Source organism: Brienomyrus brachyistius, chromosome 11 (assembly GCF_023856365.1).
Source record: "Brienomyrus brachyistius isolate T26 chromosome 11, BBRACH_0.4, whole genome shotgun sequence".
Lineage (NCBI taxonomy): Eukaryota > Metazoa > Chordata > Actinopteri > Osteoglossiformes > Mormyridae > Brienomyrus > Brienomyrus brachyistius.
The window spans coordinates 22,732,083-22,804,171 of record NC_064543.1 but is presented as its reverse complement, the minus strand read 5'-3'; the positions used below and the strand labels follow the sequence as shown (position 1 = coordinate 22,804,171).

Sequence of the window (72,089 nt, the reverse complement as noted above, 5' to 3'; positions counted from 1 at the left end):
TATTCATTACCTGTAAAGACGATTTAGCAAATGGCTCTAAAAACAGAAGCCTGACAACCACTGAAAGTGTGATTAACTGGTAAGACCCATATTTTAAGTTATCTACTGGAAATACATATTTTAAAAGCCTTACAAATGATTGTTAATATTATAAGGTGTTTTGTGCTAGTGATAGTACCTCTGCTAAGTATGCATGTGTTCTTTCAGGTTGTTATTTTAAGTTTTACTCTGCAACAAAATAAAACAACTATTGCAAATTACAATATTTTTAGAATACAAGCCATTTGTCAATGTTTTAAAACGCAATGATCCAAGTAACAATGAATATTCACCTTTCCCCTCCATGAACTTCCCCATGAGACACTACTAACCAAATGGTTGTATTTTAGCTGTGTGCATGTGCAGTGTCATAACTGAAGCTCCTGGGCTGTTTATAACTGGAAAGGAATACAGTACTTTTGGTTTCTATTAAAAATCTTTAGTAGAGCCTTCATTTTAATGCAAAACAAAATGTTGATGTGTCATCCTATGTCTTGTTTGGAAAAAATATCAATAAACTGGAAAAATGTGATATACCGCCCAACCCTATATCATCCATTCATCTTCTAACTGCTTATCCTAGTAAGGGTCTTAGAAAGCTGGAGTCCATCTCAGGCAGCACAGGGCACAAGTTTCACACTATATATACAATTTAGAGGCACAAATTGGCCTAACCGCATGTCGTTGCGCTGAAGGAGGAAACTGGAGTAACTGCAGAAAACATGAAATCATCTGTAAGGCTTTTAAAATATGTATTTCCAGTAGACAAGTTATCACAGGAACTTTACTATGACATCCTTTTCTACCTGAAAATTAGATTTTTTTAATTTTTTTTTACATTGCTGCATTTTTGAAATCTTATTTTTTTATATTTTCACTAGTAAACTGCAAACTGTGGTAATCAAATTCTATTCCCCCTGTTTTCTGAGGTGTGAATGACTAACATGCTAAGCAAGGGAAATTGTTCCATTTCATTTCCTTTGCTATATGTGGCAAATATAAATCCCACTGCAATAAACGTGACTGTCAAAGGAATCCCATTCTGAAGGAAAATATATACCATGGTATGTGCATGCAAATAAAAGCATGCATTTAAATGAAGATTTTAATGGATCTTGAAGCTTGGGAAAGCAATACGTGTGTCCTTTGCAGAAGAGACATCAAATGGTTGACATCAATCAGCCATCAGTGATGGGCTTGCTACAGTGTAGACAGAGGAAATGATGTCGTGGTACACCCTGCTGGCAAAACTGAGAATTAAATTAATGTCTGTTTGCGGTTAGGATGTGATACAGATTTTCTCAATAGCTAACACATAAAAACTGATACTCCAAACACACTTCTACAAAATCTTACTTCAGTTGCCATATTGGCAACTCTTTTTGCAGAACTTTAGACACAATTTCCTGAAACAAACATATTTGCAGATTTGCTAAACACAAGTTTTCAAAGTGTCGCTGCAAAGCACTCTTAACCTCATACAGTCTAACATCAAACACTGGCACTCAAACACTGAATCCCTGTACTTTCATTGCAACACAAGCAGCACATTCTCATTGTCTAAATACAAATAAGCTTAATTCTCAGAACATTGTTCTAATTGTTGCAGAGGCCACATTTCATTGTTGTGCAACGTGTGCAGTGGTGTGTCAACAATGACCACTGATCACTAAATTCTAAATAATCTTACAAATTGGCAAGATCAATTCAAAACACTGCTATAAAAACCTGCAATGAGTAATGTTGCTTATGGTTCAGCCCCATAATAACCTCTTTACATTATGAACACAATAAAAGACACAGGCATTTTTTATTCCTTGATATACTCTAATACAATACAACACAACTTCAAAATCAATATACTGTAACATATAAATGATATAAAATGAAAAAAGTCAATACAGTAAACGAAAAAAGTATTCTGCCACAGCATCCCATGTCTGGGTCAGGCCAAAGGATCTCAATGACATGGGCTATATTAGCACTAGCCAGGCATCCGGGGAAAAACCCCTTTGCATGTCTTATTCACCCCTGACAAGCCTCAACCTCATCCTCGTCCTCACAGATGAGCTCTTGAGGAACAGGTTGGCCTTCAACCTCAAAGATTCTCTATAGAAACAGAGTGGAGTACACGTTGCAAGAAGAAAAGACTGAAATACTTCATACATATGAAAACTACACATATTCCTGGTGTTGGTCTTTGACCCTGTCAGAATTTCTTTTAAATGGGAAACAGTAAGCCTGTTTCACCCTGAACCTGTTCTTTCGGAGGGTGAGGTCAATTGTTGAGATGCTGACAACATTTATTCCTCTAAATGTGCTAGTCTTCAATCATTCTCCGTTGAATCTCTTGGTGGCTGATTGCATTGTTAGCGTTGCATTGTTAGCAATAACCAAACTTGCACTCATGCTCCTCTAAAAGCAGCTTTTGCCTGCCCGATGGGATAAAGTAACTGTACAACATCCTTTTTACAAAATGGGAGCATACAGTATCTCCACATTTCTGTGACCGTATATGAGATAGTAATTCCATGCATTTCTGGCAGCATATACTGTAGTGCAATAGAACAAATAGCTGCAGTACATGTATGTGCCGTAACAGCACAGAGTATAACACTCTAAAGTTAGTGGAGAACAGTATGTAAAATATCTACCTGTTTTCCCCTCTGAAGGTTCCTATTACATACTCAACCGTGACACGGCTCGGGTTTAGCTGCAATCGTCGTCCAGTTTCCCTCATTGACATTCCATGGACAAGGACATGGTCGACAAGAGTGGCACAAATTCCATTTCATACATAACTTATCTCATTGGCCTTTCCCTTCCTCCTCTTCCTCTCCATTGTCCTCATCCTCTTCCTTCGAGTCATTCTGGATCCATTGTTCAAAAACGAATTTAATTGACCCAAAGTCCTTTAATCTATCATTTGAAGGATCTGATTGTTGTGTGAATAATTTTGACTCTGTTTCCACCTGGATAATTGTGTTCTACTTGGGTTCAGGCTGTTAATGCTCGTGCTTTCTAAATGAGCACATGGCACAGTCAATGATATTCGTGTAGATTTGTTTGTAGAATGAATCATGTGTGAAAACAGGGGTATAGTGTTTAAAGTATGGAGAAATTAGTTTTTCTTTTGGTAGATGGAAATATGGTTTGGGATGTAAACTTAATAAGTTTGGTAACAGTGTGTAAGCAATCCAGAAAGACTGTAAATCATGGGTAATTCGCATAACACTGCTCAGCAAAGATTTTTTTCATGGAACCCTTAAGGGGTGTCTTTTACATATTTTGTTTACTTTTCATAACTGGGCACCTGAGTATCCACTTTGAGGTCAAAACGTTTTATTGATTTTTTTTCAATTTACCTAATCTATAGACCTTACTGTAGCGCAGAGCCATGCATTATTTTATGCAATATAATGTATATAATATCAATAAGACTCATAAGGCTCTATGAACAAATGGAAAATAACTGTTTTCAGTCCATAAAAAAATATTTCATGCCTAAAATGTGATGACTTGTGCTTTTTAATAATTTTGGATCTCTTTAGGACAAACATATTCAAATGGCATATTTTGGTAGCATTCATAAATTTTGTAAGCCCCTCACAGTGTCATGACCTGCGCGTCCAGTCCTCATGTGTGCCACTCCCCCTGATCATCCACATGTGCCCGGCTGTTTCCTGTTATTTCGGCTTGTCTGGTGTATTTAGTCCATGTCTAAGTACATATTCCCCAGGTCTGTCATTAATGTTTGTTGCTGTTTTCCCCGATCCTCTTCGCTCTCCCTTAATAAATCCGTCTGTTTGGATTCCCGGCTCCTGGAGTTGCTTCCATTACACACAGGTTCTCTTTCTTCTCTCCCTCACATTCATTGAATGGATTCTCTCTGCATTTAAGGAAGTATGTTTGTTCAAAACCATAAAAACACTGTAAACTTTTATATATCACATAAAATGTGTCATTTATTGCATAAATGTGCTAACTTCCCCTACAAAGAAGTTTATTAAAAGAAAATAAAAAGGTCATATACAACATGCAGTTATATCTGTGATTGCCTTTGGCGCCAGGCTATGTATATTTACTGTGATTGTTTTTTGACTGCTGTGAAGCATTTTTTATTGCTGTCTCAACTTAAATGACCGAAGAAAACACAGTTATCACTTCATGGAGAACCAGTAAAAACAAAAGAGACTGTTTATAAAACAAGTAAGGGGTGCTTATTGCCCTATACCGGTGATAAATCTGACAACAAAATCTGACAACGATTGTTGTTGCTGCTTTGAAAGAGAAATGGAGAAATATACTGCAGAATAAGTTGCTGATCAAATAATAGGTGAGACACTGGAAAGCAGCATTATCGAGTTCGATAGTATTGAAATAGGTGAGACCTCTATTGGGGTCTCGGAGGACAAATTCCAGAAGAAAAGACATATGTACAGTATCAAGAAATGGCCAAATGTGCTGGTCTTCAAAAGCACTTGACCAAGAAGGTCCTGACAGGTTATATCGAAAACCACTATGGGGTCACTAAGGCTGTGTTTGTCCCAAGCCAGTGACACTCTCTATACAATCAAGCTATTCATTCGAAGATCGATGGAGAAGATTATCATTGATATGATGAACCTGGAGGGGAGGAGATTCTCCAAGAACTGAAAATTGACACCAACAGAATTCATTGTGTACTGTATATGGGTTTTTTGATTTTGACAGGGGTTTTTAAATCGATTGGAGAATATATTGAAAGCCCATGTAACCAGAAGGGAGGTATGGATACCTTGGACAAGGTGACTGCAGCGTACAGCTGCTAGCGCCATACCTCCTTGATGTATTGATTTACAACACCTACATCAACCGGTGAGAGCTAAACCTTCCCTGGAGGCAAGCAGAACTGGAGAAGGCATTTTTGAAGGAGCTGGGGAACGCCCTTGTGATGCCACACAGGAAGGAGAGCAAGAGAGTTCCTCATGTACCCTCTGCTGCATCCCTTCTCCACACTGTGCAATCCAGTTCCGCTGCTGCTTCGGAAACCCCCGAGCCATCACAGATAAGAGCGACAGGGCACCAAAGAGGCCAATCCCAATTCTGCAATTGGGCCAAGGAACTGAAAACGAGCATGGCACAGTATGTAGCCAGTGTGGACACTTTGTGTGTAGAGAAAACATTCAAATAAGCGCTGTGCCCTTCTTGTGTAGTGTGGTTTATAGCTTTGGTTTCATTCTTGTTCTAATGTGTTGCTAGCCCCCCTTGCCATACTTTGCAAGGTTAGTTTCTTCTGTTGTTTTCAAAGTTGTTTGTAGTTAGTATGCATCACATTTCATTGTTGTACTCTGTTGTCTGAATTGTCGTTTTGCTTTTTGTCATGCTTTCCCCGGTTAGTTGGTTCCTCTGTTTCGGTGTTTAGTTGTACAGTATATAGTTAGTATAGACATTTTTTCATATTTGACTTTACTGTAATCTGTTGTTTGACTTGTGTTCTTATTTTCTATTACTTTAAATTGTGCTACTGTTCCATTCAACAGTTGTGGCAAAAAGTATTGACAATGACACAAGTATTGGTTTTCACAAAGTTTGCTGGTACAGTGTTTGTTGATCTTTTTGTCAGATGTTTCTGTGCTATACTGAAGTATAATTACAAGCATTTCATACGTGTCAAAGGCTTTTATTGACAATTACATTAAGTTTATGCATAGTTAATATTTCCAGTGTTATCCCTTCTTTTTGAAGAACTTTGTAATTCACCCTGACATGCTGTCAATCAACTTCTGGGCCAAATCCTCACTGATGGCAGCCCAGTCTTGCATAATCAATGCTTGGAGTTTGTCAGAATTTGTGGGTTTTTGTTTGTCCACCCAACTCTTTAGGATTGACCACAAGTTCTCAATTGGATTAAGGTCTGGGGAGTTTCCTGGCCATGAACCCAAAATGTCAATGTGTTGTTCCCCGAGCCACTTAGTTATCACTTTTGCCTTCTGACACTGTAAGGGAAAGTAGTAAAGATGTCACAATGTTCTTGGTTGATCATTTGAATACAGACAATGTTAACAATTCATGATCATGTGGGAAGTCGGAGAGAATGGACGTTCCAGTCGGCACCACTAGGGTGATAAGGAAGTAATTGAATTACAATCGTCAAAGTCTCCATCCTGTCCTGCCTCATCCCTGCCCCAGGCTCCTCACAGTCCAGGGGGTCACTCTTTATATACATATTCATACTTCCAATACCTACACACAGTACCTTGTTGTGGAGGATATTTTGGGGTTTAAAGGCAGGTAAAGAACTGTCCTTAATTTGTATTTGAGCTGCCTTTCAATACCTGTCCAATATGTCTACACTGTATTACATTATACTATTTTTACTGTTCAATAAAGAACCATTTTTCTGAAATGAGACTCTGCAAGTGGATTCCTTACAACATGCTCCATCATGCTGGAAAAGGCATTGTTCGTCACCAAACTGTTCCTTGATGGTTGGGAGAAGTTGCTCTCGGAGGATATTTTGGTACCATTCTTTATTCATAGCTGTGTTCTTAGGTACAATTGTGAGGGAGCCACTCCCTTGGCTGAGAAGCAACTCCACACATGAATGGTCTCAGGATGCTTTACTGTTGGCATGACACAGGACTGATGGTAGTGCTCACCTTTTCTCTGGACAATCTTTTTTCCAGATGCCCCAAACAATCGAAAAGGGGATTGATCAGAGAAAATGACTTTACCCCAGTCCTCAGCAGTCCAATCCCTGCACCTTTTGAAGTGGCTTCTTTGCTGCCCTTCTTGACACCAGGCCATCCTCCAAAAGTCTTCGCCTCACTCTGCGTGCAGATGCACTCACATCTGCCTGCTGCCATTCCTGAGCAAGCTATGCACTAGTGGTGCCCCGATCTCGCAGCTGAATCACATTTAAGGAGATGGTCCTGGTTCTTGCTGAACTTCCTTGGACACCCTGAAGCCTTCTTCACAACAACTGAACCTCTGTCCTTGAAATTCTTGATGATCAAAAAATGTTTGATTTAGGTGCAATCTTACTAGCAGCAATATCCTTGCCTGTGAAGCACTTTTTGTGCAAAGCAATGATGACTGCATGTGTTTCCTTGCAGGTAACCATGGTTAACAGAAGAAGAACAATCATTTCACATACTACCCTCCTTCTAAAGCATCCAGTCTGCTATTCTAACTCAATCAGCATGACAGAGTGATCTCCAGCCTGGTCCTGGTTAACACTCTCAACTGTGTTAATGATGAAGTCACTGAAATGACGTCAGCAGGTCTTTTGTGGCAAGGCTGAAATGCAGTGGAAATGGGTTTTTTGGGATTAAGTTCATTTTCAGGGCAAAGAGGGACTTTGCAATCCATTGCAATTCACCAGATCACTCTTCATAACATTCTGGAGTATATGCAAGTTGCCATCATAAAAACTGAGCCAGCAGACTTTGTGCAAATTAATTTTTCCGTCATTATAAAAACTTTTGGCTATACATCAGGGGACTCCAAAGCTCGCGCCCGGAGATGTGCATTTTATGCAATTTATGGTCTATGTCGACATCATGTGGTCGAAAATGGTATTACAGGCTTCTGTTGGAATTGCTTTACAATATGAAAGTCGTGTATGAAGTTCATTTCTTCTATTAATAATAATAATTAAAAAAATATGAAAATGGGGTCAACTTACACCCCAGAGTCTGTGAGTAGTTGTAATATTTAAAGTGGACATGAAGACTGTACATATATACTGTATATCAGTCTTATGTGCATCATCATTGACTCATAACGGATCATTTATTTCAGACAGTTACTATTTCAGACAGTTCATGATTTGTAGCTGAGTAGTAACTGAGATAGTACTGTAAGTTACTAAGGAATGATATTGTAAAGTGTTATCAAAAATTTTAATTTGTATAAAAGATTTATCTCACTGCTTAATTTGATTTGAAAACAAAGAAGTGTTTTCTTGCAAGACACTGCCCATTCAGCAGTAAGCCAGACCAGTACAGAATCAAACTCTGGACAGCATGCAACTCAATGTACAGCTATTGCTAAAAATCCATGTTTATACAGGGAAGGCTCTGGGGGGAAGCAAGGGAGAAAAACCTGGCAAAACTAGTAGTGCTGGACTTGTAAGAGCACCTTGTAATGTACTGCCATCTACTGGCAGCAATAATTAATATGGTGAAAGCATGGTTTAAAATACATTACCGGGCTCAGGGGGCAGAATATCACATTAGACAACTTCTTCACCTTTTTCGTCCTCGGTCAGGAGCTCCAGAAAAAGCACCTCACTATAAGTACTTTAATCAAAATTAGCTCTACAGTTGGTTCCCTATTCAGTCATAAATCCACTGCACCACTATACACGCCTCTAGATCAGGACTCCTGTCAGATGTCCCAGATCATTGGTCCGATTGTCGAATTCCCAATGATCAATATTCATGGACTTCAGACTTTAAAATCACATGCCTTCGATTCCTCCAGGGGTGGGTCGGAACTGAAAGACCAAAAGATACCTGCATATAGACCAGCCACTGCGAAAGGGGGGAGGGAAGATAATGGCAAACTACAGAGAAACATCCATCTCTTGATCATCTCATCCTCTCCATACAAGCTTCCAGAGACTGCATCCACAACCACATAAACTCCTTTTCATTCACTTGCTAATCCAACCTATCTTGTTCATCTTTTTCATAATTTTGGGTGGGGCTTCTAGGATCAAAGGATGCTATGCAGAATAGTACTTGCCTTTAAGGATACCCATTTAAATTAAGTTATGCTTTCCCATATTCCATTTTGCCCATTGATTTTATTCTGTTTTGTTCTGTTATTTTGTCTTTGTTTCATGTTAAGTGTAATGCCTGTCGTGTGCTGGTTGTAGTATTAGGAATAAATGCATGTCTTTTATAGACTTTGAATCTCCGGCCGAATGATTGCCTCATAATTAAGTCACTTCACTGGTGCGAAATCGCTACTAAGCTTCTGAAGTCTCAAGCTTGTCGTACAGTATTGCGAGACTCTCTCTATGGCCATGAATAGAGTTTTGCTAGAGAGCTGCTACAGACCTGGTGAGAGTTATGTTTGCAGGATGAACGTTCTAACCCAAGTTAAATTGTAGGGATGTAACAATACACTCAACTCACAATTCGATATGATTCACGATTCTGAGTTCACGATACGATTTTCTCACGATTTTTTTAGCAGAATGAGCTGCAGACAAATTTATTAAAAAATATTCCTTTATCTTTCTAAACTGTGCAAAACATGTCCTTTTCTTAACAGTGCAACTTAAATTTAAATTTTGTTTTGAAAAAATCCCAAATTAAAATAAGTAAATAAATATAAATAAAAGCAAATAAATAAGCTACATAAAAACACTTTTTATTAGCCAAGAATGTTTCCATACAAGTAATTTGCCTTTGTGTAGTTTTTTAGCGTGGTTTGCCCTTTTAATAATCTTCACTCTGGCGGCAGTGAATTCAGCTCACTTTGGTGCCAGTGGACATGCTGAAGCCTGTTCATTGTAGTATTTGTGTGTGTTTTAAGTATTTTACAGTGTTTACATGCAGTTTTTGTCTTTTCTGTGCTTTTCTCGCTGTTTTCGTTTATGATTACCGGAAAGCTAAAATGCTGCCACATTGCCGATATAAGATCGGGCGATGTGTCCATCCATCCATTTTCTGAAACCGCTTAATCCCAGCTGGGATTGCAGGGGGGGGGGACTGGAGCCTATCATGGGAACAATGGGCGCAGATGGGAACCAACCCTGGGCAGTTGCCAACACACCGTAGGGCGCACACACTCACACAACTACAGGGCCAATTTAGACTCACCAATCAACCTAACCTGCACGCTTTTAGACCACAGGAGGAAACCAGAGCCCCCAGCAAAAACAGGTGGAGCATGCGAACTCCACACAGAATGGACCCGGGACCGAAGCCAAGCCCTTCTTGCTGTGATACAGCAGTACTAACCACCGCACCACCTAGCGGTGTGTCCTCAATCTCAAATTTGCTCGCCATCTCACGTTCGGTCAAAACCAAAAACTGACATACGACGTCGACATGAATACGCAGTGACATCTGACGTCGAACTGACATCATGAAACCAAATGTAATATTACACCAGTTTTTCTGTTAAGTAAAGTACCATGAAGTACCGTACTCCTAAAGTAGCTATTCATTTTCCACATCAGCTGGTTTAAATCGTCATACATTTACATCGATTTATAACCCATTCACGATTCATCGTTACATGCATATTAAATAGTTATACCATAATTAATGAATTCCACATTAAACCTGCAGTTGAACTGTTCACATATAATAACGAACAGAACAGACATTTGTTTTACATAGAAACTTTACCTTAGAAACTGAAATACAACATACAAATGCAACCTAAAATAAACAAACATACCTCGCTGGCTCCATTCCCAAGAGGGAATGAGTCCACATTAGAGAAAATATACATTTCCAGAATCGTCAACATACATAACTTGAAACTGCAAAATGAACGTCTCCTCTTTGCTCATTGTTCTTGCAGGAAAAAAAGGAAATACCCAAGGTTCTCGAACATGTTTTTGCCAAAATATTCTCCGGTTGTGGAAGGCTTACAACTGAGACCCTTACAGTCGTGTTCATCTCCTTCAGGCCATTGAAGAGGCCTGTTCAGACATCTCATTTGACGCCTATCAGGGGTAGATAAGACATACAAAGAGGTTTTTCCCTCATTGCCTGTTATGTAGGTGACATCTTTGGCCTGATCCATACGAGAGATGTGATGCTGTGGCAGACAGTTTTCAATATCTGTATTCACTTTTTTCATTTATACTTCACTGTATATTGGTTTTAAAGTCCTCTGCATGGAGGAATACATCCATCCATTTTCCAAACTGCTTATCTTACTGGGTTGCGGGGGGGTCCGGAGCCTATCCCAGAAGCAATGGGCACAAGGCAGGGAACAACCCAGGATGGGCGGCCAGCCCATCGCAGTGGTGGAGTACATTAAGAAATGTGCAAATATGAACATTTGTGGTGGCTTACTGTGGATAGCACTCCTCTTCTGCTATTTGGATGCTCTTTGAATGAAACTCTGTACTGGAAATCATCAAAGGATATGCACCAATGAACACCTAAACCTCTTTCCGTAAGTGGTTCTCGTAAAGTCATATTCAGGTCCTTGATACTTTCAGCACATTCTTCTACTGGTATTGATTTCAATACCTCGTTGCTGTTGGAAATGATCTTATGTGACCTCATCTTCCCTGTGCTGTAGAGTGCTCTCGCTTCCTTGATGAGCTTGATCGCTTCAGCGTAAAACATTACACTCACAAGTCCTTCATCAACATAAAAATTCCTTTGAATGAATTTAACACTGCTTTGGTCAAAATGATCCTTTCCTTCATCAGTTAGATGTTTAAGTCCAAATCTGGTGCAGCCAGGGGAAGAAGCTGCCCCAAAACGGTGGAGTTTCATCTGAAAACATGAATGGCAGAGACTCAAGATCACCATGTTACCACCATAAGAACCTCAGGTAGTCTTGACACGGAACTGGTGAAACATACATATCACATCACACATAACAGCAACTGGACCCTTGTGAAATCGGTAACACTTTATAATAACAGTACATGAATTAGCATGTACTAATACATGAATTAGTAATTTCTTGACTATGAACTAATGATGAGCTAAGACATGTATTAATCAAGAACTAATGAAGAACTAACGTAACTATATGACATGAGTCATATGAATTAAGGCATGAATAGCACCGCCTTAATTCATGTTAGTTCCTGCCTGTTAGTTAATGTATTAATTAACACTTTGCAGTAAACTAAATCAAACATGTTCTAAAAGAAAGATGGCACAATGCAAAATCGTTTAGAAATTTGTCACCTGCAGCTGTCACAAACATCAGTGAATGATTTCACCTAACTCATCTAACATACAGTGATGCATTGTCTCTTTGACTCCAGAATCTTAATTACATCATTCGGAGTCATCATTTCCTTGATTTGAGTCTTGCAAACATAGGGAACGTCCCTCTTAAGTTTTATTGTAGGTTTGGGATCAGGCATCACTTGTCTCACAATGACACAATGACTTACTCCAAATGCATCACCATAGTGTTCACATGGATCACGATAGCTCACTATGCTACCTACCTAAATGTCACCTCACTTTGTTTTACCTGCATCAGGGGCGTGCAGCACCGCTCTCACCTGAAGATCGCTATTTGCATTCTAAATAGCCGCATTTCCGCGTATTCAAATCGCATTCTCATGGTAATTTGATGAACAATAGAACGGTGAAACACGATCCAGATACATCCCCATCAACACTATAAAAGGAGGGGGGGGACGGGTGTGGCCAGGTGTGAATGGCTCATGCATACACATGAAAGTTGCTACATATTCAATGAAAGGAGCCAGAAATAGTGACATGAGTTAGGTTTTTCTTATTTATTTATCCAGCTGAATGTTGCAACTACACCATTTAGTTATCTTCGTGTAGCCAAGACTTTGGTGATCAGATATCTGGGATCAAAACAAACTGCTATCATTGCTTACTATATGTACTTTTATAATGTTACTGCAGGATTTGCAGTTGGAAATGTGTGACCATGTCCCAGTCAGTGAAAGTGTGTTTTCTACCCCTAGATCCCAGAGAGTTAATACTTCTGACAATGGACGATACACTGCATCGCCCAACGATGCCCTCAACCCCAGAGGGTTAAGATAGCAAGCTGTTCTGTCCATCCATCCATCCATCCATCCATCCATCCATCATCTTCCGCTGAATCCGGGGTCGGGTCGCAGGGGCAGCAGTCTCAGCAGGGAGACCCAGACTTCCCTCTCCCCGGCCACTTCATCCAGCTCCTCTGGGGGGACCCCGAGGCGTTCCCAGGCCAGCCGAGAGACATAGTCTCTCCAGCGTGTCCTGGGTCTTCCCCGGGGCCTCCTCCCAGTGGGACATGCCCGGAACACCTCACCAGGGAGGCATCCAGGAGGCATCCTAATCAGATGCCCGAGCCACCTCATCTGGCTCCTCTCGATGCGGAGGAGCAGCGGCTCTACTCTGAGTCCCTCCCGAATGACTGAGCTCCTCACCCTATCTCTAAGGGAGAGCCCAGCCACCCTGCGGAGGAAACTCATTTCGGCCGCTTGTACCCGCGATCTCGTTCTTTCGGTCACTACCCAAAGCTCATGACCATAGGTGAGGGTAGGAACGTAGATCGACTGGTAAATCGAGAGCTTCGCCTTTTGGCTCAGCTCTCTCTTCACTATGACAGACCGATGCAGCGCCCGCATCACTGCTGACGCCGCACCGATCCGCCTGTCGATCTCACGCTCCATTGTTCCCCCACTCGTGAACAAGACCCCGAGATACTTAAACTCCTCCACTTGGGGGAGGACCCCATCCCCAACCCGGAGAGAGCATTCTACCCTTTTCCGGCTGAGAACCATGGTCTCGGATTTGGAGGTGCTGATCCTCATCTCAGCCGCTTCACACTCGGCTGCGAACCGTCCCAGTGAGAGTCGAAGGTCACAGTCCGATGAGGCGAACAGAACCACATCATTTGCAAAAAGCAGAGACCTAATCCTGAGGTCACCAAACCGGACACCCTCAACGCCCTGGCTGCGCCTAGAAATTCTGTCCATAAAAACTATGAACAGAATCAGTGACAAAGGGCAGCCCTGACGGAGTCCAACCCTCACTGGAAACGAGTCTGACTTATTGCCGCCCATGCGGACCAGGCTCTGGCACCGGTCATACAGGGACCGAACCGCCCTTAAAAGGAAGCCCAGTACCCCATACTCCCGGAGCACCCCCCACAGGACTCCCCTAGGGACACGGTCGAATGCCATCTCCAAGTCCACAAAACACATGTAGACTGGTCGGGCAAACTCCCATGAGCCCTCCAAAACCCTGCTGAGAGTATAGAGCTGGTCCACTGTTCCACGGCCAGGGCGAAAACCACACTGCTCCTCCTGAATCCGAGGTTCAACAATCCGGCGGACCATCCTCTCCAGGACCCCTGAATAGACCTTACCAGAGAGGCTGAGGAGTGTGATCCCCCTATAGTTGGAGCACACCCTCTGGTCCCCCTTCTTAAAGAGGGGGACCACCACCCCGGTCTGCCAGTCCAGAGACACTGCCCCTGATGTCCACACGATGCTGCAGATGCGTGTCAACCAGGACAGCCCCGCAACATCCAGAGCCTTGAGGAACTCCGGGCGGATCTCATCCACCCCCGGGGCCCGGCCACCGAGGAGCTTTTTAACCACCTCAGCGACCTCCGCCCCAGAGATAGGCGAGTCCACCCCCAAGTCCCCACACCCTGCTTCCATTACGGAAGGCGTGTTGGTGGGATTGAGAAGGTCTTCGAAGTATTCCCTCCACCGACCCAGAACATCCCAAGTTGAGGTCAGCAGCGCACCATCCCCACCATAAACAGTGTTGATGTTGCACCGCTTCCCCGCCCTGATCCGCTGGATGGTGGACCAGAACCTCCTCGAAGCCTTCCGGAAGTCGTTTTCCATGGCCTCGCCAAACTCCTCCCACACCCGAGTTTTTGCCTCAGCAACCGCCAAAGCCGCATCCCGCTTGGCCTGCCGGTAGCCGTCAACTGATCCCGTCAGCAAGGCAAATCGTGTGTCCAAAATCTTCTTCATAGGAATCTTCTGAGCCGCACTTCGTCTGGTTCCTTACCCAGGACCTGTTTGCTTTGGGTGACCCTACCAGGGGTATGAAGCCCCAGACAACATAGCTTCTGAGATCACTGGAACATGCAAACCCCTCCACCACGATAAGGTGTCGGCTCCTGGAGAGGCTGTTCTGTGTTCCTGATAATGTTTACTACTCTAATGAATCCTGTGTTTTATCTATATTCCTGGATTCCTGTGCCTGTTTCCCTGTCATGCGTCGCTGTACCTTGCGATATGTGACAGAATAACCAGACTCAAAAAGAAGTGTTGTCTCACAGAGGAGGAATATAGATATGACTCCAGCAGCCCAAGATGAAGGAGGACCCAGCTGCCAGATCCCTTTTGTTCCATGGAGGACATGCAGAGGGACTTGTCCCAGCTAAGAAGCTGGGTTGCGGGGAAGATGATCCGGAAAGTAAACGTGGACCGTGGTTTTTCTTCTCCCTTGCCGTTAGAGCTTCTGGACTTCTCAACAGCCCCTGCAACACCAGCTCACTGGAAGAAAAAGCAAAGAGACCGCAGATGGGAGGACCTATGTGGAGCCTGCTTACTTCCCTTTGACAAATCTCGATCTGGCAACGTTCACTTTGTCAGCTTCCCCCGAGTCAGCGCCTGAAGCCTGCATTGTCATTCCCCGAGTCAGTGCCCAAAGCCTGCATTACCACTTCCGCACACGAAGCCTGCACAGCCACTTCCCCCGAGCCTGCGCCTGAAGCCTGCGCAGCCGCTTCCCCAGAGCCTGCACCCAAAGCCTGCACAGCCGTCCCCTGGTTTTCTGCCAGTTGACCGCAGCCAGCGCCTCTGCCAGTAGTTGCGCAGTCTCCTGCTGCGGTTCCTGCTCCCTCCTTGCCTCCTCCGGTGGTCCCTCCTAGCCTCCTCCGGCAATCCTTCATGCTCCTGCCTCACGGTCACTTGGGGTCCCTTCGACTCCCTGGCTACCCCCACCCTTCGCATCTTTACCCTCCAGTTTGGCCCCTTTTGGTTGTCCGCCCCCTGGTTCCATTTCCCCTGTAGGTGTGCCGCCTGTGTTTGCTCCGCGTTCACTCCCCTGGTCGGTGTGCCCCCTATTGGTTTGGTTCCTCCCATGGGTTTTTGCCCTGGTTTTTGCCCTCTGGAGGGTTTGTCCCTCCTGTTGGTGTCCCCCCAGTATCTTTTCCTTTGGTTACCCTCGGATCCTGTGTTTCCGTCTTTGGTGCCCCTATATGTGTCTGCGTTCCCTGTGGTTTGTCAGTTAATGTTGTGGTTGCTCTCCTTGTGCCTGTTCTGCATGTCAGAGGTGGTACTATTGCTCTGTTGATGTTTTTGCTCTTGACTTCCTCTGGGTAGTGTTGTCTGGTTGGTACCTGAGTCTTGTGCCGTGTCTTGTCCGGCCCCCCTGGTCCAGTTGAATGTGCCTGGTGTGCGTGCCTTTGGGGGGGGAGCAGCTCAGGCAGTCTGTTTCAAGAAATTTTAGAGGATCATGAAGAACCAACAGCAAAAAGAAGCATCACAAGTGGTTCTAGTCAGATACAAATATATTTGGCAGAACAAACTATTCCCCACTCCGACAGTGAATTCCAGTATTGGAAAATCAACTAATATCATTCTCTTGCTGCAACTGGCGTCATTGCTGCCAATTATTATGGCCTACTACTTGCCATCCACTTCGTTGCTGCTACTACATTGTTCCCGGTTGGCAACCCCGCAGGCCAGCGCTTTGTCCAGTTCCACCCTGCAGAAATGGCCATCTGTCTGCCACATCCAGATGTTAAATGGGCTTTCCTTTGGCCTGGTTCAGCTGCTTGGATATTCAGTAATGAAGATCCTGGGAGCCATATCACCTTCAGAGAATTGTACGTCATGGCTATAGTGACACAAAGTCAAACCAGCAGTACCCAAGGATTCCCCAAAGAAACACAGTATCAGAGAAGTCCAGTCTTCCTCTCAGGTCACTAGATATTGTCCATATCTCTCACCCATACAGCAAAACAGGGAGCATCAGGACGCTAAAGACTTGGACCTTTGTGCTATTAAGGGAATGCTGTGTCATCAAAGATATCGGGAGGTCCATGTACCCCATTCCAACAATCTCAAGACCCCTTCATAGGAAAAGTCACCAGAGACATGAATGTCGCTGCTATGGTAAGTGAACCTCTTGATGTGGTCACCATTTTCTCTGCAGAAGGACTGATGGCTGTGCCCAAGAGGTCATTAAAGGCCTGTATCTTGGTTTTTGTCCAGGACACTCACCAGCTCAGACTCTCAGACTCCTCATTCAGTCTCTGGAGAACTCCGATCAGAGCCTCTATTGCCTCTGTGAAGATCACAGCATCATCAGTAAAGTCAAGATCACCGAATCTTTCTTCAGCTAGAATTTTTTTTGCATTGGGAAGAATGCAGAGGTTCTGTCTTCACTCTGTACAGCACTCACAGTACTAGTATACAGGCTCTCCAACTTCGGGGATCCCACAAAGTCTAATGTGGTAGTTGGTAGTTCATAGCTGATCGGAGGATCAGCCTCAAGCACTATTGACCTAGATGTCCTAGCCAGAGGATCAGCTTTAAACAACTGCTCAAAGTAGCTGGCTGAACTGGATAAAGCCGACAGGACAAAATTATTTGCAAAAAGCAAAGACATGATCCTAAAGTCACTGAACCAGTCTCCTTCTGCCCCTTGGTCATGCCTAGAAATTCCATTTATTCCATAAATGTTATAAACAGAATCAGTGACAAATGACAGCCCTGGTGCAGTCCAACACTCACCATGAATGAGTCTGATTATTACTGATTATGCAAAACAAACTCTCGCTCCATTTATTCAGGAACCTGATGGCCCATAACAGCGGACCCTGCACCCTATACTCCTGGTGCACCCCCAGCACCCTCTGAGGGACATGATCATATGCCTTTTTCAAGTCCATAAAACACATATAGATTGACTGCACAAACTGCCATAAACCCTCCAGTATCCCAGAGATGATGTAGAGCTAGTCCAGCATTCAATATCCAGGACAGAATCTGCATTGTGCCTCCTGGATCCATGGCACGACTAATGGGCCAGTACCCCAGCATAGCCCTTCCCAGGAAGGCTAAGGAGTGTGATCCCCCTGAAAATGGACCACATCCTCCAGTCCCTTTTCTTAAAGACTGGGATCAGTCTGGTAATACAAAGGAACTGTCCCCAATTTCCACACTATGTTTTAGAGGTATATCAGCTAAGACAGCCTAACAACATCAAGAGCTTTGAAAAATCTCATCCACTCCTGGAGTTTTTTGACTACTTCAGTGATCTCTTCCCCCTTAAAGCTGGAAGACTCCTCTGATACTGTATCCCCCGATGTAAAGTTGAAGGACCTCCTCATTCACCAAAGTAAACTTCAAAATATTGGTGCCAAACTGGGGGGTCTACCCCGGGGCCTCTTCCCAGTGTGACATGCCTGGAACACCTCACCAGGGAAGCATCTAAGAGGCATCCTGACCAGATGCCTGAGCCACCTCATCTGGCTCCTCTCGATGCGGAGGAGCAGTCCCTTCTACTGTAAATGATCAAGCTTCTCACCCTATCTCTAAGGGAGAGCCCAGCCATCCTGTGTAGGTAACCCATTTCGGGCCCTTGTATTTACGACTTCGTTCTTACTGTCACTACCTATAGCTCATGACTATAGGTGAGGGTAGGAACGTAGATCAACTATTAAATCTTTGCCTTTTGGCTCCACTCCTTCTTGACCATGACAGACATACAGCGCCTGCATCACTACTGATGCCACACCAATCCGTCTGTTGATCTAACACTCCATCCTTCCCTCACTCGTGAGCAAGGCCCCGAGATAAACAACAACAACAAATTTATTTTTATATAGCGCATTATCAAAACATTACATTGTCTCAAAGCGCTTTACAGCATCCGCACCCAAAGCCCCCAGTGAGCAAGCCAAAGGCGACAGTGGCAAGGAAAAACTCCCAAGAAGGAAGAAACCTTGGGAGGGACCAGACTCAAAGGGGGAGCCCAGGGGGGCTGGCAGGGATAGTCAAATAAGAGTCAAGTCACATATTTCCCAAGTCTTATGATTGGGACAAACTGGAAAGCATGGAAGATGACAAGCCAATGCTGAGTCTTCTTCCAACCGCCAGGCAACTAGAGGTAAGGCAGTGGTGTTAGACATGAAAGATGATACAGGCAGATGGGCAAGCTGGATGCAGGGACGTCACTGGTGGTGGCGACATCACATGTAGTAGGGTATGCTGGACATCTTGATAGATTGAGGTCTCCAGGCATCACCCCCCAGGAGGAATAGGGGAAATAAAATGTACAATTAGTCAAAGTAGAGGAGGCTATCGGCAGTGCTAAAAGCTAGATGAGTGCAATATGAAGTCCAATGTACAAGCTCCGGCAGACATGGCTATGGCAGCATCTGTAGGAGGGAGAGACAAGTGGGAATGCAGGCATGGGGAGTCCCTGAAATGTCAGCACTCCAGCTCCACAAGGGATTGCGAAGCTAGAGTGACAGCACTGACAGTCCAGTTAATCCAAAGCCAATGGCACCGATCCCCACCCAGCTCTACACCTCACACTACAGGTCTGACTGGGAGTGAAGAGTTAGCTAGAGCTAGAACTAGTGTCCCTATACGCTAAACTAAACAGATGTGTTTTGAGTCTAGACTTGAATATTGAGAGTGAGCCTGAAACCCGCACATCCGGTGGAAGACCATTCCACAGCTGAGGAGCTCTGTAGGAGAAAGCTCTTCAGCCTGCCGTAGCTTTTTCTACCTTCGGTACTAACAGGTATCCCATGGCTTGAGAGCGAAGCAAGCGTGGAGGGTTGTATGTGGTCAGCAGATCACTAATGTATTCTGGTGCAAGGCCATTGAGTGCTTTATAAGTTAATAGCAGTATTTTATAGTCAATTCGGGACTTAACTGGCAGCCAATGAAGAGAGGATAAGAGGATAAACTCCTTCACTTGGGGAAGGACTCCCTCCCCGAATCAGAGAGAGCACTCCAACCTTTTCTGGTTGAGAATCATGGTCTCATATTTGGAGCTGCTGATTTTCATCCCAGCTGCTTCACACTCAGCTACGAACTGCTACAGTGAGAGCCAAAGGTCTCAGTTCGATGAAGTCAACAGAACCACATTATCTGCAAAAAGCAGAGACCTAATCCTGAGGTCATCAAACCGGACACTCTCAATGCCCTGGTTATGTCTAGAAATTCTGTCCATAAAAGTTATGAACAGAATTGGTGACAAAGGGCAGCCCTAGTGGAGTTCAGCCCTCACCAGAAATGAGTCCCTTCAGAAGGCATCCTAGACAGATTCCTGAACTACCTCAACTGGCTCCTTTTGATGCAGAGGGACAGCGGTTCTACTTTGAGCCCCTCTCGAATTTCTGAGCTCCTCATCCTATGTCTAAGGCTGAGCCCAACCACCCTGTGGAGCACACTCATTTTGGCTGTTTGTATCCGCAATCTCAATCTTTCAGTCATTACCCAGAGCTCATGACCATAGGTGAGGGTAGGAACGTAGATCAACCGGTAAATAGAGAGTAAATTCTCACACTCGACTGCAAACTGTCCCAGTGCATACTGCAGCTCACAACCCGATGACGCCAACAGGACCACATCATCCACAAAAAGCAAATATGTGATCCTTTGGCTTTCAAACCAGATCCCCTCCTCCCCTTGGTCACGCTTAGAAATTACGTCCATAAAAGTTGTAAATAGAATTTGTGACGGTCTCTCCAGAGTGGCTTCAGCTGTTCGGTCTGGGAGGCGTGGTCCCTGGCGCAGGTGTGACCGAAACCCCCCCTCCGACGGCCACCTCCAATGGGCCAAGAAAGGCGGCAAGGCCGCCCCTCCAGAGGAGGAGCGGGCTTGTCCGGTTGATCATGGTGAAAGACAGTGATCAAGACTGGGTCCGATATGTAGCGGGCTGGAATCCAGGAGCGCTCCTCCGGGCCCTATCCCTCTCAATCCATGAGATGGACGCCTATGATCCTTCCCAAGCAGAAGATGCCACAACCCTGATCCTAGCCCCAATTTGCTTCCTCACTCCCATCATCTGGTTCCTGGATGAGTCCATTCGTAACACCAACGACTGCCAAGGGTAATTCTGACAGTAGTGGACCAGTTTCCAGGCCAGTGATGCCACTCCTCCAGGGCCAGGAGTTCTCAGTTCCACACATTGTAATTCCTTTTGGCCGCAGAGACTTATGTGCTGGTCTTGAATTGGGCTGCCTGCATTTCAGCAGGGGAACTTGACCTATAAAAACACACCATGTAGTGCACAGATTCCCTGATATGCAGAACAACAGCGAAAAACAACACTGGAAAGGTTCATGTGCACCAAATTTACAGATGTAGCCGCTTGAATTTTCCCGTTTCCATGATGGGGCCTTGGCTGGTCCATGACAGGTCCCTGCTGGGTCTTGGGTGGGACCTTGACTATAATGAGATCCCCCATGATGATGTAATGAACAAGGGGGCCGGCATGATCCGCCCCTTACCTCTCTGTGTTTAAAGTACTTGCAATGATTTATCCATCCACCAGGGAGAGCAGTGATTATGAAATCAGAAATGACTTACCTGAAATCAGGTATTGTAACTTCACTGCAAAAAATTTAAATCTAAGAAAAAGTATAATTTGCTTATATTTAGACAAAATTCTAATTCATTAATAAACTGACTACACTGCAATAAATGGCCTGTGAAATTTAAGAAATTGTTTCTGTTGTGAGGCAAAGATGGCGTATAACTAGCAAAATGTGTTTTAGTCAGTTTATTGATGAAAGAATTTTGTATTTTACTTCACCTTTTGGAGATGAGGCGGACCCAAGATGTGTGCAATACAATAAATACAGGCCTAAACAAAGTAATAAAGTTGATTGTGGAGAATAAAGGTGGACAGAGTGGAAAATGAAAAATAAAAAAACACATGGTTCTGTACTGTGCTCGAATAAAATAGACACATTCCTTAGTGTGTTCTGTCTGGCTAACAATCTGAAAAGCTGCTGATGGCTGCACATTCACAGGGGGGGGGGGCAGTCACAATGATGTGTGAATGTGTCATTAACTTCTCTGCTTGGCCACAATGAAAAGCAATATGTTTGCAGGGGATCAAGGTGAGGTTGTTTTCTTAACCTAAGAACACCGAACCAACGGTCAAGCATGTTGGTGGTAGTATCATGCTGTTTTTCTGACAGTACTATACATCAGTACATTGCACAAAGAGGATGGAATAATGAAGCAGCACTAGATAGATAGATTGGGATTTTTTGTCATAGTACCAGATATGGAGTCTGAGGCCTCTCACCCACTTTCAAAGTAGTCTGACAGGCCTTGACATTTTACTGTTTTTCTGAATTGCTAAAACACATGTCCTAAAATCTCATCTCCTTTAATCAAACCACTAAGCACAAACTCTAAAATTCAAGCTAAACTCACAAAACCTTACACTTGTCTTGCAAAATCAAACAATCTTCTCAAAACTATATTATCTTTGCTCAAAAGCAAACACTGTTTTCAGATCATGCATCTCAAGTCAGTTGGTTAAAGGTACACTACTGAACAGTCATAGCACTCTACAGCAAAAAATGAAAACAGTACCAGTCAAAACTGTTGTTGACATGTAAATGAGAAACCGCAAGACTATAATAATAAAAAAAAATTATGGTCGTCTACCAAAAATATTTGTATACAGTTATGACTGATAATTACAGTTTTTCCCAATTGTTTATACACATTTTCTGAAAGCATGCCCCGTATTGTCATAACTCTACACACAAATCAAAAAACACACACACAATGGGCAGAACCCTTCAATTCTCTTGCAAAATGAAACTTTACGTTCATAACAATGTAATTTATTCTCAAAATGGTATTTTGTTTTCAAATGACACACAAACCATCATATGAAGACATTTATAAGAACCAGTTGATTACTGAAGTGCTTAATGTAAAACACTATGACCACTTCTTCATTCATCATAGTGACTTACTGTAAGCCTTTTTTTGAATTTATATTCCAAGAATTTACTGAATACAGTTACAGTAAAAAAAAAAAAAAACAACTCCGCTGCATCCTCCCTTCTGTTTCGGTCTGGCCACAGCACCTCATCCACATCACAAGCAATGTTTGCCCTGGCCAAGCAGCGGGGGAAATATCACCTAGCATGGGGAATCCAGCCATCAAGAGACTTCAACTCTCTTTGCCCAGCCTCCCTCATTGTTAGACCATGGTTGATCACATGGTCAACCAAAGTGGCTTTGATCTCATGAGAGATTACTTTCTTTGGCCTTCCTCGTGCTCCCCGTCCTCCTCCTCTTACTCTCACTCCTCTGGCTCTGCCTCTGTTTCCAACGTTGGCATCCATTGCTCCAAAACAGAAGAGCTCACCTGTTGGCCTTTTATAAAGCTCTGATTTCTAAATTACAATTATGTGATGAGTTAGTATGCAAAGTAGGGCAACTGACTTTACAATTTTGAATGACAGTGTGTTCCTTGTGAAAACAAGAGATTTTCTTCATGGAAATTGTGCCAAATGCAGAGAATTGTGTGTAGTGTTTTGAAAAAAGTGTGTTTTAAAAATGCAATTTGAGTGTGAAGCAGGAATTGTGCTTGTAGTTTAGCAGAATTGGTTCAGGGGGTTGGAGTCATTGTGTCTCAAGTACAAGTAATTGTGCGTAAACAACAAGAAAAACTGTAATATGTAACGTTTGCCATACATAGTACTCTAGAAAAGTTACTATAAAAAACTAATCCATAAAGTAACCAAACGAGAGGCATATTACAGTAAAATGTGCTACTGCCAAGCCAGAGTCACAGAAGAATATTCATTCTGCCTCATCACCATGTCTCAGTGCTGGGACTAGTGATGCTATCCCTTGTTGAGTGATGCAGAAAGAATCCTCTGTGTGACCCTTTTGTACCTTGACTTCAAAATGCAACTCCTATCCTTCTATGGCACGTATTCTATGTTCTAGTCACTCTTTGGCTTCTTCAAATGTTTAGAAATACGTGTGAACAGTTTTGAGTCAATGACTACTGTGTGTGGGCTGCGCTTAACCTCTGCGGCCTGTGTTTTCTATTTTGCATCAAAGTTCACCATAGCTCAAAATGTGTTTTGATGAATGAGAATGTGTTTTGAATTTTGCAAAAAGGATGACTGAGATCTGAAAATTGTGTCTAACTAGGTGAGCATGGTTTAAAGTTTCACCAAACAAGTGACTGATTCAATAAATGACTTTTGGCAATCGGCAGTTTTGTTCCCAAAATGATTTTCAATACTTCAGCAATTCAGAAAAACTGTTAAATATTTCACCTATCTAAAAAATATTTATCCCAAAGTGCTACAAATGCTTTTATTCAGCACAAACTCAGCACTAATAATCTGAGAACATTTAGAATGTCATTTTTTTTTGTTAAAATCTACTTTAAACATACACTTTTCAAAAACCTATTTTCAGTGGTGCTGACAAATTGTAAAATATCACATTATAAATATTTCTAGCCTAGACTTGAGCTCCGAAGCTTACAGATATAGGGGATGGCTACACAAAGGTGAATGAGAGATTCAAAAAATTGTATGAGATTTGATTACTAAAGTGTTACAACTTTGAAGTGACTTTGGAGTCACCTTTGCATACTGTCAATGGCCCATCAGTCTGGACTGTCTGTCACTGCTCTTCACACCAATCAGTTTGGAAAGGCAGTGTGAATTTTACAGTTTTTTTTCCATTGCTAAGACAAAACTCTTCATGCAGTCACCACAATATTTACTTATGTGGGCTAAATTGTTAAGCATTTCACTTTGCTTTCATTCAAAATGCAATCAATGACTAAATGCTTCAATCTCACTCACATTACATTTTCAGGGGCCATTTTGCACATACCTACATATTGACACAAAAACTGCTAATAAGACAGTCGAAACTGAAATAAGTCATTTTGATAAATCACTTTCAAAACAGATTGTAAAAGCCACATAATCCATCCATCCATCCATCCATTTTCCAAACCGCTTATCCAACTGGGTGACGGGGGGTCCAGAGCCTATCCCGGAAGCAATAGGCACGGGGCAGGAAACAACCCAGGATGGGGGGCCAGCCTATCGCAGAGCACACTCACACACCATTCACTCTGACATGCACACCTACGGGCAATTTGGCAACTCCAATTAGCCTCAGCATGTTTTTGGACTGTGGGGGGAAATCGGAGTACCCGGAGGAAACCCCACGACGACATGGGGAGAACATGCAAACTCCACACACATGTGACCCAGGCGGAGACTCGAACCCGGGTCCCAGAGGTGTACTTTAACTCCAACAAGTTATTCGGCAAAGCAAGAAATCCTGCTTTGTGAAGTACCCCCGATCTCAACCCTATTGAAAATTTGTGGGTCCGTGCCAGGACCCCAACTAGTTTAAATGAACTAGAAATTCTGCAAAGAAGAGTGATCAAACATTCCGCTAGAATTATGCCAGAAGCTTGCTAATGGCTACCAAACGATTCTCGTTGATACTTGTACTTGTGTATCAACTTGTGACCACAATTAAAATGTGTTTTTGTAAAGAAAGCGCCATCTCAATGTAACACCCTGCAAGTGAATAAATGGGCGTATTTAGACAAGAATTTAGGCACAGCCGAAGGAAGGGGGTTACTCACGTTGGCTGGCTTTTGGCAATGTGGGGGACATATTCACCTGTTACCTTAGCATTTGATGTTTGTTCAAACACGTCTCAGCCACAGATTTTACTGATTTCGTTATACAGTACAGTAGACATGCCGAAAAGAGCCCCGTATTTTTTACTGCTTCATGGTAACAAATCGCTGTTGGGCTAAAGGTGAACCATTTTATTATTTAGTATCCTAAGACATTTAGTTCCGAGTTAGGATAAGATAGTTATCACAGACTGCAAGATTCAAGACCAGTCAACCCTATTCTGACTTTCATTCTTCGAGTACTGAGATATTATGGGCATCATTTTGCCGTCCTTACCATGGCTGACTGAACCGGGGATGTCTTCCGGAGCAATCCGGACACTGACGGCCCCATTTGGCAGGAACGAGTCAATTCTCTGGAGGTAGACAGTCGCGTTCAAGGCAGACATCTTTCGCGTCGTATATCTTGCTGGGAAACTGAAAATCTGAGCTGCTTTGAATGTTCAAATCAAAACTCTAAATGAAATTCAAATTGTTATGATGCGGTTGCTAAGATACGGTGGCCGATTAGTGCCAGCACGCTGCAAAGTCTTCAAACACTTCAATCAAATGACAAGACACACGATATATATTGACAAAAGCGCGGAAAGATAATAGAAGCAGCGTAAATTTAGAAGACACCTTTAAAAACATAAAAGCGCTGCAGATTCGCTTACAACACAGTTGCTAAGTTTCCAGGTGACAAAACGGACCAATTGTGGCTGGGCCGTATATCGAATGTTTACGGAATATCGATTTATTATCAACACCAGATGTAGAATGACACACTACAGTTCGTGTCTGTTTAATTGATTGATTGAGATATATATATATATATATATATATATAAATTTATTAAAGTATTTGAATAGAATTCCTTCCTGGTAGCAAGTAACGCGAGAGCTGCGGTCGTGACGTTTCACAGACTCCCAGAATTCATAGCGATAATTAAGCGACCCATTCAATCAGTGGGGGATTTGATGCAGGGGAATGACGAGGGGACGTTTTTATCTCACTCGTGGTTTTCATTTACAACTAAATATTTAGCCACTTGGAAATTTTTCTCTATTGCTAATATTCCTAAGAATCTAGGGATATGTCGATACACTTATTGCCATGTTGTGTTTTGTCCTAAAGGTACAGATTCTAATTAATAGTTTACATGCAAAGGTTCCCGCGGTGGTTTATTTTCTGCTCTGTCTGACCCCCGGACCGTTAGACAGCAGTGCTGTAATTCATCTTCAGCCATTTCACTCTTCCACTGTAGCAACGTAAACTGAAGAATTATGAACAATGATGGCGGCACATTCGCAGCTGCTCCGAGCTCTCCAATGTTCCTCTGACAGTGTTTTACTGGTTTCTTTGCTTCCAGTACCAGCATTTTTTTTTCTTTCCTGTTGTTGTATATTTCTTTTATTTCATATTGTCTTTTACTTGTACTTTTATCCTTAACATGGCGTCGACAGGCTTGCTCCAAAGACATCTTATTGTATTTGCACAGTGACGGTAACGCTATCTTATCTTGCGAGGATATCGCACTGAACACCGCAGCAATTTCCTGATGTTGTAAACCTGCTCAACATTTGGCAATAAAGTCCATTCTGATTCTGAGAGGAAGTAGCATAAGGCTGTACTGCTAACGTTAGCATTAGCAAACCTTGCAGTGTTGGTAGTAAGGCGTTACTATAACCCCACTACTTTTGTCTATAAGGAGTAATGTAACTAATTGCCATTAAAAAACACGGAAGGTGCTGAAATTTAAATGCACTCTTTACCTTTGTCTTGCGTGAAAATATTAATGGATAAAGGCAGCATGTTCCCTTAATTTCCCGTTTATGATGTAACGCCTCACCATGGCGCAATGAATGGGTGGTATTGTAGGTACGCTGATAGATACAATTAGACGGTTGTATTGTCTGGCACTGTCATAGCTGCAACACTGAAATAATATAACTAGCCAGAGAGCACACATGCATTGGCACTATGTCTCCGCGATGCTTGAAAACCCATCAGCAAACATCTGTGTTGCAGAAACATCGCCACCGACCATTTGCACCCACCACACGTCGAAACTCCTGGCAGACACATGGTCCAATCCCACCCGTATTAAAAGTACATTTATATGCGGTAATTGATGAGTAGTAATTTCCAGTAACCTGCACAACACTGCTGACTAGTGACGTTGCCGCCGTTGGCTGAATCCGCAGTAGTTATGGTGCTATGATGTTAGATTTTTACAGGGACTGTGATAAATGCAGACCCCTCTATTACCCAGATAGCATGCGTAGTCGGGCCGATTCTGGCTGAGTGTCGGCACTGTCGGCTTACTGTCGATGCGGTAGAAAATGACGGTAGAGACACAGTGCCGAGCCCGGCAGCCGATTCGGGCTAACACACGGCTTTGTTCATGTGGTCCAGCGGTGGCTGAGCACAGTTCCGCCGATACTTTTTTATTTCATGGCAGTATGATATGATGCCGGAACAGTGCCGAGCCCGGCAGCCGATTCGGGCTAACACACGGCTTTGTTCATGTGGTCCAGCGGTGGTTGAGCAGAGTCCCGCCGATACTTTTTTTATTTCATGGCAGTATGATATGATGCCGGAACAGTGCCGAGCCCGGCAGCCGATTCGGGCTAACACACGGCTTTGTTCATGTGGTCCAGCGGTGGTTGAGCAGAGTTCCGCCGATACTTTTTTATCTCATGGCAGTATGATATGATGCCGGGACAGTACCGAGCCCGGCAGCCGATTAGGGCTAACACACGGCTTTGTTCATGTGGTCCAGCGGTAGCTGAGCACAGTTCCGCCGATAGTTTTTTTTTTTTATTTCATGGCAGTATGATATGACGCCGGGACAGTGCCGAGCCCGACTTCATGTGGGCCGGCGTCGGTTTGAGGCGCTCAACGAATCTAATTTTCCTACATTTACTCTTTTCTCAGCGGTTGGCAATCAGTTTTATACATGCCCCGGCATCTGCCTAGGTGAAATATGTATCAGACTTCCCATTCTTTATAGGTTCCTTTAAATCCAGCGTATTTGTGTTTCCTGTTAATACCATTGCTATTTTTTTCTTGACCTAACTCCCCTGAATATTTTTTACAAGGGGGGAAAACAATGCCAGTTCTTGACTCACAGGTGGACGGTTTTCTCTAATTTAATTGTACTGTTTAGCGCTGTAAAAATATTGCAATAACTATTTTCTCTACATTATTTGTTTACACATTGTCAATTTGTCTTCATATATACTTAACTTTCCATTCTTTCAGGAACATATAAACGAAATATTCATATATTTAAATATATATTCAAACTGCAATGTAAAAAAACTGGGGCAAGTTAAACGATAGGTAAACGATAAATGGGCAGAAACATTTGAAAATTATATATAGATTGAAATATGTCTGTTGCCGGTTTGCTGTTTTAGCGCCGTTTTCCCGGTGCGCTTAAGTACCCTTGAATGAAACGGAGCGCAGGGACATTGGTCATAAGCTTAATTTTCCGGTATCCTGATTGGCTATAAAGTCCGCCAAGACGTCCTGAAACTACAGTTTGAGCTCATTCTATCTTAGTCGCATGACTGGACCGGTAAGTATTTTATTTCAACATGTTAATATGAATTTATCATACGATATAACTGAAATAATTGCCGTGGCCCACGTACCTGAGGCGAGTATAATCACAACCACCGGCGAGTACAAAAATATGTACGTCCGATTACAACTAAGTGTGATTTATCGGGGCTAGTACATTGCTTATGCGCCACCCTGTATATATGTAGGGCTCCAACATTATGAAAAAATCACGTCATGATAACCGTACATCCAAATATCACAGTTTTCGATGTATCACGGATTTGTCACCTTAATAGAATGAGAAACGTAATATGTAATATTAAGGACTATGCTGGGAACCCTGGCCTGGTGTCGAGGCAAAAGTATTCTATCGGCCGCGAAACGTTAGAAAATCTACAACTAAACCAATAACCAACAATACCGTTATCTTGGGATATATGGATTAAGATTAATATATACAATAAAAAATTATTAAGGCTGAAGTGTAGCTCTTAGAACAGGTATTCGCGTTAACAACCGTAGCCAAAAAATTGCAATAAAAATTTATATCTGCGTTTTAACAGCCGCTGTTTTAAAACGCGCGGGCAGGCGTTAGGTGACCAATACAGACACTGCACTCTATAGCACTAATGAACTCCAGTTAACCATACTTTACTTAATTATTAATTGTTGCGAATTTATATGTGAATTACTTATGTATACATTACTGTATTTTCTAAATGATTATGGTAATATTCGATCAACGTCTAAATCGTCTAACGTCCTGCTTTACAGAACGTAATGTAGACATTAAACGGGGGATACCTGTAGTTGCAGTTGTCAGTGGGGAGGTAGAATGGTTTTTGCAAACATGGAATTTATATCACTTCCCAGTATGGCATTGCAGGATCACATAGCCAGCCACACTGAATCTTGACACAGAACTGTCCTCGAATACAGTATGGTAGTAGTGTAGGACTGATTAGATTCATTTGTGTAGAGATAAGCGATCCACATATTTTTGTATCTGAATCCAATCAGGTAAATATATTAAAATATCTAAAGGCAAATGTGTTTTATTTCCCCTCATATTTCCTTTTCTTCCCAGAGTGCACAGAAGTAACCCACACACCATATAAGGTACTTTAAATATGGATAGACGTAAGGTTAGGAAAAAAGCTGTGAAAAAAGTGAACATGTTTTTAGTATCGCTTATGAGTGAGAATACAGAGGGCACTGAGACTGTGATGGAAGGTTATCATACAATCGGTGATACCAGTGTAGATCAAGCCTATCCTTTCTATCCCAGTCAATCGGAGAGTGAGGGGGAGACCTCAGGGGAATCTGAGAGTGCTTATGCAGGGGGTGATATGAGCAGTTTGTCATTGGTGGGCGCACTGAGTGACTGGGCTGTCAGGTTTGGTGTATCTTTAGTTGCTTTGTCTGCCCTTCTGGGAATTCTCAGAATACACCACCCATATCTACCCAAGGATGCCAGGACCCTACTCAAAACAAAAACCCTGTATTGTGTGCAGAATGTGGCTGGTGGTCATTACTATTATTTTGGCATTTTAAAAACCTTTGGCAAAACAATGGAGAGGATGTGGTCTGAAGTTACAGTACATATAAGTAATGGTCTGATTTGGATGTGATTTGGTACATGTGCAGACCAGCCATGGGACCAGCAGTGTGCCTATTCTGCCAACTCTGTTGTCTGTGTGATCTGATATTATAATCATTGCAATACAGTCACATGACCTTTCACCACGTCCAGATTCATTTCCACCACTCCGTCTGGGTGCTTAACTTTTTTTGTCACTGAGTATATTTTGTTTATTATCATCAACAGCTATGTTCAAAATTGTGGAGTTTAAGGAGACAAATGAGGTAGAACTGGTCCCTGGTGTGTGGGTGAAAGATGGTGTCTGCCACTGGCCCCCCTATAAAGGAAAGCAGTTGGATTCAGCAATTAAGCATCAGGTCACTCCAGAGCACAGCTGGATACAGTGGGCAGTCAGAGTGATGTTTATAACAGAGAGTTATGAGGAAGGGAGACGGAAATTACGGGAAGCTGAACAGCGGTCAGACCTCCAGTCAGAAGCTGAAGAGTCTGGGAAAAAGAAAAGGAGAAAAATGTATGTATGCGTCTTTCAGTGTTTATGTTTCTTAATTTTTTAATTGCTTCAAGAAAGAATTGTTTATTTATTTCATATGTTTTATAATGTTGATCTTCAAAATGTTTTTTTTTTTTCTTAAGGCCAAGTAACAGACTTCTAGATGCCACTAATGGTGCTTCAAGTGAGTGAAGAAGAAGCAGGACTGCAGCAAAGTGACAGACGTCTACCTGAGGCCCCACCAATCAGCCAAGTTAAAATTTTAACACCATTGCAGACTGCTAATACTGGAAGTCGCAGTACTATTCCCTGGCTGAAGAATCCACTTCTCCCTCTGGAAATGATGTGGCAACCTACTGATGCCCTACGTGGAGAGCATGACCTAAACAAAAGTCAGTAACAGGAGTTTAGTGACCAGTACAAGATTCTGTATGGCTCGGCACTTGCCATATGCAGATGCATTTCCCCCTGCTTTTCTGTTTATTTTCTTAAGCAGATTTTTTTGATTATTATACATTGAAGAATTGCCACCAGTTCATTATGTCATTCAAGTTATGGAATTGTCATCCCCCCTTGTGCATTGTTCTTAAGACCATGCAGACTTGTTTTCCTCACCACCACCTCAACCAGAGCCTTCAAAAGTTCAGAAGTCCTGGATACCATCTGAAGGTAATATTCATATATTTCGTTATTTATGAATGTTACTTCTCAAAAGGATTATTGTTATCTGCAAACTAAAATTTGGTGTTTAAAATAGCATAATTAGCCAGTGTTATATTAGAAGGAGCATTTATTGTCCTGTGACGTTACCTTTTCATTTGCCGTCGCTGACGCTGTGTAACAGGGCCATTGTTTTTGCCTTTGGTTAATCAGTTTCACCAAGACCATGCAAAAACCTGGACACCCCCATCACAGCTACAAAGGACTCCTGCTGAAGGCAAATAACACCTGAGCAATTTCCTATTAGAAATGAAAGTTTTTTAAGGGTAGCCACTGTCAGTAAAAATATATTGATATTTCTACATTGGTTGCCTTTTCTACACTGCATTGGTACTCATTCCTGAACCTTGTTCTAAGTATAAATATAACACTAGTGGGTATTCTCTGCAGTACACACTTTTCTAATTGCTGGTTTTAATTCTGAAAGTATAGAAATCACTAAATTTGCATTGTGGAAGTGGTAAACGTGTTTGAGAGTTCCTGTGGTACCTGAAATAATAATATTTACATCATGGTTGTCATTGATGGCAAGTTGTATATTGGGTTTCTGAGGTTGACGTACATTGATTGGATTGCAACCATTGTAATAGCTAGTAAAAAGCTTGTAAAAAGCTAATCAATCGGTCTTCTACAATAACTGAATGTAGCAGCTTTCTAATAATTAAACATTAGCCATGCAGTTGACTGATGTGGATCAATCAAAAATAATATACATTAAAAATATCTTCTGGTCTTTTTCCTCTTCTCTCTAGTACCCCAATTTCCTCAAGGTTGGGTTAATTCATTTACCCAGCAACAATCATTACAACAGCCACCAAGAGTTTGGAGCAATCAAACTTCATCTGAAGGTAAGTTCCATAAATGTGTAATTTAATAATTTATATAGATTTTTTTTCAATGGAAATAGTTTTCCATTGAAAAAAGGTATTGTGTGTGTGCGCGCATATGCATGTTATTTTCAACATACATGCACACAACCAGCGAAATAGTCAATAAGTCCAAAACTACTTTCCTTTGCACAACCCCATTTATACATGCACAGTATATGTATTGATTGTTCATTCTTTTCTTGTGTTTCCAGTGTGGATTTCATGTGTCGGTAAATATTTCATTGGTTAGCACCCTGTTGACTCTCTTACCAGTTGCTGTCTGTATCTTTGCAAAGGATTCAGATACATGAGAATACCTTCAAAACTTGGTCAGGACATTTAATGTTACTTTATAAAGTAAAGAGTAGGGTTTATGATTTGACTAAATATCACATCACAAGGTAAACTCTAGCAGGCAGCTGACACTGGCAAATATCACCTGGTATGACTACTGGAAAAATAATTCTCATTATCAATATCTGATAAAATCTTGCTATACATCAAACTTACCATAACATTGCAAATGCCTCTTTATGTGTTTCAGCACTAATTCGGGAAGTCCTAACAAAGCAAGAAATGATCCTTGAGCAACAGACATTTATTTTGCGTCTTCTTCAAGCACGGCAAAACACCCAGGATTGTGAAATTGAAGAAGGGCTTCTGCCAGTGCATGATATAGAAGCGCTACAAAACGTAGAAGTACAACTTAGTAATGGAGAATTCAAAGAGAGATTGGTAGGTTTTTATATATCTTAGGGGGGAATACCACTTTCTGTGGTCACTATTTTAAAGTTTAACAGCCACTTTTGGACTTCATGATTAACTTTTTTTTTTAATGCAAAGTGAATGTGTCTTGTTCCATCAGTCATAAAGTTTTGGTGATTTGTGACTAAATGTTTTGGTGTGTCTCTCGTAGATGAATCACTTAAGTCTTATTGGAGGGTGTTGCATAAAGGATGCAGTCTGGCGGCTAATGAGGAAAACAATTTCCAATAGCCTTGCTAGAAACATGAATTGGAAGGGGTTGAATGGGAAGACATCATTTGCAGCACTGCGATTGAAGGATGTGATGATTGGTAAATGTATATGCAAACATATCATATGGGTCATTAGCTGGACAAGGTGGTCGTTGAGAAGGATAAAATATATGGAACACCAGAACACTCAAATAAACAAATAAATGTAACCCATCACCACGAAATGAGTCTTATGGGTGCAGTTCTATCAGTTCGACTTCAGACTAATTTTGTGGCGACGGGTCATATATTTGGAAATAAATAAATATTTCTATAATTAATTAAATGTGTCATTTTATTTAACAGTTCAATAAATGGAATTACATTTCATAATATGCAAAAGTGATTGCTTACATAATTTAAATTCTATTTCACAATAAAGTTAGACTTCACAATGATGTATTTCTGAATAATGGTGCACTCTTTCAATCACTTTGAGGGGGGCGGTGTCATGCCCGGCTCGTCCGCTCCTCGTGTGTGCCACGGCCCTGATTACCCACGTGTATTTCCCTGATCGTCTCCAGCTTTGTCTAGTTACTTTGATTAGTCCTGTGTATTTAAGTCCTGGTCTCCCTGGTTTCCCTTGTCCGTCATTGATGTTTGTATGCGTGAGATGTTTCCCCGTCCGCGCTTCCCAATTAAACTCCCGTTTTGCCCCGTCTTTGCCTGTCTGCTTGCTCCTTGCACGCCTTACCCGCACGATCGCCTGCCTGCTTGTACCCAATCGTGACAGGCGGGACTGAGCTTGTGATTTGCTAATCCCATGTGATCCATTATTCAGCCTAGCAGATATAGGAAATACTTTGAAAAGCTTTGGAGGACGTAATTATTTTATTTATTGAGATATTTATGTATGTATTTATATACACATATACATTTACTTATTTAATTTTGAGTATTATGGTGTTCCATAAAATATGACTTAACATTGCTAATAACTTAACATCTATGAACTCAGTGACAAAAGCAAGTTAAGCACCCAGAAATAACGGCCTGATTTGAATGTATGATATAATCATTGTGATAGTCACATGACCTTTCACCATGTGCAGATTTATTTCTACCACTCCAACTGGGTGCTTAACTGTTTTGTCACCAAGTATAAAAATCTTTAAATAAATGAGAGTTTAATACTAGGTGAATTTTTGGATATGTTGAAAAACTAAATTTACATATTTCCCTGACTGGTGTTGCTGCATTGAAAAGATACATCTTAAAACCAATGTCTATTCATGGATTATTTTTAAACTGGCATAAATTTGTTTTAAAATCTCAATATTGTATGTATTTTGAAACATATCTGTTACTTTCTGCCATTTTAGCTGCAGTTCGAAAAAATTCACTGATGTCCAAAGCAACAGATCATAATGTGGAATCTGTCATGAAAAGATGGCTGCAGCTTGCTTTAGATCGAGAGGGCGGCAAAAAACACTCATAAAATGTCTCTCTTGTTCAACCAACCACCCACCCACTTTCACCCACCAGTATGTGTGCCAGATGTGTCTATGCTAATATTCACACACTAGTCATTCATTTTGTTTCTAATATTCATTAAAATTTAGGATGAAAAAAAAAGCAAAATTTTCAATTTTGTGAAATATTTTTCTTACCATGTGCTTTGCTGTTCTGAATTTTCTGAATTTGACTGATGTTTAAAAAATAAAACCAACTGAAAACATATTGTTTTGCTTTTTCTTCACTGTAACGCTAAGTGTAGTTCTATGTAATTTGAAGTACTGCAATTTGTAGTTTGATCATTACTTCAGCCAGCTCTGTGCTGTACCGTTACATAATACGTGGGTCAGACCTGGGCCAAGCTACTTTACAATATGATATCTTACATAAGGCCCAGATCTTGGGGGGGGGGGCTTGGGATCAGATCTGTACTGTACCTTTAAGAAAACGTCATTTTGTAGTGTCTGGGCCACACCCCCATTCTGACTGGCGTGCAGTATGTGGGCCAGATCTGGGCCGTACCTTAAAGAATAAGTCATTCTGTAGTGCCTGTGCCACACTTGGGCCAGACTCTCATTATGATTGTTGTGCGGTATGTGAGCCAGATCTGGGCCAGCTTTTGAAAATAAGTCGGGATGCTGTACAAACGCCAATTCTGGGCCAGAAGAAACTACAGTATGTGGCCCACATCAGAGCCAGCATAATTTTGCTATCTGGGTATGGTTGCGTTAAAAAAAAAGCAAACATTTGTACTCAGATTTCATGGCGGTGTGCTTTTTATACCTTGACAAGTTTTCCTGAGATCAGATTTTAAAAATTGCAAAATATAGCAGCATATTGAATTATATTCTCTATCTTGAAACGTAGCGTGTCGCCAGACTCTCCGATACACAGCTCTATGGTCCATACAGAGGAGATGAAGAACATGAGTTCGCTAAGTCACGAAGTTATCTTTGGTCATGTGACTACGTTTACGTGCCTTGATGCAATTAAGATGTTTTCATGTGATTTTAATAATGCAATTACAGAGCTAGCCATGTAAACGCATTAATTGGGGAACTCATTTATAAATGCTTCATTCATAACATTTGTTACATTTCTAAGGAGATTTTGGGATTTATAAAGAAAAACGTATGCTGGAAAAAAATGCGTACATTCTGCAAACGAGGCTGACGGGGATGCTGTTTCGACAGAATCCTGTAGAGGGCACTGTGTACGCTAAATTGAAGGCTCCAGGAATGTTTTCGGCGTTTCATCTTACTAAGAAAATAATAATAATTCAAATGTTTTTTGTCACACGGCCATTGGCTCTGAAATTAAACTGTCCTTTTTAGATAAAATTGTTTAAATTTGCAAACTGAATTGTATGCTGTGTTTGAATGTTCAGACATTATTATGAGGTATTTCATTGCATATTTTTCAAGTTAATACCCTCTGAAATTGGTACTCTGTCACTAAGGCATACTGTACAAACAATGCATTTTCTGCCCAGGGTAAATGGACTGCATTTATATAACGCGTTTCTATTCGTACAAGTACTCAAAGCACTTTACATTTTATGCCACACACACACTCCGGTGGCGAAGGCTTCCATGCAAGGTGCCAACCTACACACTAGAAGCAATTTGGGGTTTAGGGTCTTGCTCAAGGCCCCATTTTGATGGGGACAGGAGGAACCAGGGCTTGAACCTGCAACCTTCTGGTTGTCAAACGATAGCACTACCACCATCTTCCCCAGGGTGAAGGCTTGTTATGCACCGTTTCCCTAATGGGGATAGTCCTCGCAGCAATAAAAAACATTTTGAAAATACAATATATTGTATGAAAAATTACAAATTTAAGTCCAAAACTGTTCTACTTGACGGTAAGTTTCACCAGATTTACAGTAACAAAAAAAAACCCATAAATGAACACAAAATTCACACATAAAAAAATCTACAAATGAAAGAAATGTAAATATATCACTCCAGTGATAATCCCTCCTCCAATACTTCAGAACAAACCTTCCCCCACCCCTCCACAACTCCCCTTTTTAACTTATTTACCTTAAACAGAAGTGTGTATTAAAGGCATATAATTATCAGCAGACTATATAAAATGGTAAGAGTGCCCTCTGGCGGCTTATTGATTGGGTTACTCTGTCACATCAATCACTGGTCATAAAAAGTACATCACTAAAGTACATGATGATACCTAGAAAAACAGTAACTATGGAATAAGATATTCCAGGAACAGGTTACAATAAAAAAAAAAAACAATTGTAAATAATTTATAGGTCTTACATGCAAAGCACATGGCCATAAAATAATGCCATAAACGTTTATAAACTAATTAACTGCAAGTACTAATCTATTATAGTCGCATGTTAAACAAGTGGCAAGCTGGTTCAGTAGGTTGTAGATTCTTGTGCAGTTTTTTTTCCGCCATTCAAAGATGCAGTTTGATGAACTGGTGTTTCTCAGTTGCCCATAGTGTGTGTTATGTGAAGGAGTGGCACCCTGTCCAGCATGTACCCCAGCCCTGTAGCCAGTGCTGTCTGTGATAGCACCCCCTATGACCCTGACCAGGAAAACCAGAAGGAATAGTGAGCGCATATATTAAACTAGACCAATACTGTTAATCTAAAAATGACAGCAGTATTTGAGCAATGCAGCCATTGAGCAATGGCTGCATACTTCAAATGACACAGAAAAAGGGAAATTGAAAACGTCGTTAACAGAGCAGGTTAGTGGTCAGATGACTTTGTTGAAATTAGTTGATGTAGTGTAAATGCAATATTTTGACTCTAAGAGTCAGTGGTCACTTTTGCATCTGATGTGACATTCATGCTATCAGAGTCTCATGCTCAGGTCCGATTGCTCAAATATGTTAGACTGAGGGAAATATTGTAAAACTTCATCAAGGAGTCAAGAACCCAACAGCAGTAATTCCATTAGCAGAGCCCAGAGTCATTACTCTCAAACAACGTCCTTCATTTTTCCATTCTACTACTCGTAACATAATGGCACAGCTTCAAGCACTGTCGTCTCAGACCATTGGGACCTGGTTTCGAGTCTCCACCAGGATTCCATGAGTGAGGACTTTGCATCTTCTCCCCGTGTCAAAGTCGGTCAGTTCTCTCTCATCAATCAAACCAGTGAAATAGACCACCACCATCGTCCCCATGCTGAAGAAAACTTCATTGTCCAGCCTCAACAAATACTGTCCTGCTGCACTCACACCCATCATTATGAAGTGCTTCAAGAGGCTCGTCATAAAGCACATCAAGACCCTGCTGCCCTAATTACTAGACCCCCTGCAATTCACATATCACCACGACTGTTCCATGGACAATGCCATAGCCACCACACTCCATTTGGCCCTTACCCACAAGACACTTGCGTTCAAATGCTGTTCATAGACTTCAGTTCAGCATTCAACACAATCATTCCGCAGCTGATTGAAGAACTGAGCCTCCTGGGCCTGAACGGCTCTCTTTCCAATTGGACCTTGGACTTTACTGAGAAACCTCAGTCAGTCTGGATCAGGAGCAACACTTCCAGCACCACCACACTGAGCACTGGAGCCCGCCAGGGCTGTGTGCTCAGTCCACTACTGTTCACTCTGATGACTCATGACTATGTGCCAATGCACAGTTCAAATCACATCATCAAGTTTGCTGATGACGCAGCTATGGTGGGTCTCATCAGTAAACACGATGAGGAAGCATACAAAGAGGAAGTGCAATGACTATCGAACTGGTGCAGAGCCAACCACCTGTTTCTGAATGTAGACAAAACAAAAGAAATGGTTGTTGAACACGGAGTGACCACTCTCAGCTGCACATCAACGGGTCATGCGTAGAGATCATCGATAGAACCAAATACTTTGGTCTCCTTCTGGTGGAGAACCTTATAAGTTTAACCAATCATTATTTAAACTAATCAAATTTTGTGTGAAACTTCACAATGTTTTAAATAATCACACAGACACAAACCATACTCAAAATAATCCATATTTATTTAATACAAATAGAAGAATAAGAAAACTAAAAACTAAAATTATACAACTTTATATTAACCTCGTGCCCCCCCCATTTGGGGAATGAAGGGCAGGATAGGAACAGTACAGTCCCTGACAAACCTATCTTATCTTATCCTGTGTTATTGCATATTATATAATCTTATCTTAACTTACCCTATCTTATTCTTATCTTATTCTATACTATCTTACGTTATATACAATCTTATCTTAACCTATTCTTAGTTTATTCTATGTAATCTTATGTCATATTATCTTAGTTTAACCTTAACTTATCCTATCTTAGGCTTATCTTATTCTATACTATCTTATCTTAAGCTATCCTTAGTCTTATCCTATGTAATCTTATATCATACAATCTTAGGATTAGTTAAGATAAGGTTAAACTACCTTAATCTTATCTTATCCTAAGTACTTGTGAGATCTCTCACCTAATTATTTACAGGTTCTATAAAAAAACTATTTACATCACACAAGATAGCCCATCTCCACAGCCATCTCCAGGACCCCGGGGATGGCACTTAGCTGATCCAGCGCCTCATCATCAAATATCAGCTCAGCTTGGGCACCCTCATTATCACCATATGAGTAGTGATTCTCTGAATTTTGATTCTTCCCCTGCTTGCAGATGTAAACTGCATGTTGAAAATCATTCCAAAACTGATTACACCAGTAATGAGCAAGGCACTTGGCATCATAGGTCATTTTAGAATAGTTGCATAGATAAAAGTTATGCATCTTATTGAATCTTTCCATTTTCTCAAAAACAACAGAAGGGGAAATAAGTAGGGGTGTCGGACCCGTAACCAGCTCAGATGAGGGGGCTGCAGCTTGCGCTGGAACCTGATACAGAGGGGTGGGATGAACTGTGGCTGGAGGTGAAGATGGGTGTGGAGATGGGCTTACAGGTGAGACTACACATGGTGACGGAGGAGGAGAGTCTGTAAAAAAAGATGGGGATGGAGAGGAGGCAAAAGAGGATGGGACTGGTGATGGAAATAAGAAGGAAGTGGAGGAGAAGGCTGGTGAGCAGGGCTCAGGCTCTGACATTGATGGAGTGCGACACAGGATGGTAGCAACCTCGTCGTCACTCTGGGTGAGATCCACACACGGGATCTTGTCACCCACCTGGATTGAATCAAAGGGGTTACTGAAGGTTAGCAGGTTCTGCAAATTTTTTGTAAATGGCCCCTTCTGTTTTTTACACTTCTTTCTACGGCCTGACCGGCCTCCCGCCGTATTTCTACGGCGTCTTCTGCCCTGCTGAGCCCTGCTGGTCGCCAACGGGATGGGAGCAGATCCAGATATGGTTTGGGAGCTGGGTGCCGGTGGCCCAGTGCGGCATTTCTTCTGACGGCCTCCACTGCTGGTACTGGTTCGTCCTTTTGGATTATAAAGATAGGGGACACACATTTAATTAAAGTGAATCCTTATGTCACTCTACAAGAAAAGTACATCACATACATCACAGATATCGCACTTGGCAGTCAGTATTGCACATTGAGAGAAATTCTGCCATCTTATCGGATATAGGAAACACATGCTTGGGAGACTTATGCGCTGGTCTTGAATTGGGCTGCCTGCATTTCAGCAGGGGAACTTGACCTATAAAAACACACCATGTAGTGCACAGATTCCCTGATATGCAGAACAACAGCGAAAAACAACACTGTAAAGGTTCATGTGCACCAAATTTACAGATGTAGCTGCTTGAATTTTCCCGTTTCCATGATGGGGCCTTGGCTGGTCCATGACAGGTCCCTGCTGGGTCTTGGGTGGGACCTTGACTATAATGAGATCCCCCATGATGATGTAATGAACAAGGGGGCCGGCATGATCCGCCCCTTACCTCTCTGTGTTTAAAGTACTTGCAATGATTTATCCATCCACCAGGGAGAGCAGTGATTATGAAATCAGAAATGACTTACCTGAAATCAGGTATTGTAACTTCACTGCAAAAAATTTAAATCTAAGAAAAAGTATAATTTTCTTATATTTAGACAAAATTCTAATTCATTAATAAACTGACTACACTGCAATAAATGGCCTGTGAAATTTAAGAAATTGTTTCTGTTGTGAGGCAAAGATGGCGTATAACTAGCAAAATGTGTTTTAGTCAGTTTATTGATGAAAGAATTTTGTATTTTACTTCACCTTTTGGAGATGAGGCGGACCCAAGATGTGTGCAATACAATAAATACAGGCCTAAACAAAGTAATAAAGTTGATTGTGGAGAATAAAGGTGGACAGAGTGGAAAATGAAAAATAAAAAAACACATGGTTCTGTACTGTGCTCGAATAAAATAGACACATTCCTTAGTGTGTTCTGTCTGGCTAACAATCTGAAAAGCTGCTGATGGCTGCACATTCACAGGGGGGGGGGGCAGTCACAATGATGTGTGAATGTGTCATTAACTTCTCTGCTTGGCCACAATGAAAAGCAATATGTTTGCAGGGGATCAAGGTGAGGTTGTTTTCTTAACCTAAGAACACCGAACCAACGGTCAAGCATGTTGGTGGTAGTATCATGCTGTTTTTCTGACAGTACTGTACATCAGTACATTGCACAAAGAGGATGGAATAATGAAGCAGCACTAGATAGATAGATTGGGATTTTTTGTCATAGTACCAGATATGGAGTCTGATGCCTCTCACCCACTTTCAAAGTAGTCTGACAGGCCTTGACATTTTACTGTTTTTCTGAATTGCTAAAACACATGTCCTAAAATCTCATCATCAAACCACTAAGCACAAACTCTAAAATTCAAGCTAAACTCACAAAACCTTACACTTGTCTTGCAAAATCAAACAATCTTCTCAAAACTATATTATCTTTGCTCAAAAGCAAACACTGTTTTCAGATCATGCATCTCAAGTCAGTTGGTTAAAGGTACACTACTGAACAGTCATAGCACTCTACAGCAAAAAATGAAAACAGTACCAGTCAAAACTGTTGTTGACATGTAAATGAGAAACCGCAAGACTATAATAATAAAAAAAAATTATGGTCGTCTACCAAAAATATTTGTATACAGTTATGACTGATAATTACAGTTTTTCCCAATTGTTTATACACATTTTCTGAAAGCATGCCCCGTATTGTCATAACTCTACACACAAATCAAAAAACACACACACAATGGGCAGAACCCTTCAATTCTCTTGCAAAATGAAACTTTACGTTCATAACAATGTAATTTATTCTCAAAATGGTATTTTGTTTTCAAATGACACACAAACCATCATATGAAGACATTTATAAGAACCAGTTGATTACTGAAGTGCTTAATGTAAAACACTATGACCACTTCTTCATTCATCATAGTGACTTACTGTAAGCCTTTTTTTGAATTTATATTCCAAGAATTTACTGAATACAGTTACAGTAAAAAAAAAAAAAAACAACAACTCCGCTGCATCCTCCCTTCTGTTTCGGTCTGGCCACAGCACCTCATCCACATCACAAGCAATGTTTGCCCTGGCCAAGCAGCGGGGGAAATATCACCTAGCATGGGGAATCCAGCCATCAAGAGACTTCAACTCTCTTTGCCCAGCCTCCCTCATTGTTAGACCATGGTTGATCACATGGTCAACCAAAGTGGCTTTGATCTCATGAGAGATTACTTTCTTTGGCCTTCCTCGTGCTCCCCGTCCTCCTCCTCTTACTCTCACTCCTCTGGCTCTGCCTCTGTTTCCAACGTTGGCATCCATTGCTCCAAAACAGAAGAGCTCACCTGTTGGCCTTTTATAAAGCTCTGATTTCTAAATTACAATTATGTGATGAGTTAGTATGCAAAGTAGGGCAACTGACTTTACAATTTTGAATGACAGTGTGTTCCTTGTGAAAACAAGAGATTTTCTTCATGGAAATTGTGCCAAATGCAGAGAATTGTGTGTAGTGTTTTGAAAAAAGTGTGTTTTAAAAATGCAATTTGAGTGTAAAGCAGGAATTGTGCTTGTAGTTTAGCAGAATTGGTTCAGGGGGTTGGAGTCATTGTGTCTCAAGTACAAGTAATTGTGCGTAAACAACAAGAAAAACTGTAATATGTAACGTTTGCCATACATAGTACTCTAGAAAAGTTACTATAAAAAACTAATCCATAAAGTAACCAAACGAGAGGCATATTACAGTAAAATGTGCTACTGCCAAGCCAGAGTCACAGAAGAATATTCATTCTGCCTCATCACCATGTCTCAGTGCTGGGACTAGTGATGCTATCCCTTGTTGAGTGATGCAGAAAGAATCCTCTGTGTGACCCTTTTGTACCTTGACTTCAAAATGCAACTCCTATCCTTCTATGGCACGTATTCTATGTTCTAGTCACTCTTTGGCTTCTTCAAATGTTTAGAAATATGTGTGAACAGTTTTGAGTCAATGACTACTGTGTGTGGGCTGCGCTTAACCTCTGCGGCCTGTGTTTTCTATTTTGCATCAAAGTTCACCATAGCTCAAAATGTGTTTTGATGAATGAGAATGTGTTTTGAATTTTGCAAAAAGGATGACTGAGATCTGAAAATTGTGTCTAACTAGGTGAGCATGGTTTAAAGTTTCACCAAACAAGTGACTGATTCAATAAATGACTTTTGGCAATCGGCAGTTTTGTTCCCAAAATGATTTTCAATACTTCAGCAATTCAGAAAAACTGTTAAATATTTCACCTATCTAAAAAATATTTATCCCAAAGTGCTACAAATGCTTTTATTCAGCACAAACTCAGCACTAATAATCTGAGAACATTTAGAATGTCATTTTTTTTTTTTGTTAAAATCTACTTTAAACATACACTTTTCAAAAACCTATTTTCAGTGGTGCTGACAAATTGTAAAATATCACATTATAAATATTTCTAGCCTAGACTTGAGCTCCGAAGCTTACAGATATAGGGGATGGCTACACAAAGGTGAATGAGAGATTCAAAAAATTGTATGAGATTTGATTACTAAAGTGTTACAACTTTGAAGTGACTTTGGAGTCACCTTTGCATACTGTCAATGGCCCATCAGTCTGGACTGTCTGTCACTGCTCCTCACACCAATCAGTTTGGAAAGGCAGTGTGAATTTTACAGTTTTTTTTCCATTGCTAAGACAAAACTCTTCATGCAGTCACCACAATATTTACTTATGTGGGCTAAATTGTTAAGCATTTCACTTTGCTTTCATTCAAAATGCAATCAATGACTAAATGCTTCAATCTCACTCACATTACATTTTCAGGGGCCATTTTGCACATACCTACATATTGACACAAAAACTGCTAATAAGACAGTCGAAACTGAAATAAGTCATTTTGATAAATCACTTTCAAAACAGATTGTAAAAGCCACATAATCCATCCATCCATCCATTTTCCAAACCGCTTATCCAACTGGGTGACGGGGGGTCCAGAGCCTATCCCGGAAGCAATAGGCACGGGGCAGGAAACAACCCAGGATGGGGGGCCAGCCTATCGCAGAGCACACTCACACACCATTCACTCTGACATGCACACCTACGGGCAATTTGGCAACTCCAATTAGCCTCAGCATGTTTTTGGACTGTGGGGGGAAATCGGAGTACCCGGAGGAAACCCCACGACGACATGGGGAGAACATGCAAACTCCACACACATGTGACCCAGGCGGAGACTCGAACCCGGGTCCCAGAGGTGTACTTTAACTCCAACAAGTTATTCGGCAAAGCAAGAAATCCTGCTTTGTGAAGTACCCCCGATCTCAACCCTATTGAAAATTTGTGGGTCCGTGCCAGGACCCCAACTAGTTTAAATGAACTAGAAATTCTGCAAAGAAGAGTGATCAAACATTCCGCTAGAATTATGCCAGAAGCTTGCTAATGGCTACCAAACGATTCTCGTTGATACTTGTACTTGTGTATCAACTTGTGACCACAATTAAAATGTGTTTTTGTAAAGAAAGCGCCATCTCAATGTAACACCCTGCAAGTGAATAAATGGGCGTATTTAGACGAGAATTTAGGCACAGCCGAAGGAAGGGGGTTACTCACGTTGGCTGGCTTTTGGCAATGTGGGGGACATATTCACCTGTTACCTTAGCATTTGATGTTTGTTCAAACACGTCTCAGCCACAGATTTTACTGATTTCGTTATACAGTACAGTAGACATGCCGAAAAGAGCCCCGTATTTTTTACTGCTTCATGGTAACAAATCGCTGTTGGGCTAAAGGTGAACCATTTTATTATTTAGTATCCTAAGACATTTAGTTCCGAGTTAGGATAAGATAGTTATCACAGACTGCAAGATTCAAGACCAGTCAACCCTATTCTGACTTTCATTCTTCGAGTACTGAGATATTATGGGCATCATTTTGCCGTCCTTACCATGGCTGACTGAACCGGGGATGTCTTCCGGAGCAATCCGGACACTGACGGCCCCATTTGGCAGGAACGAGTCAATTCTCTGGAGGTAGACAGTCGCGTTCAAGGCAGACATCTTTCGCGTCGTATATCTTGCTGGGAAACTGAAAATCTGAGCTGCTTTGAATGTTCAAATCAAAACTCTAAATGAAATTCAAATTGTTATGATGCGGTTGCTAAGATACGGTGGCCGATTAGTGCCAGCACGCTGCAAAGTCTTCAAACACTTCAATCAAATGACAAGACACACGATATATATTGACAAAAGCGCGGAAAGATAATAGAAGCAGCGTAAATTTAGAAGACACCTTTAAAAACATAAAAGCGCTGCAGATTCGCTTACAACACAGTTGCTAAGTTTCCAGGTGACAAAACGGACCAATTGTGGCTGGGCCGTATATCGAATGTTTACGGAATATCGATTTATTATCAACACCAGATGTAGAATGACACACTACAGTTCGTGTCTGTTTAATTGATTGATTGAGATATATATATATATATATATAAATTTATTAAAGTATTTGAATAGAATTCCTTCCTGGTAGCAAGTAACGCGAGAGCTGCGGTCGTGACGTTTCACAGACTCCCAGAATTCATAGCGATAATTAAGCGACCCATTCGATCAGTGGGGGATTTGATGCAGGGGAATGACGAGGGGACGTTTTTATCTCACTCGTGGTTTTCATTTACAACTAAATATTTAGCCACTTGGAAATTTTTCTGTATTGCTAATATTCCTAAGAATCTAGGGATATGTCGATACACTTATTGCCATGTTGTGTTTTGTCCTAAAGGTACAGATTCTAATTAATAGTTTACATGCAAAGGTTCCCGCGGTGGTTTATTTTCTGCTCTGTCTGACCCCCGGACCGTTAGACAGCAGTGCTGTAATTCATCTTCAGCCATTTCACTCTTCCACTGTAGCAACGTAAACTGAAGAATTATGAACAATGATGGCGGCACATTCGCAGCTGCTCCGAGCTCTCCAATGTTCCTCTGACAGTGTTTTACTGGTTTCTTTGCTTCCAGTACCAGCATTTTTTTTTCTTTCCTGTTGTATATTTCTTTTATTTCATATTGTCTTTTACTTGTACTTTTATCCTTAACATGGCGTCGACAGGCTTGCTCCAAAGACATCTTATTGTATTTGCACAGTGACGGTAACGCTATCTTATCTTGCGAGGATATCGCACTGAACACCGCAGCAATTTCCTGATGTTGTAAACCTGCTCAACATTTGGCAATAAAGTCCATTCTGATTCTGAGAGGAAGTAGCATAAGGCTGTACTGCTAACGTTAGCATTAGCAAACCTTGCAGTGTTGGTAGTAAGGCGTTACTATAACCCCACTACTTTTGTCTATAAGGAGTAATGTAACTAATTGCCATTAAAAAACACGGAAGGTGCTGAAATTTAAATGCACTCTTTACCTTTGTCTTGCGTGAAAATATTAATGGATAAAGGCAGCATGTTCCCTTAATTTCCCGTTTATGATGTAACGCCACCCGACCTCACCATGGCGCAATGAATGGGTGGTATTGTAGGTACGCTGATAGATACAATTAGACGGTTGTATTGTCTGGCACTGTCATAGCTGCAACACTGAAATAATATAACTAGCCAGAGAGCACACATGCATTGGCACTATGTCTCCGCGATGCTTGAAAACCCATCAGCAAACATCTGTGTTGCAGAAACATCGCCACCGACCATTTGCACCCACCACACGTCGAAACTCCTGGCAGACACATGGTCCAATCCCACCCGTATTAAAAGTACATTTATATGCGGTAATTGATGAGTAGTAATTTCCAGTAACCTGCACAACACTGCTGACTAGTGACGTTGCCGCCGTTGGCTGAATCCGCAGTAGTTATGGTGCTATGATGTTAGATTTTTACAGGGACTGTGATAAATGCAGACCCCTCTATTATGGTTGCGTTAAAAAAAAAGCAAACATTTGTACTCAGATTTCATGGCGGTGTGCTTTTTATACCTTGACAAGTTTTCCTGAGATCAGATTTTAAAAATTGCAAAATATAGCAGCATATTGAATTATATTCTCTATCTTGAAACGTAGCGTGTCGCCAGACTCTCCGATACACAGCTCTATGGTCCATACAGAGGAGATGAAGAACATGAGTTCGCTAAGTCACGAAGTTATCTTTTGTCATGTGACTACGTTTACGTGCCTTTATGCAATTAAGATGTTTTCATGTGATTTTAATAATGCAATTACAGAGCTAGCCATGTAAACGCATTAATTGGGGAACTCATTCATAAATGCTTCATTCATAACATTTGTTACATTTCTAAGGAGATTTTGGGATTTATAAAGAAAAACGTATGCTGGAAAAAAATGCGTACATTCTGCAAACGAGGCTGACGGGGATGCTGTTTCGACAGAATCCTGTAGAGGGCACTGTGTACGCTAAATTGAAGGCTCCAGGAATGTTTTCGGCGTTTCATCTTACTAAGAAAATAATAATAATTCAAATGTTTTTTGTCACACGGCCATTGGCTCTGAAATTAAACTGTCCTTTTTAGATAAAATTGTTTAAATTTGCAAACTGAATTGTATGCTGTGTTTGAATGTTCAGACATTATTATGAGGTATTTCATTGCATATTTTTCAAGTTAATACCCTCTGAAATTGGTACTCTGTCACTAAGGCATACTGTACAAACAATGCATTTTCTGCCCAGGGTAAATGGACTGCATTTATATAACGCGTTTCTATTCGTACAAGTACTCAAAGCACTTTACATTTTATGCCACACACACACTCCGGTGGCGAAGGCTTCCATGCAAGGTGCCAACCTACACACTAGGAGCAATTTGGGGTTTAGGGTCTTGCTCAAGGCCCCATTTTGATGGGGACAGGAGGAACCAGGGCTTGAACCTGCAACCTTCTGGTTGTCAAACGATAGCACTACCACCATCTTCCCCAGGGTGAAGGCTTGTTATGCACCGTTTCCCTAATGGGGATAGTCCTCGCAGCAATAAAAAACATTTTGAAAATACAATATATTGTATGAAAAATTACAAATTTAAGTCCAAAACTGTTCTACTTGACGGCAAGTTTCACCAGATTTACAGTAACAAAAAAAAACCCATAAATGAACACAAAATTCACACATAAAAAAATCTACAAATGAAAGAAATGTAAGTATATCACTCCAGTGATAATCCCTCCTCCAATACTTCAGAACAAACCTTCCCCCACCCCTCCACAACTCCCCTTTTTAACTTATTTACCTTAAACAGAAGTGTGTATTAAAGGCATATAATTATCAGCAGACTATATAAAATGGTAAGAGTGCCCTCTGGCGGCTTGGGGGTGTGTTACCTCTGTGGATTCAGGAGGCGTTTTTCCTAAATCACAGATATATGAATTGCTTATTGATTGGGTTACTCTGTCACATCAATCACTGGTCATAAAAAGTACATCACTAAAGTACATGATGATACCTAGAAAAACAGTAACTATGGAATAAGATATTCCAGGAACGTTACAACTGTGCAGGTTACAATAAAAAAAAAAACAGTTGTAAATAATTTATAGGTCTTACATGCAAAGCACATGGCCATAAAATAATGCCATAAACGTTTATAAACTAATTAACTGCAAGTACTAATCTATTATAGTCGCATGTTAAACAAGTGGCAAGCTGGTTCAGTAGGTTGTAGATTCTTGTGCAGTTTTTTTTCCGCCATTCAAAGATGCAGTTTGATGAACTGGTGTTTCTCAGTTGCCCATAGTGTGTGTTATGTGAAGGAGTGGCACCCTGTCCAGCATGTACCCCAGCCCTGTAGCCAGTGCTGTCTGTGATAGCACCCCCTATGACCCTGACCAGGAAAACCAGAAGGAATAGTGAGTGCATATATTAAACTAGACCAATACTGTTAATCTAAAAATGACAGCAGTATTTGAGCAATGCAGCCATTGAGCAATGGCTGCATACTTCAAATGACACAGAAAAAGGGAAATTGAAAACGTCGTTAACAGAGCAGGTTAGTGGTCAGATGAGTTTGTTGAAATTAGTTGATGTAGTGTAAATGCAATATTTTGACTCTAAGAGTCAGTGGTCACTTTTGCATCTGATGTGACATTCATGCTATCAGAGTCTCATGCTCAGGTCCGATTGCTCAAATATGTTAGACTGAGGGAAATATTGTAAAACTTCATCAAGGAGTCAAGAACCCAACAGCAGTAATTCCATTAGCAGAGCCCAGAGTCATTACTCTCAAACAACGTCCTTCATTTTTCCATTCTACTACTCGTAACATAATGGCACAGCTTCAAGCACTGTCGTCTCAGACCATTGGGACCTGGTTTCGAGTCTCCACCAGGATTCCATGAGTGAGGACTTTGCATCTTCTCCCCGTGTCAAAGTCGGTCAGTTCTCTCTCATCAATCAAACCAGTGAAATAGACCACCACCATCGTCCCCATGCTGAAGAAAACTTCATTGTCCAGCCTCAACAAATACTGTCCTGCTGCACTCACACCCATCATTATGAAGTGCTTCAAGAGGCTCGTCATAAAGCACATCAAGACCCTGCTGCCCTAATTACTAGACCCCCTGCAATTCACATATCACCACGACTGTTCCATGGACAATGCCATAGCCACCACACTCCATTTGGCCCTTACCCACAAGACACTTGCGTTCAAATGCTGTTCATAGACTTCAGTTCAGCATTCAACACAATCATTCCGCAGCTGATTGAAGAACTGAGCCTCCTGGGCCTGAACGGCTCTCTTTCCAATTGGACCTTGGACTTTACTGAGAAACCTCAGTCAGTCTGGATCAGGAGCAACACTTCCAGCACCACCACACTGAGCACTGGAGCCCGCCAGGGCTGTGTGCTCAGTCCACTACTGTTCACTCTGATGACTCATGACTATGTGCCAATGCACAGTTCAAATCACATCATCAAGTTTGCTGATGACGCAGCTATGGTGGGTCTCATCAGTAAACACGATGAGGAAGCATACAAAGAGGAAGTGCAATGACTATCGAACTGGTGCAGAGCCAACCACCCGTTTCTGAATGTAGACAAAACAAAAGAAATGGTTGTTGAACACGGAGTGACCACTCTCAGCTGCACATCAACGGGTCATGCGTAGAGATCATCGATAGAACCAAATACTTTGGTCTCCTTCTGGTGGAGAACCTTATGAGTTTAACCAATCATTATTTAAACTAATCAAATTTTGTGTGAAACTTCACAATGTTTTAAATAATCACACAGACACAAACCATACTCAAAATAATCCATATTTATTTAATACAAATAGAAGAATAAGAAAACTAAAAACTAAAATTATACAACTTTATATTAACCTCGTGCCCCCCCCATTTGGGGAATGAAGGGCAGGATAGGAACAGTACAGTCCCTGACAAACCTATCTTATCTTATCCTGTGTTATTGCATATTATATAATCTTATCTTAACTTACCCTATCTTATTCTTATCTTATTCTATACTATCTTACGTTATATACAATCTTATCTTAACCTATTCTTAGTTTATTCTATGTAATCTTATGTCATATTATCTTAGTTTAACCTTAACTTATCCTATCTTATCTTAAGCTATCCTTAGTCTTATCCTATGTAATCTTATATCATACAATCTTAGGATTAGTTAAGATAAGGTTAAACTACCTTAATCTTATCTTATCCTAAGTACTTGTGAGATCTCTCACCTAATTATTTACAGGTTCTATAAAAAAACTATTTACATCACACAAGATAGCCCATCTCCACAGCCATCTCCAGGACCCCGGGGATGGCACTTAGCTGATCCAGCGCCTCATCATCAAATATCAGCTCAGCTTGGGCACCCTCATTATCACCATATGAGTAGTGATTCTCTGAATTTTGATTCTTCCCCTGCTTGCAGATGTAAACTGCATGTTGAAAATCATTCCAAAACTGATTACACCAGTAATGAGCAAGGCACTTGGCATCATAGGTCATTTTAGAATAGTTGCATAGATAAAAGTTATGCATCTTATTGAATCTTTCCATTTTCTCAAAAACAACAGAAGGGGAAATAAGTAGGGGTGTCGGACCCGTAACCAGCTCAGATGAGGGGGCTGCAGCTTGCGCTGGAACCTGATACAGAGGGGTGGGATGAACTGTGGCTGGAGGTGAAGATGGGTGTGGAGATGGGCTTACAGGTGAGACTACACATGGTGACGGAGGAGGAGAGTCTGTAAAAAAAGATGGGGATGGAGAGGAGGCAAAAGAGGATGGGACTGGTGATGGAAATAAGAAGGAAGTGGAGGAGAAGGCTGGTGAGCAGGGCTCAGGCTCTGACATTGATGGAGTGCGACACAGGATGGTAGCAACCTCGTCGTCACTCTGGGTGAGATCCACACACGGGATCTTGTCACCCACCTGGATTGAATCAAAGGGGTTACTGAAGGTTAGCAGGTTCTGCAAATTTTTTGTAAATGGCCCCTTCTGTTTTTTACACTTCTTTCTACGGCCTGACCGGCCTCCCGCCGTATTTCTACGGCGTCTTCTGCCCTGCTGAGCCCTGCTGGTCGCCAACGGGATGGGAGCAGATCCAGATATGGTTTGGGAGCTGGGTGCCGGTGGCCCAGTGCGGCATTTCTTCTGACGGCCTCCACTGCTGGTACTGGTTCGTCCTTTTGGATTATAAAGATAGGGGACACACATTTAATTAAAGTGAATCCTTATGTCACTCTACAAGAAAAGTACATCACATACATCACAGATATCGCACTTGGCAGTCAGTATTGCACATTGAGAGAAATTCTGCCATCTTATCGGATATAGGAAACACATGCTTGGGAGACTTATGCGCTGGTCTTGAATTGGGCTGCCTGCATTTCAGCAGGGGAACTTGACCTATAAAAACACACCATGTAGTGCACAGATTCCCTGATATGCAGAACAACGGCGAAAAACAACACTGGAAAGGTTCATGTGCACCAAATTTACAGATGTAGCCGCTTGAATTTTCCCGTTTCCATGATGGGGCCTTGGCTGGTCCATGACAGGTCCCTGCTGGGTCTTGGGTGGGACCTTGACTATAATGAGATCCCCCATGATGATGTAATGAACAAGGGGGCCGGCATGATCCGCCCCTTACCTCTCTGTGTTTAAAGTACTTGCAATGATTTATCCATCCACCAGGGAGAGCAGTGATTATGAAATCAGAAATGACTTACCTGAAATCAGGTATTGTAACTTCACTGCAAAAAATTTAAATCTAAGAAAAAGTATAATTTTCTTATATTTAGACAAAATTCTAATTCATTAATAAACTGACTACACTGCAATAAATGGCCTGTGAAATTTAAGAAATTGTTTCTGTTGTGAGGCAAAGATGGCGTATAACTAGCAAAATGTGTTTTAGTCAGTTTATTGATGAAAGAATTTTGTATTTTACTTCACCTTTTGGAGATGAGGCGGACCCAAGATGTGTGCAATACAATAAATACAGGCCTAAACAAAGTAATAAAGTTGATTGTGGAGAATAAAGGTGGACAGAGTGGAAAATGAAAAATAAAAAAACACTGTGCTCGAATAAAATAGACACATTCCTTAGTGTGTTCTGTCTGGCTAACAATCTGAAAAGCTGCTGATGGCTGCACATTCACAGGGGGGGGGGGCAGTCACAATGATGTGTGAATGTGTCATTAACTTCTCTGCTTGGCCACAATGAAAAGCAATATGTTTGCAGGGGATCAAGGTGAGGTTGTTTTCTTAACCTAAGAACACCGAACCAACGGTCAAGCATGTTGGTGGTAGTATCATGCTGTTTTTCTGACAGTACTGTACATCAGTACATTGCACAAAGAGGATGGAATAATGAAGCAGCACTAGATAGATAGATTGGGATTTTTTGTCATAGTACCAGATATGGAGTCTGAGGCCTCTCACCCACTTTCAAAGTAGTCTGACAGGCCTTGACATTTTACTGTTTTTCTGAATTGCTAAAACACATGTCCTAAAATCTCATCTCCTTTAATCAAACCACTAAACACAAACTCTAAAATTCAAGCTAAACTCACAAAACCTTACACTTGTCTTGCAAAATCAAACAATCTTCTCAAAACTATATTATCTTTGCTCAAAAGCAAACACTGTTTTCAGATCATGCATCTCAAGTCAGTTGGTTAAAGGTACACTACTGAACAGTCATAGCACTCTACAGCAAAAAATGAAAACAGTACCAGTCAAAACTGTTGTTGACATGTAAATGAGAAACCGCAAGACTATAATAATAAAAAAAAAATTATGGTCGTCTACCAAAAATATTTGTATACAGTTATGACTGATAATTACAGTTTTTCCCAATTGTTTATACACATTTTCTGAAAGCATGCCCCGTATTGTCATAACTCTACACCCAAATCAAAAAACACACACACAATGGGCAGAACCCTTCAATTCTCTTGCAAAATGAAACTTTACGTTCATAACAATGTAATTTATTCTCAAAATGGTATTTTGTTTTCAAATGACACACAAACCATCATATGAAGACATTTATAAGAACCAGTTGATTACTGAAGTGCTTAATGTAAAACACTATGACCACTTCTTCATTCATCATAGTGACTTACTGTAAGCCTTTTTTTGAATTTATATTCCAAGAATTTACTGAATACAGTTACAGTAAAAAAAAAAAAAACAACTCCGCTGCATCCTCCCTTCTGTTTCGGTCTGGCCACAGCACCTCATCCACATCACAAGCAATGTTTGCCCTGGCCAAGCAGCGGGGGAAATATCACCTAGCATGGGGAATCCAGCCATCAAGAGACTTCAACTCTCTTTGCCCAGCCTCCCTCATTGTTAGACCATGGTTGATCACATGGTCAACCAAAGTGGCTTTGATCTCATGAGAGATTACTTTCTTTGGCCTTCCTCGTGCTCCCCGTCCTCCTCCTCTTACTCTCACTCCTCTGGCTCTGCCTCTGTTTCCAACGTTGGCATCCATTGCTCCAAAACAGAAGAGCTCACCTGTTGGCCTTTTATAAAGCTCTGATTTCTAAATTACAATTATGTGATGAGTTAGTATGCAAAGTAGGGCAACTGACTTTACAATTTTGAATGACAGTGTGTTCCTTGTGAAAACAAGAGATTTTCTTCATGGAAATTGTGCCAAATGCAGAGAATTGTGTGTAGTGTTTTGAAAAAAGTGTGTTTTAAAAATGCAATTTGAGTGTAAAGCAGGAATTGTGCTTGTAGTTTAGCAGAATTGGTTCAGGGGGTTGGAGTCATTGTGTCTCAAGTACAAGTAATTGTGCGTAAACAACAAGAAAAACTGTAATATGTAACGTTTGCCATACATAGTACTCTAGAAAAGTTACTATAAAAAACTAATCCATAAAGTAACCAAACGAGAGGCATATTACAGTAAAATGTGCTACTGCCAAGCCAGAGTCACAGAAGAATATTCATTCTGCCTCATCACCATGTCTCAGTGCTGGGACTAGTGATGCTATCCCTTGTTGAGTGATGCAGAAAGAATCCTCTGTGTGACCCTTTTGTACCTTGACTTCAAAATGCAACTCCTATCCTTCTATGGCACGTATTCTATGTTCTAGTCACTCTTTGGCTTCTTCAAATGTTTAGAAATATGTGTGAACAGTTTTGAGTCAATGACTACTGTGTGTGGGCTGCGCTTAACCTCTGCGGCCTGTGTTTTCTATTTTGCATCAAAGTTCACCATAGCTCAAAATGTGTTTTGATGAATGAGAATGTGTTTTGAATTTTGCAAAAAGGATGACTGAGATCTGAAAATTGTGTCTAACTAGGTGAGCATGGTTTAAAGTTTCACCAAACAAGTGACTGATTCAATAAATGACTTTTGGCAATCGGCAGTTTTGTTCCCAAAATGATTTTCAATACTTCAGCAATTCAGAAAAACTGTTAAATATTTCACCTATCTAAAAAATATTTATCCCAAAGTGCTACAAATGCTTTTATTCAGCACAAACTCAGCACTAATAATCTGAGAACATTTAGAATGTCATTCTTTTTTGTTAAAATCTACTTTAAACATACACTTTTCAAAAACCTATTTTCAGTGGTGCTGACAAATTGTAAAATATCACATTATAAATATTTCTAGCCTAAGCTTGAGCTCTGAAGCTTACAGACATAGGGGATGGCTACACAAAGGTGAATGAGAGATTCAAAAAATTGTATGAGATTTGATTACTAAAGTGTTACAACTTTGAAGTGACTTTGGAGTCACCTTTGCATACTGTCAATGGCCCATCAGTCTGGACTGTCTGTCACTGCTCTTCACACCAATCAGTTTGGAAAGGCAGTGTGAATTTTACAGTTTTTTTTCCATTGCTAAGACAAAACTCTTCATGCAGTCACCACAATATTTACTTATGTGGGCTAAATTGTTAAGCATTTCACTTTGCTTTCATTCAAAATGCAATCAATGACTAAATGCTTCAATCTCACTCACATTACATTTTCAGGGGCCATTTTGCACATACCTACATATTGACACAAAAACTGCTAATAAGACAGTCGAAACTGAAATAAGTCATTTTGATAAATCACTTTCAAAACAGATTGTAAAAGCCACATAATCCATCCATCCATCCATCCATTTTCCAAACCGCTTATCCAACTGGGTGACGGGGGGTCCAGAGCCTATCCCGGAAGCAATAGGCACGGGGCAGGAAACAACCCAGGATGGGGGGCCAGCCTATCGCAGAGCACACTCACACACCATTCACTCTGACATGCACACCTACGGGCAATTTGGCAACTCCAATTAGCCTCAGCATGTTTTTGGACTGTGGGGGGAAATCGGAGTACCCGGAGGAAACCCCACGACGACATGGGGAGAACATGCAAACTCCACACACATGTGACCCAGGCGGAGACTCGAACCCGGGTCCCAGAGGTGTACTTTAACTCCAACAAGTTATTCGGCAAAGCAAGAAATCCTGCTTTGTGAAGTACCCCCGATCTCAACCCTATTGAAAATTTGTGGGTCCGTGCCAGGACCCCAACTAGTTTAAATGAACTAGAAATTCTGCAAAGAAGAGTGATCAAACATTCCGCTAGAATTATGCCAGAAGCTTGCTAATGGCTACCAAACGATTCTCGTTGATACTTGTACTTGTGTATCAACTTGTGACCACAATTAAAATGTGTTTTTGTAAAGAAAGCGCCATCTCAATGTAACACCCTGCAAGTGAATAAATGGGCGTATTTAGACGAGAATTTAGGCACAGCCGAAGGAAGGGGGTTACTCACGTTGGCTGGCTTTTGGCAATGTGGGGGACATATTCACCTGTTACCTTAGCATTTGATGTTTGTTCAAACACGTCTCAGCCACAGATTTTACTGATTTCGTTATACAGTACAGTAGACATGCCGAAAAGAGCCCCGTATTTTTTACTGCTTCATGGTAACAAATCGCTGTTGGGCTAAAGGTGAACCATTTTATTATTTAGTATCCTAAGACATTTAGTTCCGAGTTAGGATAAGATAGTTATCACAGACTGCAAGATTCAAGACCAGTCAACCCTATTCTGACTTTCATTCTTCGAGTACTGAGATATTATGGGCATCATTTTGCCGTCCTTACCATGGCTGACTGAACCGGGGATGTCTTCCGGAGCAATCCGGACACTGACGGCCCCATTTGGCAGGAACGAGTCAATTCTCTGGAGGTAGACAGTCGCGTTCAAGGCAGACATCTTTCGCGTCGTATATCTTGCTGGGAAACTGAAAATCTGAGCTGCTTTGAATGTTCAAATCAAAACTCTAAATGAAATTCAAATTGTTATGATGCGGTTGCTAAGATACGGTGGCCGATTAGTGCCAGCACGCTGCAAAGTCTTCAAACACTTCAATCAAATGACAAGACACACGATATATATTGACAAAAGCGCGGAAAGATAATAGAAGCAGCGTAAATTTAGAAGACACCTTTAAAAACATAAAAGCGCTGCAGATTCGCTTACAACACAGTTGCTAAGTTTCCAGGTGACAAAACGGACCAATTGTGGCTGGGCCGTATATCGAATGTTTACGGAATATCGATTTATTATCAACACAAGATGTAGAATGACACACTACAGTTCGTGTCTGTTTAATTAATTGATTGATTGATATATATATATATATATATATAAATTTATTAAAGTATTTGAATAGAATTCCTTCCTGGTAGCAAGTAACGCGAGAGCTGCGGTGGTGACGTTTCACAGACTCCCAGAATTCATAGCGATAATTAAGCGACCCATTCAATCAGTGGGGGATTTGATGCAGGGGAATGACGAGGGGACGTTTTTATCTCACTCGTGGTTTTCATTTACAACTAAATATTTAGCCACTTGGAAATTTTTCTGTATTGCTAATATTCCTAAGAATCTAGGGATATGTCGATACACTTATTGCCATGTTGTGTTTTGTCCTAAAGGTACAGATTCTAATTAATAGTTTACATGCAAAGGTTCCCGCGGTGGTTTATTTTCTGCTCTGTCTGACCCCCGGACCGTTAGACAGCAGTGCTGTAATTCATCTTCAGCCATTTCACTCTTCCACTGTAGCAACGTAAACTGAAGAATTATGAACAATGATGGCGGCACATTCGCAGCTGCTCCGAGCTCTCCAATGTTCCTCTGACAGTGTTTTACTGGTTTCTTTGCTTCCAGTACCAGCATTTTTTTTTCTTTCCTGTTGTTGTATATTTCTTTTATTTCATATTGTCTTTTACTTGTACTTTTATCCTTAACATGGCGTCGACAGGCTTGCTCCAAAGACATCTTATTGTATTTGCACAGTGACGGTAACGCTATCTTATCTTGCGAGGATATCGCACTGAACACCGCAGCAATTTCCTGATGTTGTAAACCTGCTCAACATTTGGCAATAAAGTCCATTCTGATTCTGAGAGGAAGTAGCATAAGGCTGTACTGCTAACGTTAGCATTAGCAAACCTTGCAGTGTTGGTAGTAAGGCGTTACTATAACCCCACTACTTTTGTCTATAAGGAGTAATGTAACTAATTGCCATTAAAAAACACGGAAGGTGCTGAAATTTAAATGCACTCTTTACCTTTGTCTTGCGTGAAAATATTAATGGATAAAGGCAGCATGTTCCCTTAATTTCCCGTTTATGATGTAACGCCACCCGACCTCACCATGGCGCAATGAATGGGTGGTATTGTAGGTACGCTGATAGATACAATTAGACGGTTGTATTGTCTGGCACTGTCATAGCTGCAACACTGAAATAATATAACTAGCCAGAGAGCACACATGCATTGGCACTATGTCTCCGCGATGCTTGAAAACCCATCAGCAAACATCTGTGTTGCAGAAACATCGCCACCGACCATTTGCACCCACCACACGTCGAAACTCCTGGCAGACACATGGTCCAATCCCACCCGTATTAAAAGTACATTTATATGCGGTAATTGATGAGTAGTAATTTCCAGTAACCTGCACAACACTGCTGACTAGTGACGTTGCCGCCGTTGGCTGAATCCGCAGTAGTTATGGTGCTATGATGTTAGATTTTTACAGGGACTGTGATAAATGCAGACCCCTCTATTATGGTTGCGTTAAAAAAAAAGCAAACATTTGTACTCAGATTTCATGGCGGTGTGCTTTTTATACCTTGACAAGTTTTCCTGAGATCAGATTTTAAAAATTGCAAAATATAGCAGCATATTGAATTATATTCTCTATCTTGAAACGTAGCGTGTCGCCAGACTCTCCGATACACAGCTCTATGGTCCATACAGAGGAGATGAAGAACATGAGTTCGCTAAGTCACGAAGTTATCTTTTGTCATGTGACTACGTTTACGTGCCTTGATGCAATTAAGATGTTTTCATGTGATTTTAATAATGCAATTACAGAGCTAGCCATGTGTAGCAGGAGAAGGAAACGAGGTGTGTGCCTAATTAAGTTTTGGAGGGGAGTGGCCAATCGGAGAGGGCGCTCAGACTATAAGGGTTACCCTGGCACCAATGTTCTAGGCTCCTTGTCGGCGGTCACCTTAATTGCTGGATCTCCTGTTCGTCTGCGGACATTTTACCTTGGTGTGTTCAGCCCGGTACGGTGAATATTACAAGCTGCAGTAGAACGGTTGACGTTGGGGCTAATACGGCTGGGTTTTGAGTCCTTACCTTTTATTATTACAGGGTCCCGTGTGTTGTGGCGTGGGGTTGACAGCTGCTTCATCTCGCGTGGAACTAGTGCTGCTCTGCCTAGCGGCGACTGCGCCCTGCTCTGCCTAGCGGCGACTGCGCCCTGCTCTGCCTAGCGGCGACTGCGCCCTGCTCTGCCTAGCGGCGGCTCAGCTTTATTTTGCCTTATTGCTGCTGCCTAGTGACATTTGCACCGTTTCGCGCTTTGCGCTTCCGGTTTGTCCATACTCTGTCTAGCCTATAGCAGGGTGAGTCGCAAGCGGGTCCATAGCTGGGGGCAGGGGGGTGTGCGTGCCCACATGAGTGCGAGCGGGGGTTGGAGAGTCTGACTGGTCCCCCGCTTCCTAAGGGTTTGTGTTTTGTTTTGATTGTATTATGTTTGTTTTGTTGATACATTTGTTCTGTTTTGAATGGGATTTTTATTGTGCATTAATGTAATGGTTTTGTATTTTATTTGTTTCTTTTAGACTGCAGTGTTTTCTTTGGGTTTTGCGTGATTTTGTTTGGTTTGCGGTTACATCTTGTTTTTCCCTCCTTGCTTGTGCCCGCCCGACTCTGGCTGTTCTAGGTCCCGGCGCCCAGCCTTAGATCGGCAGGAAGTGGCTGCTGGTACGCGGCGGTGCTCCAAGCTTACGGTGCTCGGATCGACAGATTTACTCTTTTTATGGTTTTATTGTGTAATAAAAGTGTGTGTTCGGAACAACGTCTCTCCGCTGTTTATGGTGAACGGACCAGTGTGCCTTTGCCCGGGGATAGGGCGATTTAACTTTCTCTGGGTGTAATACCTGGGGTGGCGTAGTCGGACTAACGTGTGGCTATTGGTACCATTGTTTGGTACTATTTGGCAGTATTTCTCTCACCACCACTCGCCACATCTTGGCGTAGTCGGCAGGATCATCTTTCAGCGGAGACGTGTGTTCCTTTTAATTGAGTTTCTGTAATTTTTATTTTTTTAGGGTATCGTCAGTTTGGAGAGGCAGAGCAGCAGTTTGTTCCTTGTGGATCCTTTTGGGTGGCTTGGTGACGGTTTGCCCAAGATACGGGTTCGCGCAGCTGTAATAATTTGAGCGCTACCATCATACTGGATTAGCCCAGCCTTGGTTAAATTATAGGTATGGCGGAGGAGTTACAGGAATTGAGGGAGCTTGTTTTACAACTGCAAGCTGAGAATGATAGGCTGCGCCAGGAGCCGGTTTCTGTTGCCCCAGGGCCTAGTGCTAGTGTTAACCCCAGTCACTTTACTGTACCCAGTAGAGGTACCCCTGTAGTCGAACGTTTGGTTCTTGTCCCTAGGGATAGGAAATGCCCCATTTTTAGAGGGAGAACAGGAATAGGGTTAATGGAGTGGCTGGAGGAAGTGGAGGCCAGTATGAGGGCACGTCATTTGTCCAGGGCAGATCAGGCATTCTTCTTGTTTGACCATTTGGAGGGCGAGGCAAAGGAGGAGATAAAGTACCGTCCTCAGGACAGAACAGACCCAGTAAAGATAATAGCAGTTCTAAAGGAACTGTATGGGTGTACTGAATCCTATGTGTCTTTACAGCAAGCTTTCTTTGCTAGAAGGCAAGAGGACGGGGAGTCTCTTCAGGAGTTTTCCTTGGCTTTAATGGGCCTTATGGAGGCTGTAAAACAGCGTGCACCGGCCGATATGGAGAATGCAGATTTGTTGCTGCGGGATCAATTTATTGAACACGTACTAGATGGTGCTTTGCGCCGTGAATTGAAACAATTAGTGCGCCGGCAGCCTATGGCTACGTTGTTGGATGTCCGAGGGGAGGCTATCAGGTGGGAGCGTGAGGGTTTGCCCCGTGCTGCACGCGGACGGAGTAGTTCCGTGCCAGCAGTGCTTGGTGTTCAGTATGGGGTTCATGGTGGTCCCCAGGGTGCTGGTAATTCATCCCATTGGACTGCAATGGAGGAAGTGAGAGCGTTACTGACGTGTCAGCAGAAGCAGTTGTCTCAGCTCACCCAGAGTGTGGCTCGGTTGCAGAACTCCAGTCAGCGTGATCGTGCACCCCAGAAGGATCCAGTAACATGTCGGCGTTGTCAGCAGCCCGGTCACTTCGCTAGGGAGTGTGATGGTTTGCGCATTCGCTCTGGTAACTTGCCCCGGCAGAGGATATTCTCACAGCCCAATAGTCAGCCCCATCCGGTGCAACCGTCGGAAAACTAGTGCCCACTGAACTGGGGGGCCAAAGTTCTGTGGGGATTGTTTCTGGCTCAAGTAATTTGGGGAATGCCTCCCGGTTAATGTCATCCTGCCCCCACTTGGAGGTAGACATGAGTGGCGTAAGGGTGCCCTGTCTGGTTGACACTGGATCAATGGTGTCTACTATCACTCAGAGCTTCTTTCAGCAATATTTTGTGCCTTTGGGTCATAAGCGACTACAGGATTGCCGTTGGTTGGAGCTTCGAGCTGCCAATGGACTAGCTATTCCGTATATTGGTTATCTGGAGCTAGATGTTAACCTGTGTGGAAAGTGGATGCTGGGCTGTGGGATACTTGTGGTCAGGGATCCCCCTGGTAGTTTACCATCTCAATTTCCAGGTATACTGGGTATGAATGTGATTAGGAGGTGTTATCGAGAGTTGTTTTCCCAGCATGGTGCGTCGTTGTTTGAACAACCTGGTTCGTTTCAGGTCCCTGAACCAGTGGTGCAGGCGTTATGTCAGTGTCATGCTCAGGAGTTGGCTCCTCCGGTTTCTGGTAGGGCCAAGGTCCGGGGTGGGAGGGCCTGTCGCGTTCCAGGTGGGACCATGAAGTTGGTGGCCGCAACATGCTTGGAGCAGCTTTCTGGTAGCACTGTAATGTTTGAACCTCCAGAGGCTGGTTTGCCTGCTGGGCTTCTTGCTTCCCCAGCATTGGTTCAGGTGCTGCGGGGCACAGTGTACATTTCTGTCATCAATGTAGGGGCTACTGATGTGCTTCTTTACCCTCGTACCTTTTTAGGTACATTAGGTGCAGTTAGCGTGGTGAGCCTCCCTGCTGGAGTCACGGAGGTGCCTCCGGGGGTACCCACTACGGCATTTCAGTCTGCGACCACAGCCACTATGGATCCAGTGGAGGCTCTGGACCTGTCCTCGCTCCCGGTTGAGACACAGATCCTAGTAAAAACCCTGCTAAGAAAATTCGCGTCAGTGTTTTCAGCTGACGAGGGGGATTTGGGTTGTACAGATCTGATTATGCATGAGATTCCACTACTGGATGAGGCCCCAGTTAGGCAGCGCTATAGGCGCATACCACCTTCAGAGTACGAGCTGGTGAAAGGGCATATTAATCAGCTTTTGGAAGCTCAGGTGATTACGGAAAGCAGTAGTCCCTATGCTTCCCCTATTGTTCTGGTCCGGAAAAAGGATGGCAGTTTGCGCTTGTGCGTAGACTATAGGCAGTTGAATAGTAAGACCAGAAAGGATGCTTTTCCCCTGCCTCGGATTGAGGAGTCTCTTGATGCCCTTACTGGGGCCCGCTGGTTTTCTACTCTAGATCTGGCTAGTGGCTATAATCAAGTAATGGTGGCAGAGCAGGATCGTCCAAAGACGGCATTCTGTACGCCCTTTGGGCTGTTTGAATTCAATCGTATGCCATTTGGTTTATGTAATGCTCCGAGCACGTTTCAGCGGTTGATGCAGAGGATGTTTGGTGACCAACAGGGCCAGTCTTTATTGCTATATCTGGATGATATCGTGGTGTTTTCCTCCACTGTAGAGCAGCATCTGGAGAGGTTGGAGGTAGTGTTGAACCGTCTCCAGCTGGAGGGTCTCAAGGTCAAACTGAGCAAATGTGCTTTCCTTCAGTCTGAGGTACGCTACCTTGGCCATGTGATCTCGAAGGAGGGGGTCTCTACGGATCCAGCCAAGGTAGAAGTAGTGGCTAAGTGGCCGCTTCCCAGTACTGTATCAGGGCTGCGCTCTTTCCTGGGTTTTGCTAGTTACTATAGGCGTTTTGTAGAGGGTTTTGCCAAGTTGGCTGCCCCCCTACATAGGCTGGTTGGAGAGCTTAGTGGCTCAAAGACCAAGGGGAAGGGAGGACAGGGTCTGATTGAGAGCTGGACTGCAGAATGATAGCTTTGAAGCTCTTAAGACCAAGCTCACTACCGCGCCGGTGCTTGCTTATGCAGATTTTTCACAGCCATTTATTCTGGAGGTTGACGCCAGTTATGGCGGCCTGGGAGCAGTACTTTCACAGGAACAGGACAATAGGGTCAGACCTATAGCTTTTGCCAGTCGAGGGTTGAGGCCGACTGAGCGAAACATGCAAAACTACAGTTCTATGAAACTGGAGTTTTTGGCATTGAAATGGGCTATGACCGAAAAGTTTCGGGAGTACCTATTGGGGCAGAAGTGTGTTGTCTACACCGATAACAACCCATTGAGTCATTTGTCCACTGCAAAACTTGGAGCGACGGAGCAACGGTGGGCTGCTCAGCTTGCAGTTTTTGACTTCGAGATCAAGTATCGGTCAGGGAAGAGTAATAAAAATGCAGATGCTTTGTCACGTCAGCATCCATCCAGTGTCCAGGGAATGGAAGGTATGGTCCCTGGCACTTTACTCCCTGGGCCCTTACGGCACGCTTTGCAGTCCCATCAGGTTCCAGGGACTCAAGCGGCAATTACAGTCTTGCCAGGGCATTCTCTGGCTGACATCCGTGCTCTTCAGCAAGCTGACCCCACTTTGAAGGAGGTCTTGGTGTTTTGGAGGCGGAAGCAGCGCCCCAATTTTGAGGAGCGGAAACAGCTTTCCCAGCCTGTATTGGTGGTGTTGCGGCAATGGGGTCGGTTGGTGGAGAGGGACGGAATTTTGTATCGGCAGATCTTTCACCCTGATGGGGGAGAGGTTGAATTTCAGCTGCTGCTACCAGCTGCATTGAAGGAGGAGGTCTTGACACAGTTCCATCAGAAGCATGGCCACCAGGGGGTAGAGTGGACCTTGGGGCTTTTGCGTTCACGGTGTTATTGGCCCAGTATGTCTTCAGAGGTGGCTGGTTGGTGTCAGATGTGTGAGAGATGCCAAGTTGCGAAGGACAATCAGCCGGTGGCTCATAGCTACATGGGGCATCTTTTGGCATCAAAGCCTAACGAAATCTTGGCAATAGATTATACCGTATTGGAGCCTGCTTGTAATGGCCTAGAAAATGTTTTGGTGATGACAGACATCTTTAGTAAGTACACCCTGGCCATTCCCACTCGAGATCAACGTGCCTCGACCGTAGCGCAGGTTTTGGTTTCGGAATGGTTTTACAAGTTTGGGGTTCCAGCTCGGATTCATTCCGACCAAGGCCGAAATTTTGAGAGCTTGTTGATCCGCCAGCTTTGTGATCTTTATGGCATTGAACGTTCTCGCACTACCCCATACCATCCGGCGGGGAATGGACAGTGTGAAAGGTTCAATAGGACGCTTCATAATTTACTTCGCGCGCTGCCGGTGTCTCGCAAGCGGGACTGGCATTCCTGTTTGCCGCAGTTAGTGTACTGCTATAATACAACTCCCCATCAGGCCACCGGTGAGTCCCCCTTTTTCTTGATGTTTGGCCAGGAGCCTCGGCTCCCAGTGGATTTTCTGCTTGGTAGAGTTCAGGATCCCGGTAGGGGATGTGTTCATGAGTGGGTCAAGGAACATCAGGCCCGATTACAGGTTGCGGTTGACGGTGCGAGAGAACGGTTAAGGGTGGCTGCAGCCCGTCGGAAAAGGAATTACGATCAGCATGTCCGGGATGTTCCTCTGGCTGAGGGTCAGTGCGTGCTGTTGCGGGAGACCAGTGCCAAGGGTCGGCATAAAATTCAGGATTTGTGGGGTTCGGTAATGTACAAAATCTTACAGGTACCTGATTCTGGCGGCTCCGTGTATACTGTGGCCCCCCTGCATGGTCAGTCTAAGGTAAGGCGAGTTCATCGCAATCTACTGAAGGCGGTGGTTGGAAGGGACCTTCCTACGGGTGTGGTGGTTAGTTTTCCACCACCAATGGACTCGCCACAGTCAGAGGAGGAGGATTCAGTGGCTGGTGATCTGTTGTGTTTAGGGCTGGAAGATCACAGTCCAACTGTGATCTCGTCAGTTCCAGCTTTGGGTTCGGTAGCTACTCCACAGGTGACTCGGATACCGGGTGAGGTGGAGCCTGTTCACGCTTGTCCAGTGGACTCGACCCTAACCAGGCAACCATCCGCTTCCTCAGTGGACCCACTAGCTGGTAATGTAGATCTTGGTGGGGTGGCCCTTCGGCGGACAGTACGATCTACTGCTGGCCGGCATTCTAATATCCATCACTTGCCTAGGTCTTTGGGGGAGGTACACGGGGCTGTGCGCTCTGCAGATACTGCATCTAATGCCATGATTGCTGTGTTTAGGCCCTGGATGTAGTGGGTTCTTTTGTTGGCTTGTGTTATCGTCGGGGCGACGATAAAGAGATGGGGGGTAGACTGTAGCAGGAGAAGGAAACGAGGTGTGTGCCTAATTAAGTTTTGGAGGGGAGTGGCCAATCGGAGAGGGCGCTCAGACTATAAGGGTTACCCTGGCACCAATGTTCTAGGCTCCTTGTCGGCGGTCACCTTAATTGCTGGATCTCCTGTTCGTCTGCGGACATTTTACCTTGGTGTGTTCAGCCCGGTACGGTGAATATTACAAGCTGCAGTAGAACGGTTGACGTTGGGGCTAATACGGCTGGGTTTTGAGTCCTTACCTTTTATTTTTACAGGGTCCCGTGTGTTGTGGCGTGGGGTTGACAGCTGCTTCATCTCGCGTGGAACTACTGCTGCTCTGCCTAGCGGCGACTGCGCCCTGCTCTGCCTAGCGGCGACTGCGCCCTGCTCTGCCTAGCGGCGACTGCGCCCTGCTCTGCCTAGCGGCGGCTCAGCTTTATTTTGCCTTATTGCTGCTGCCTAGTGACATTTGCACCGTTTCGCGCTTTGCGCTTCCGGTTTGTCCATACTCTGTCTAGCCTATAGCAGGGTGAGTCGCAAGCGGGTCCATAGCTGGGGGCAGGGGGGTGTGCGTGCCCACATGAGTGCGAGCGGGGGTTGGAGAGTCTGACTGGTCCCCCGCTTCCTAAGGGTTTGTGTTTTGTTTTGATTGTATTATGTTTGTTTTGTTGATACATTTGTTCTGTTTTGAATGGGATTTTTATTGTGCATTAATGTAATGGTTTTGTATTTTATTTGTTTCTTTTAGACTGCAGTGTTTTCTTTGGGTTTTGCGTGATTTTGTTTGGTTTGCGGTTACATCTTGTTTTTCCCTCCTTGCTTGTGCCCGCCCGACTCTGGCTGTTCTAGGTCCCGGCGCCCAGCCTTAGATCGGCAGGAAGTGGCTGCTGGTACGCGGCGGTGCTCCAAGCTTACGGTGCTCGGATCGACAGATTTACTCTTTTTATGGTTTTATTGTGTAATAAAAGTGTGTGTTCGGAACAACGTCTCTCCGCTGTTTATGGTGAACGGACCAGTGTGCCTTTGCCCGGGGATAGGGCGATTTAACTTTCTCTGGGTGTAATACCTGGGGTGGCGTAGTCGGACTAACGTGTGGCTATTGGTACCATTGTTTGGTACTATTTGGCAGTATTTCTCTCACCACCACTCGCCACACATGTAAACGCATTAATTGGGGAACTCATTTATAAATGCTTCATTCATAACATTTGTTACATTTCTAAGGAGATTTTGGGATTTATAAAGAAAAACGTATGCTGGAAAAAAATGCGTACATTCTGCAAACGAGGCTGACGGGGATGCTGTTTCGACAGAATCCTGTAGAGGGCACTGTGTACGCTAAATTGAAGGCTCCAGGAATGTTTTCGGCGTTTCATCTTACTAAGAAAATAATAATAATTCAAATGTTTTTTGTCACACGGCCATTGGCTCTGAAATTAAACTGTCCTTTTTAGATAAAATTGTTTAAATTTGCAAACTGAATTGTATGCTGTGTTTGAATGTTCAGACATTATTATGAGGTATTTCATTGCATATTTTTCAAGTTAATACCCTCTGAAATTGGTACTCTGTCACTAAGGCATACTGTACAAACAATGCATTTTCTGCCCAGGGTAAATGGACTGCATTTATATAACGCGTTTCTATTCGTACAAGTACTCAAAGCACTTTACATTTTATGCCACACACACACTCCGGTGGCGAAGGCTTCCATGCAAGGTGCCAACCTACACACTAGGAGCAATTTGGGGTTTAGGGTCTTGCTCAAGGCCCCATTTTGATGGGGACAGGAGGAACCAGGGCTCGAACCTGCAACCTTCTGGTTGTCAAACGATAGCACTACCACCATCTTCCCCAGGGTGAAGGCTTCTTATGCACCGTTTCCCTAACGGGGATAGTCCTCGCAGCAATAAAAAACATTTTGAAAATACAATATATTGTATGAAAAATTACAAATTTAAGTCCAAAACTGTTCTACTTGACGGTAAGTTTCACCAGATTTACAGTAACAAAAAAAAACCCCATAAATGAACACAAAATTCACACATAAAAAAATCTACAAATGAAAGAAATGTAAATATATCACTCCAGTGATGATCCCTCATCCAATACTTCAGAACAAACCTTCCCCCACCCCTCCACAACTCCCCTTTTTAACTTATTTACCTTAAACAGAAGTGTGTATTAAAGGCATATAATTATCAGCAGACTATATAAAATGGTAAGAGTGCCCTCTGGCGGCTTGGGGGTGTGTTACCTCTGTGGATTCAGGAGGCGTTTTTCCTAAATCACAGATATATGAATTGCTTATTGATTGGGTTACTCTGTCACATCAATCACTGGTCATAAAAAGTACATCACTAAAGTACATGATGATACCTAGAAAAACAGTAACTATGGAATAAGATATTCCAGGAACGTTACAACTGTGCAGGTTACAATAAAAAAAAAAAAAACAATTGTAAATAATTTATAGGTCTTACATGCAAAGCACATGGCCATAAAATAATGCCATAAACGTTTATAAACTAATTAACTGCAAGTACTAATCTATTATAGTCGCACGTTAAACAAGTGGCAAGCTGGTTCAGTAGGTTGTAGATTCTTGTGCAGTTTTTTTTCCGCCATTCAAAGATGCAGTTTGATGAACTGGTGTTTCTCAGTTGCCCATAGTGTGTGTTATGTGAAGGAGTGGCACCCTGTCCAGCATGTACCCCAGCCCTGTAGCCAGTGCTGTCTGTGATAGAACCCCCTATGACCCTGACCAGGAAAACCAGAAGGAATAGTGAGCGCATATATTAAACTAGACCAATACTGTTAATCTAAAAATGACAGCAGTATTTGAGCAATGCAGCCATTGAGCAATGGCTGCATACTTCAAATGACACAGAAAAAGGGAAATTGAAAACGTCGTTAACAGAGCAGGTTAGTGGTCAGATGACTTTGTTGAAATTAGTTGATGTAGTGTAAATGCAATATTTTGACTCTAAGAGTCAGTGGTCACTTTTGCATCTGATGTGACATTCATGCTATCAGAGTCTCATGCTCAGGTCCGATTGCTCAAATATGTTAGACTGAGGGAAATATTGTAAAACTTCATCAAGGAGTCAAGAACCCAACAGCAGTAATTCCATTAGCAGAGCCCAGAGTCATTACTCTCAAACAACGTCCTTCATTTTTCCATTCTACTACTCGTAACATAATGGCACAGCTTCAAGCACTGTCGTCTCAGACCATTGGGACCTGGTTTCGAGTCTCCACCAGGATTCCATGAGTGAGGACTTTGCATCTTCTCCCCGTGTCAAAGTCGGTCAGTTCTCTCTCATCAATCAAACCAGTGAAATAGACCACCACCATCGTCCCCATGCTGAAGAAAACTTCATTGTCCAGCCTCAACAAATACTGTCCTGCTGCACTCACACCCATCATTATGAAGTGCTTCAAGAGGCTCGTCATAAAGCACATCAAGACCCTGCTGCCCTAATTACTAGACCCCCTGCAATTCACATATCACCACGACTGTTCCATGGACAATGCCATAGCCACCACACTCCATTTGGCCCTTACCCACAAGACACTTGCGTTCAAATGCTGTTCATAGACTTCAGTTCAGCATTCAACACAATCATTCCGCAGCTGATTGAAGAACTGAGCCTCCTGGGCCTGAACGGCTCTCTTTCCAATTGGACCTTGGACTTTACTGAGAAACCTCAGTCAGTCTGGATCAGGAGCAACACTTCCAGCACCACCACACTGAGCACTGGAGCCCGCCAGGGCTGTGTGCTCAGTCCACTACTGTTCACTCTGATGACTCATGACTATGTGCCAATGCACAGTTCAAATCACATCATCAAGTTTGCTGATGACGCAGCTATGGTGGGTCTCATCAGTAAACACGATGAGGAAGCATACAAAGAGGAAGTGCAATGACTATCGAACTGGTGCAGAGCCAACCACCTGTTTCTGAATGTAGACAAAACAAAAGAAATGGTTGTTGAACACGGAGTGACCACTCTCAGCTGCACATCAACGGGTCATGCGTAGAGATCATCGATAGAACCAAATACTTTGGTCTCCTTCTGGTGGAGAACCTTATGAGTTTAACCAATCATTATTTAAACTAATCAAATTTTGTGTGAAACTTCACAATGTTTTAAATAATCACACAGACACAAACCATACTCAAAATAATCCATATTTATTTAATACAAATAGAAGAATAAGAAAACTAAAAACTAAAATTATACAACTTTATATTAACCTCGTGCCCCCCCCATTTGGGGAATGAAGGGCAGGATAGGAACAGTACAGTCCCTGACAAACCTATCTTATCTTATCCTGTGTTATTGCATATTATATAATCTTATCTTAACTTACCCTATCTTATTCTTATCTTATTCTATACTATCTTACGTTATATACAATCTTATCTTAACCTATTCTTAGTTTATTCTATGTAATCTTATGTCATATTATCTTAGTTTAACCTTAACTTATCCTATCTTAGGCTTATCTTATTCTATACTATCTTATCTTAAGCTATCCTTAGTCTTATCCTATGTAATCTTATATCATACAATCTTAGGATTAGTTAAGATAAGGTTAAACTACCTTAATCTTATCTTATCCTAAGTACTTGTGAGATCTCTCACCTAATTATTTACAGGTTCTATAAAAAAACTATTTACATCACACAAGATAGCCCATCTCCACAGCCATCTCCAGGACCCCGGGGATGGCACTTAGCTGATCCAGCGCCTCATCATCAAATATCAGCTCAGCTTGGGCACCCTCATTATCACCATATGAGTAGTGATTCTCTGAATTTTGATTCTTCCCCTGCTTGCAGATGTAAACTGCATGTTGAAAATCATTCCAAAACTGATTACACCAGTAATGAGCAAGGCACTTGGCATCATAGGTCATTTTAGAATAGTTGCATAGATAAAAGTTATGCATCTTATTGAATCTTTCCATTTTCTCAAAAACAACAGAAGGGGAAATAAGTAGGGGTGTCGGACCCGTAACCAGCTCAGATGAGGGGGCTGCAGCTTGCGCTGGAACCTGATACAGAGGGGTGGGATGAACTGTGGCTGGAGGTGAAGATGGGTGTGGAGATGGGCTTACAGGTGAGACTACACATGGTGACGGAGGAGGAGAGTCTGTAAAAAAAGATGGGGATGGAGAGGAGGCAAAAGAGGATGGGACTGGTGATGGAAATAAGAAGGAAGTGGAGGAGAAGGCTGGTGAGCAGGGCTCAGGCTCTGACATTGATGGAGTGCGACACAGGATGGTAGCAACCTCGTCGTCACTCTGGGTGAGATCCACACACGGGATCTTGTCACCCACCTGGATTGAATCAAAGGGGTTACTGAAGGTTAGCAGGTTCTGCAAATTTTTTGTAAATGGCCCCTTCTGTTTTTTACACTTCTTTCTACGGCCTGACCGGCCTCCCGCCGTATTTCTACGGCGTCTTCTGCCCTGCTGAGCCCTGCTGGTCGCCAACGGGATGGGAGCAGATCCAGATATGGTTTGGGAGCTGGGTGCCGGTGGCCCAGTGCGGCGTTTCTTCTGACGGCCTCCACTGCTGGTACTGGTTCGTCCTTTTGGATTATAAAGATAGGGGACACACATTTAATTAAAGTGAATCCTTATGTCACTCTACAAGAAAAGTACATCACATACATCACAGATATCGCACTTGGCAGTCAGTATTGCACATTGAGAGAAATTCTGCCATCTTATCGGATATAGGAAACACATGCTTGGGAGACTTATGCGCTGGTCTTGAATTGGGCTGCCTGCATTTCAGCAGGGGAACTTGACCTATAAAAACACACCATGTAGTGCACAGATTCCCTGATATGCAGAACAACAGCGAAAAACAACACTGGAAAGGTTCATGTGCACCAAATTTACAGATGTAGTCACTTGAATTTTCCCGTTTCCATGATGGGG

The 72,089-nt window shown here is 42.5% G+C and overlaps 3 protein-coding genes and 2 long non-coding RNA genes across 6 annotated transcripts in view; 2 read left to right on the top strand and 3 right to left on the bottom strand.

Annotated features, from left to right (window-relative positions):
- Positions 1-31,221: 31,221 nt before the first annotated feature.
- LOC125751923 (uncharacterized) lies at positions 31,222-32,012 on the top strand. Its single transcript, XR_007400813.1, has 3 exons — positions 31,222-31,467; positions 31,667-31,744; positions 31,949-32,012. It is a non-coding gene; the product is annotated as an uncharacterized LOC125751923 (long non-coding RNA).
- A 560-nt stretch (positions 32,013-32,572) lies between these two features.
- LOC125751922 (uncharacterized) lies at positions 32,573-33,851 on the top strand. The gene is made up of 3 exons (XR_007400812.1): positions 32,573-32,643; positions 33,209-33,399; positions 33,581-33,851. It is a non-coding gene; the product is annotated as an uncharacterized LOC125751922 (long non-coding RNA).
- Positions 33,852-38,644: 4,793 nt separating this feature from the next.
- Positions 38,645-45,648, bottom strand: LOC125704131 (uncharacterized). Its single transcript, XM_048969459.1, has 3 exons — positions 45,491-45,648; positions 39,638-40,537; positions 38,645-38,694 (listed from the first exon to the last, which is right to left on the bottom strand). The coding sequence occupies exons 1-3, from the start codon at positions 45,600-45,602 to the stop codon at positions 38,645-38,647; spliced, it is 1,062 nt and encodes a 353-aa protein (XP_048825416.1). The 5' UTR covers positions 45,603-45,648.
- LOC125751920 (uncharacterized) lies at positions 39,202-57,298 on the bottom strand. 2 transcript variants are annotated; one of them, XR_007400811.1, is made up of 3 exons: positions 57,141-57,298; positions 51,111-52,194; positions 39,202-39,432 (listed from the first exon to the last, which is right to left on the bottom strand). XR_007400811.1 is itself a non-coding variant. In XM_049031357.1 (2 exons), the coding sequence occupies exons 1-2, from the start codon at positions 57,250-57,252 to the stop codon at positions 51,281-51,283; spliced, it is 1,026 nt and encodes a 341-aa protein (XP_048887314.1). In that variant the 5' UTR covers positions 57,253-57,298; the 3' UTR covers positions 50,885-51,280. The 2 variants fall into 2 exon arrangements, 1 of the variants encoding a protein (XP_048887314.1); XM_049031357.1 differs by lacking the exon at positions 39,202-39,432 and having other exon boundaries at positions 50,885-52,194.
- A 13,325-nt stretch (positions 57,299-70,623) lies between these two features.
- Positions 70,624-72,089, bottom strand: part of LOC125751921 (uncharacterized) — a 6,217-nt gene continuing 4,751 nt past the window's right edge. Inside the window, exon 2 of the mRNA XM_049031359.1 lies at positions 70,624-71,734. Within this exon, the coding sequence (XP_048887316.1) occupies positions 70,821-71,734 (914 nt within the window). The 3' untranslated portion in view covers positions 70,624-70,820. The remainder of the gene's footprint in view (positions 71,735-72,089) is intronic.

Bases quoted from the DNA above. Each gene is read 5' to 3' on its own strand.
- LOC125704131 (XM_048969459.1), bottom strand. From the start codon at position 45,602: ATGTCTGCCTTGAACGCGACTGTCTACCTCCAGAGAATTGACTCGTTC. The intron at 40,538-45,490 runs GTAAGGACGGCA...ATAATCCAAAAG, and splicing joins CCCCGGTTCAGTCAGCCATG to GACGAACCAGTACCAGCAGT. The intron at 38,695-39,637 runs GCTATCTTGTGT...GGCGGGCTCCAG, and splicing joins GGAGATGGCTGTGGAGATGG to TGCTCAGTGTGGTGGTGCTG.
- LOC125751920 (XM_049031357.1), bottom strand. From the start codon at position 57,252: ATGTCTGCCTTGAACGCGACTGTCTACCTCCAGAGAATTGACTCGTTC. The intron at 52,195-57,140 runs GTAAGGACGGCA...ATAATCCAAAAG, and splicing joins CCCCGGTTCAGTCAGCCATG to GACGAACCAGTACCAGCAGT.